Source organism: Lygodium microphyllum, chromosome 20 (genome assembly GCF_053477565.2).
Source record: "Lygodium microphyllum isolate KBCC chromosome 20, Lygodium_microphyllum_v1.1.10, whole genome shotgun sequence".
Lineage (NCBI taxonomy): Eukaryota > Viridiplantae > Streptophyta > Polypodiopsida > Schizaeales > Lygodiaceae > Lygodium > Lygodium microphyllum.
The window spans coordinates 35,810,424-35,882,512 of record NC_141154.1 but is presented as its reverse complement, the minus strand read 5'-3'; the positions used below and the strand labels follow the sequence as shown (position 1 = coordinate 35,882,512).

General features: G+C 43.7%; 1 protein-coding gene across 1 annotated transcript; it reads left to right on the top strand.

Moving 5' to 3' along the window:
• Positions 1 to 14,965: 14,965 nt before the first annotated feature.
• LOC148018836 (serine/threonine-protein kinase STY13-like) lies at positions 14,966 to 41,764 on the top strand. Its single transcript, XM_087701114.1, has 2 exons — positions 14,966 to 16,091; positions 40,811 to 41,764. Exons 1-2 carry the CDS (start codon positions 15,250 to 15,252, stop codon positions 41,148 to 41,150), a joined length of 1,182 nt encoding a protein of 393 aa, XP_087557240.1. The 5' UTR covers positions 14,966 to 15,249; the 3' UTR covers positions 41,151 to 41,764.
• Positions 41,765 to 72,089: the final 30,325 nt, after the last annotated feature.

The following is a 72,089-nucleotide window of genomic DNA, read 5'->3' as shown; positions in this document are numbered from 1 at the left end:
TTCAAGATCAAGCACCTAAGCCGTGCCCGTTCTATTGGTCGTTCAGACAACCCATGCTCGAGCACTTGAACTATGTCGTCTACCCAGTATGGTGTCAGATCGGCCCTGAATAGGTCTCCTTCGTTGGACAGGTGGCATAAGTGGCTGTCCGGTAACTCGTCCATGATGCCTTGTCCAGCGGCTTCTCCTGTGGGTATACGGGACAAATGATCAGCCATGTAATGTTGTTTTCCCTTCCGCACCACCACGGAGAAATCGAACTCTAGGAGCAGGAGAAGCCATCGAGCTATACGTCCTGTAGCACAAGGTTTGTTCACTAAATAGAGCAGGGCTTGATGGTCTACGAAGAAGGTGAAGGGGGTGGCCAGTAGGTAATGCCGGAACTTCTTCACGGTGAACACCATGGCTAATCCCTCCCTTTCTGTTGTCGAATAATTCATCTCCGTCTCAGTGAGTTGCCTGCTAGCAAAACTCACTGGGTAATCTAGGTTATGCTCACCAGGTTGGCACAACATTGCCCCCATGGCAAACTTAGAGGCGTCAATGTGTACGTGGAAAGTAATGGTCCAGTCTGGGGCTCGTAGAATAGGTGCCATTGTTAGAGCCTTTTTCAATTCTTTGTACGCCCGTTGGCATGCTTCGGTCCACTCGAAGACAATTAACAGCTTGTACAATGGCCTAGCGATCAACGCGTAGTTCAGTACAAACCGCCGATAGTATCCTGTGTGACCTAAGAAGCATTGAACTCCCCTGTAATTACCTGGGGGTGGAAGGTCAACGATAACTTTGACCTTCGAGAAGTCCGTGGCAATGCTGTTCTTTGACACCACGTGTCCTAAGATGCATCCGTGCTTCACCCAAAACTAACATTTCAAGGGGTTCAGGGAGAGACCGTATAGGCGACACCATTCAAAGACCGCGCGGAGTTTGTCTAGATGTTCAATCCAGGTCGAATGGACACATCGACAAAGACCTCTAACTCCTTATGAAGCATGTCCTTGAATATGGTGCACATGAGGCATTGAAAGGTGGCGGGGGCATTGGTTAACCCGAAGGGCATGACTACGTACGCAAAGACGCCCCACTCAGTGGCGAAGGCGGTCTTGTGCCTGTTTGCAGGATGCACTTGCACCTGATTGTACCCCGAGAAGCCATCCAAGAAACTATAGGCTTCCTTACCTGCCACTCTCTCAAGCATGTGCTCGGTGTACGGTAAGGGGTAGTTGTCTCTCTTTGTAGCAGCGTTCACCTTCTTGTAATTGACGCACACACGAATCTTGCCGTTTTTCTTCATCACAACGACTATGGGTGACACTAGTCTGTGTGCTCAATTTCGTAAATGAATCCAGCTCTCATCAGCTTGTCAATTTCCTCCTTGACAGCATGAGCATGCTTTGGATTCATGGGGTACGGTCGCTGCTTGACCGGCGTTGCATCCGTCGTCATGGGTATGTTGTGAGTCACAACACTCGGATCCACCCCTCGTAGCTCATCTAAGGACCAAGCAAATATGTCTATGTACTCCCGCAAAAGAGTGACAAGACTGGACTCCTCTTCAGTAGTCAAGTCCTCGGCAATGAACACTGGTCGGGGTACTTCCCCTTCCAGGGCTAGGTTTGTCTCCTTGACCTTGGCTGGCCCTTTGATTGGTTCACTGGTTTGCCCTTGGCGCTTGGCACTTAGCAGAATCACTACCCTGTCCCCTTTTTTGAATTTAGAGAAGCGTTTAGGGAGGTCTTGCGGCTTCCTTTGTTCCTCTGATCGTGCATCCTTGGGACGCTTTGCCTCATCCTGCTGCAACCGTCTGCGCCTCAGGTGGACAGGTAAGTCCCCCTTGGTGCGTCTGGTCATGGGCGGCCTAGGGATTTCTGGGTCACTATCCGAAGTAACTTCCGATTCAGAGTTAAACCCCCCATTTTCACTAGAGGAGGTGGTCTCCCATGGTGGCTGCAGTTCAGATGGCGATTCGGTTCTAAGTAGCGCTACCGTTCCTGGTTGGGTTAGGCTGGCTTGCTCAAGGTCTACTGCTCCTATCCGTTCCAACCAAGCACGATCACATTTCGTACACATAACTCCTTGGTCCACTCTAAGGGCTTGTCTCTTCTGCGGCTTAGCATCTACCCGTATCTGCTCAATTTCTCGCCCTTCGATGTCGTATTCTATGGTATCCACCTCACCCTCACTTTCATCATCGAAGGATTGGCAATCTTCGTATTCATCACAGGAATCTTTATCGCTCGACTGCTCATCGTCTCCCAAGGCTTGCTCTGCCTCGTCGTTTTGGTCGGGAACCACAGCCCAGTTATACCTGAGGTTCAGTTCGTGTACCCTGGTCCACTTCCACTCGGACTCTTCCAAGAGGTCTTGGAGTGGCTTGAGGTTGGCGGCTGCGTTGCCTGCCAGTCGGTCCGTTAAGTGCTCCAGTATTCCTTGGAGTTCCCTCTTGTTGGTAGGCACTTGGAAGATGACATGCTTAGGCCCTTCATGGAGGCTTGCTGCCATCATGTAGACAGGTGTAGGGAATGTTTCTTTTGGCTTGCCAATTGTTTTGATAGCCTGCTCGTATGCCTCATGGTCTGAGAACGGCAGGTCAAGTGTAGCGAGAACGTGCATCCAATCCCGCTCGTCCTCTGGGCATGGGATATACTTAGTTAAGGACCCATAGGGTTCCTTGTCCTGAGTGTTTCCCTTGAGCATAGTAGAGATGGCATCTAGGTCGACTGGCCAGGTCTTCCAAGTGTCCATCTCTATTCTCACGGCGTCAGTTCGGTTGCCAAGGAAGATCAGGCTGTTACCCCAATCTTTGATAACTCTAGCATTGCGCATCCAGGGTCGACCCAATAGGATATCATAGTCCACTCCCTTCATGACTATAAAGTCGACAGAGAACTGGACTCCTGCAATCTTTACTGGCCAATTCTTCAAGACCTCGAATGGCTTCACTCGCATACCATTTGCTAGCGTGACATTAAACCGAGCAGCTTCGACAGGCGAGTTTCCCCATGTCTGCAGCACTGCGTGGCTAAGCACACTAACCCCAGCTCCTGTGTCTACAATTCCCTTCCTCGTTGCGTCCCCCAGGGCTAGGACCGGCAGGACTGCGTGCATCTCCGAGCCCTCCCAGAAGACGTTGACGTGCAAGGATTTAGGCCCGGAGTGTAGCGTCAAACTTGGCAATTGTGTTTCCGCATCCTGGTCTTGAGGATCTACCAGGGCCTGCTCTTGCGGTCCCTCGACCCACTGCTTGAGGTCTTGCCATAGGATAGGGTGCTGCTTAAGCAGATCTCCCAGGCCAAACGTTACAGGGGTGGTCACTAGCGTGGTCAGGAGATTGCTAAACACTCGTCCTTCCTTTAGCCTAGACTGTCCAGGCCAATGGCCGCGGCTGATCTGCGGCTTTGTTGCGTCTAGGCTTGGCCTCAATGGCACTGCTTGTGGCATAGTAGCTTCGGTCGACTTTGAGGCGGTGATATTGGCATGCTTATGCTGGAGAGATCATCGATCTCGTCCTCCGTGATGGGTTCAACATCCTTGAGGTGCTGTTGAGCCTCCCTCACCCATTCCTTCACCTTTTCTATGGCCTCTAATTGCCGCTTGGGGTGTGGGTATTCCCCTACCTTAGCGCTTCCCTTTTGGATTGTTTTAGGGGCTGAAGTCTCTGCCTCCGCGTCTGAGACTTTCTTCCCATGAGGTAAGGTCGTAATACTGTCGGTTTTTAGTGCGACCTTAGCCTCCGGTCTCTTCTTTTTCTTCCTACGGCTTTTCTTTCCTACTAAGGTTGCGTCAAGATTGCTAGGTCCTGGTAGAGAGATGCCGGCCTGCTTCGTTTGTGCTCGGGTCATAACTCGCAAGGGAATAGGTGTGGCCTCCCCATCGGGGTTTTCAACACCGAACAGCCCTAATGGGATGGATGGCAAATTAGCTGAACTGGAGGGTGACTTCCGTTTTGGGCAGTCTATGAAAAGATGGGTGATTCCACACTCTGCGCACCTTTGGTCAGCTTTGTCCCTGTTTTACTGCTCTCTTTCGGGGCAGCGCGATGAGACATGACCGGGATGTCCACAAGTCCAACAAGTGACCGGATCCTGTGGCTGCCCTCCTAGGCCTCTACCCCTTCCTCGTCCTAATGCCATCACCGGCATGGGTCGATAATCCATGAGGACCGCGTTGCCCTCGTCGTCATGCGAGACGTAAGGGTATATGTAGGTCTCTTTGTCACTGGGCTCCTCCACGTAGTGTATGGGAGCGTCACTCAGTGGGTGGGTCACATAGGGACCAGGCGGTCTCGGAATGCCGGTAGGATTTATGTCCAGCCTAGGGATAGCTAGTTTCATATCATTAGGCGCAGGTAGGGCTAGCCGGGCTCCCCGTCCGAAGAATGGCTGGGGCCTGTTAGCCGGATAAGGCTGGCCATAGGGTTGCGCGTATGGTAGTCTTTGTGGTAGTCTACAGTGTGCGGCATCGTGGCCGAACCTACCGCAGTTAGCGTAGGGTCTTGACCTAGGGTCTTGACACTCTGCTGGCAGGTGGTTTCCTCCACAGTACACGCACTGGACGTGCGGACGCGCCGGTTGCCTCAACATGTCTTGTATTTTGGCCAATTACGTCTTGACCTTGGCAAGCCGTGGTCCGTCTCGGTGGTCTTTCCCTTATCTTGGAATGATGGGTTTGATCGCTTGCTAGAGGTTGACGTTCGCTCTAAACTCCGTGGGTTTGTTTCTTCTAGGTTTGAGCTCCTGGAGCTCCGCTCTTTCAGCTGGTCATCGACCCTGATGGCTTCCTCAAAAACCCTAGCCACCACGTCTCGTTGCAAGCTTGAGTTGCCTGCCAGTGCCTTGTACAATTTCTCATCTCGAATTCCGCTGATGAATACAGTCGATACTGCCCTGTCAGTCGGTCTCTTGCCTAAGGGGATTCTTTTAAGGAGGCTTCTCACGTGGGTCACATAGTCGCGGATGCCCTCCTTCTCCTTCTGCTTGACGTTCATCAGGCGTACTAGCAGGTTGTTAGAGTATCCGGGTTCGGCAAACCTCTTGACAAAAAGGTCCTTGAGGTTATTGAAGTTGGCTCGTTCTATGGCGTCCAGGCTTGTATACCACGTCCTACCCTTATCGCTTAAGCAAAGTCCGAATGCTTGTGAACATTGAGCCTGGTCGTTGAGGCCATTGGCTTCGCAGACTTGCTCAAACTGCTCGACGAAGCTGTACGGGTCGTCAGGTGGCTGGTACTTGTCGAGTTTCTTGGCGACAATAGGTATTTTGGCTTGGCTCTTTGAGCCCTGGTTTGCCCCCAACCCTGCAAGTAGCGATGTTGCTAGCGCAGTGGCACTCTACTCTACTGCGTGTTATCGAGCAGCCATTTCATGAGGAGCTCGCCCAGCGTCAGGTCTTCCTCTAGTGCTCTTTCCTAGTCTGTCCAGTTTCGGCCAGCCAAGTTCAGCACTCGCTGCAGCTCATGTAGCTCCATGCTTTGCCTTAGGCTCCTGGCTTGTTGGTCCCTATTATACTCGGCTATGCCCTGCAATGCCTTGCGGGCTAGCCTTCTCTCCTCCTCTAGGTCCGCAATGATTGCATCTGCCGTCCTGCCACAGTGCTTGTACCGGGCATGCGCATCGTAACTGCTCACCATCTGCTGTATAGCATCTGGGAATGCGCTCACATCGAGCTCCCCTGTAAACCGATGGTCTGAGCCTCCCTCTGTCATGGTTGAATTCTTGCGCCCACTCGTGCAACAGATCCTTGTCGTTGACGCTCCTTGCTTGATTCTACCCTGCGCTTCGCGCATTTGCCTACACCTTGGGTCTTCTCCTATTGGTGGGTTTTTTGGGCGATTTATCTGAGTGAGTTCCTTTAATTTTTGAATGTAGTGCTCAACTTATGGTCACTCGTGAGTGTGTTGTTTCTCGTGCACTTGTGCTCAATCAGGCTTTCAGCTTTCCTAAGTGTATTCCAAGTGCGAAAATTCAACATGAATGCTGCGAGCAATTCCCGGGCGTCTCACTCACTCTCACTCGTTTCGGGCCTGATAGGCTTTGCTACTCCAATCCTGGCCGTTCTACGGGATCTAGGGTCTTGTGCTGCTTCCTGTTGTTCACGCGGGGGTGGGTCGTTGGGGAGTGCCCCAGTGTGTCCCTGGATGGGTCAGGTTTTTGTTTGGTTTGACTCTGGGAATCGGACGTCCGATTTACCAGTGGTCCGATTTACCAGTGGTCTGATTCTGGGAATCGGACCAGGTGTGTCAGGGTTGAGTGGCAGTCTCAAGGTCCGAGTGTCCGATTCTCAAAAATCAGCCAGGCAAGTGTTCGATGAATCGGACAAGGAGGGTCCGATTCTGGGCTGGTTCGATTTTGGGTGGTCCGATTCGTTCGAATGGTCCGATCGGATAGGGTGGTCCGATTTCTAGAGTCGGGCAGACTGGTCTGAGTGTCCGATCCTAGTGGTCCGATTATGGGCGGGTCCGATTCCGGGAATCGAACCGGGCAGGTGGTCCGATTGGTGACGTGTATTAATTCGTCTGATCGGACAGGGTGGGTCCGAGTCAAAGCGACCGAGTCGGACGGATTGGTTCGATTCTAGTAGTTGGACAGGTTGTTCCGATCAAACGGTTGTCCGAGTGTCCGATTCTGGGAATCGGACACTGGGTCGGACGTCCGAGTCCGCCGGTCTGATGAGCTTGCGCACACGGATTCGCCCAAATATCTCCAGATGTCTATTACTATTGACCACGAAATTCACCAGCGATGGAGTTGGAGTGGTGAGGGGGAGATCGGTTACTTAGGGATCGCCGAACACAATGTCCTCCGTGCCCTGGTCGATCGGAAGGTTGCCAAACTCGCTCTCTCTCTCTCTCTCTCTCTCTCTCACTCTCCGTTGGTTGGAAATGGGGGTTCTCTTGCCCTCCCAGAATTTATACCCTGCTGGTTCTTCCCTGAACACTACAGATCCCTTTCCTGGCGTTTCCTACGCAGTTACCTTCGCATTTACTCCATTTTCCCCCCTGTTTTCTGCGATTTTCTCCCTGTTTCACAGCAGCAACCCTCTGCCTCTTCGTGTGTGATTTCCTACTGTCAATCTACCCTAAACACAACATAAATCGAAAGCAAAACACTGAACTAGTTTCTCCATGTTTTCCAATCATCAACAACCAGAATATCCCAAAATACTTACCTATTCTGAAGATCGAAAACACCCAACTTCCTACCTATCTCAAGCTCCGTTTCGGGGATGAATACCCTACTTCGATGCTCGATATGAGGCACGAAAGTGCTCAAGCTTGAATCCGTTAGTCCCGGCAACGGAACCAAAATGTGGGAGCTTTCGATCAACCGCCAAGACCCTCGGACTGCTTATTCTTTCAAGCGTTTCAAGCGAGCTCTAATGGCTATCTCTCACCTAGCCGACGCGCCGTCGATCCTACGAGTGTAATGAGCTTACCTTGATGCTCGATCGAGTACCCTCCTCCCTCTTGCACTCCGGTAGCTCCATGATCCTAGATGCTAGCTCAAGCATCCTCAAGCCTCCTCCATCTCCAAGCTCCATCCTCCATAGCCGCGCGTGCAAGAGGAGAGAAGAGAAGAGAAGAGAAGAGAAGAAGAGGAGAGGAGATGGTGAAGAGCTTCACCCTCTTGATTCCTCACTCTCACACACACTCACTCCCTCACACTCTCACACTCCCTCTCTCAAGAGCACACACAAGCAAGAAAGAGAGAAGAAGAGAGGAAGAAGAAGACTCCTTTTGCCACACACCAAAGAATGAGCTTCTCATTCACTTTTCAACTTTATATACAAAACCCTAAATCCCTTTTGGGCGGTCATCCCCTTTTCCTCTTTTTTACATGACCGGCCATAGCCTAGGCCCTTTTCCCCATTGTCCTTCTATCTTCCTAGCTTCCTTTCCACCGCCCATCTACATTTACAATTTGCATGGGTGAGAGCCCGGTGCTCTTTTACAAGATTTCAGGGTGCGTCTTTTTATTTAAAAATGCGTCTTTCCCCTTTTGTATTTGCCTTGGACTTTTAAGGTTGCCCTTGCGCCTTTGGCCTTTTCTCCTATTCTTTCTTCAGTCGGGCTACCTTTTTTCCGCCTTTGCCCTGCGTCTTTTTTATTTCCAAAAGCTTTCTTCGTGTTGGGGTTAACATTCAACTTGAGTCCCCTCCTTGTTGGTATATGACTTGAGTTTAGTAGTAGATCTGAGTAACGGTACTTGTCCTTATCAAATGGATTTGAGAATGGAGTGAAGAAAGAAGCTTGGATGTTAATGGCTATGGTGTTTAGTAGGGTTTTAAAGCATAGGTGGAGTGATTTTTTGGATGGTATAGTGGCTATAGTGGATTATCCAATAGAATATTTGATGGAGAGGAAGCTTAGACGCCACCCTTCAAATGCCCTATGCTCAGAGGAGGAATCACAGTGCACAGGCAGAGATCGAGCTCATTAGGGCAAAAAATGCTTTAAAAAATGCACTTTTGTTAATCATGGGATTAAGAAAAAGGCCAAAGAGAGTTTTCCACGTGTGCAAGAATATGGTATTCTTGTCTCCTCCTGTTTGGAGATAGTAGAGTCCACTTTGTGATTCTCTCTTCTCTTTTAGCCAAAATCTCCAAACTCTGATATATTTTGGTAGTCCTGAAGTCCTTATTTACTTATAAAATTTGACAAAACTAGTTATGATAAAGATGTTGTGAAGTTAATAATGAATTTTTTGAAAGTCGGGAGCTTTTAGTGCCCCCAATATATTTTCATTAGTCTTTTCAGTATTTCTTCTTTTTTCATTCGTCTTTCTCGGTGAGCTTCTTTCTTTGCTCATTTGCCTTTCTCAGTGTGCACTTTTCTCTGCGAATTCAATCTAAGTATGGCATCCAAAAGGCCCCTGTGTCATTCAATAAACTCCTGCACTGACTATAGCCATGGAGTAGACAGAAATTGGGAGCCCAAAATCTTTTGCATAAACGATTGGGTGACCATGTTTCCCTCTTGCAAAGGCTCTCATAAGGTCAAAAGAAGAAAAAGAGAGGATATAAAATATCACTGGAAAGGGCGTATCATTGCTTTCAAAATTACACATGAAGGGTGGTTAGTCAAAGTGCAATATGTTTACATGGCCAAGGATATGCACTTGTCTCCTAATGAACGTGTTTGCCAGTAGAAAAATTGTAAGTCTTAAGTTGATAACATATGTGATATTTTTTTTCATTTAAGCAAGTACTAATATCAAATTATTGGTTGTAGATATATTTCCATCAACAAGTACTGAATGGCAAACTATGAAGAGTTTGAGTGGAACTTTCAATGCGATTCATCAGGCATTTGCAGACATTATATATGCTGACGAGACCATCAGTTCTTTTAGTGAGAGAAGAATTTTTATATACTATGCCAATATGTGGTTCCATCTAAAGAGGGTATATATGGATATATCGAGGATTTACCATTGCCAAGAGTTGCTTGCCCCCCACAATTGTAAGCTTTGAGCCATAAGTATGAAAACATTGATGACATTTATATTTGACAAAAATCTTTTCATTGAATGAAGAGTTAAAAAATTGAAGTGTATACAAGGATCTTGCTTGATTTGCATCTATTTGTCTTCTTTCAGCTTTGTAATTTCTTCATCACTTTCTGAAAAGATATCTAATCTCCTTATAGTGTTTTTTTTTTGGTTGGTTGAAGAATTTGACTTGGATAGGGGGCCGCTTCTCTTCAGGGGGCTGATGAGGAGATGGATGAGAAAGTGTTGGCATTTCTGTCTTTTTGGAGCTTACCTTGTCTTTCTAGATGACTTTCCTTTTGCCTTACTCTTACTCTTAGTTAAGGATTTAAGTGAAGGAGAGTCGGGGTCGACTGGCGTGATTGCCCTGTCAAAAATTAACTCAATACATCTCTATCTTATCCACCATGTGTATGAATTAGGGTAATCTTGGCATTGCAATGAAAATTGTAATAAGTTGGAAACTGTACCCAATATGTATCGTAAAAATTCAAAAGTTGTTAGGGCACTGGTGGTTCATACTTGTAGGGAGTTAAAACAAAGAAATGGAATGATTATAAAATTTGATGATAATGGAGTAGTTGTTGTGAAAACCGAAAGACATGTTGCTCAAAAAAAAAAGTGAAAGATACTTACATTAACCCCATCTATCTTGAGAATATTTGAATCTATTGTCCTACAAACATTTGAAATCACTCTCCATCCACAAGAATGCACATCATTTTGCAAGGGCACTTCTTGTAAGAGAAAGCTATACGATTTTTGAGGATAAGCAAGATCCTCATATGTGGTGTCCAAAAAGGTAACCACCAACCTGCCATCACTCTAAATGGAAACATGTTACTAAAAAAAGACAAATAAAATCAATAATAAACCAAAAAGTGAGGACTATTGTATTCAACACACATTTTTTCTTGATCGTGGATACCAATGAGAGAGTTCATAAGGATAATTTCTCTAGTGAGAATATCAATATATATTAAGCTCCAATGTCCTTTAGTAAGAAATGCATACTATAAAGAAGTATACATTTAAGCCCTTTGAAAAATTGCATACCTTTCGACGTCAGGAAAAATAAAATGGTAATTTGTGATTGGATTGAACGTTTTGAAAAATAATTCTACGTCTAAACAAGATCTTGAAAACAATTCCACTGATAACAATGGATCAATCATAAATATAGTTTTAAAGATTTCTTGGCTGAGAGAAGCAATCAACGCCCTAAAAACAATAGCAAAAACAAAGGAATGCCATTTCCAATGAATAACACTATCATTCCATTAAAAATTTTTTGGGTCAAAAAGCCTTACCTTATGCAACAAAAGTCTACAGAATCTGACAATTGAATATCTTTCTTAACAAGCATGGATTTGTCCTCAGGGAAAATACTAAGATAGTCTTCTTCTGAAGAAGTACAAGAGACATTCACAGCCATTTGCCTGTATACTCCCCTATTCTCCTTAGATTGACAAGACCAAGGACAACAATTTTCCTCTTGCAAACTTCATCCTCTGACTCTATAATCTCTTGTGGTTGTTTCGATGTGGCATATAGATCTGCATATATCTCGGAATCTCTATGAATCCCTGCTCTGATATGCTCAAGAACTGTGTATAATAATGTGCCATCTTCGATGGCAGTGGCTGTGCAGGGCTGACCCATGTCCTCTGTATATAAATATGCCATATCTCCTGTCTGATGACTCTGTTCCTCTCAGAGAGAGAGAGGGTATAAGTGGGAGCCTGAGTATCATATAGAAGAGGTGGGAGTCTATCAATGTCCAGCCCATGTCTGTCAAACCAAGCTCTAGTCTGTGCATACCATGATGTGGTATCCCCCGCTCGAGCCATCTCCTGAGATGCCATATATGCTCTATATGCAATGCGATCTCTATCCATATCCTGAAATCTGTGTAGGAAGCAGACTGTCTGAAATAATGCCTCGACTAGCATGGGCGGTGTGGCAAGCTCTGCTCGCACAATGTCATGTGGGACTGAGGCCTTGCTGCGAATCAATCTAGATATCATGATCACTTGAGGTCTCTCCATCAATGTCCATACATAATCGGCAAGGCCTGGCCCCCATATAGCTGCTCCATACATCAGTGCTGGAGTGACTAGAGTATCAAAGAGCCACCTCTTGGTGCGGGGCTCCTGGAAGTGTGCCTGATAACACTGTCGCTCCATAAGAGCCAATGCTGAGTATCCTCTAGTGAGGCGGTCACGAGCTGCCTGTGTCATCGAGAAAGTCCCTGAAGCTGCTGTAAAGGTGACTCCCAAATATACATATGAGCCAATGACCTCAATACTCCCTCCTGCTGCCATGAAAATACTCTGTCTGCGTATCTGAGCTGATGTATGGAATATAAGAACCTTGGTTTTACCAAGGTTCACTGTCATGCCTCTCTGTATGCAAAAATCATCCAATGCTAATAAATGCTGCTGTAATCCCTGAGCTGAGTCTGAGACCAACACAATGTCATCTGCATATAGTAAGATATGAACTGTGGCTCCACTGAGATCTATACCTCCACCGGCTCGCTGTTGAATAAACTCTGCTATCTCATCAATGTATAGCCCAAATAGAGTCGGTGAGAGTGGGCATCCTTGTTTCACACCAATGGTGCTCACAAGGGGATCTGATATACCTCCCGGACATCTGACTCTGCCAGTAACCCGCTCATATAGTGTATAAATACCCCACATCATGTCATCATCCACCCCCAGATCAAGTAGGCATCTGAAAAGCCTCTCTCTCGGAACCATGTCAAAGGCTTTGCGGAAATCCACAAAGCAACAGTACAATCTCTGTTTCTTCACTCGTGTCTGGTCGATCAGACAACGGAGAGTGAAGATGTGGTCTATGGTAGAAAATGCCCGTCTGAACCCTGCCTGTCCGGGTGTGCGCATGCACTCTCTCTCTATAGCGTGCTGAGCTCCTCCTCCATCACCGTGCCATAAAGTTTGGACAAAACTGGCCCAATCATGATGGTCCTATATGTGTTAGGATCCATAGGATCCCCTGACTTGTGAATAGGTACAATGGTGTGCTCTGTCCACGAGTCAGGGAACCCCTCCGACAATGCACGGTTGAAGAGGTGAGCAATGAGTGGAGCCAATGTGTCTCTGCCATATATAATATGCTTTGCCTGAAGATTAAACTGGTCTCGAGCGCGGCCATACTGTAACCGTGAGATAGCATGTTTCACCATACTAGTGGTGAAAAATGATGAAATACCCGGTCTTGGTGTACATGGTGTGGGTATCAGCGGCTGTGCGGGTACATGATATAAACTCTGTGCGTATCCATGCCATACTGCAGGGTCATGTATCGGTGTGGGTGAGCGTGGTTCTCTGATCTGCCTTCATGCCTCTGCACAATCTCTGCTCATAAGAAGGTGGTATATATCCCAATATCTCTCCTCCTCCCATTCCCGCTTTTTACGGCGGGTCAAGCGGTGCATGCGTCTCTACGCCTGTCTGTGTGTGATCTCTCCTCTGGCCTCCAAATCGCGTAGCTGTCGATGTAGATCTCTGCACTCATCATCATACCACCTGTTCTGTGGCATGGTACCGGTCCGAGGGGGGTGCGTGTATGTGTGATGTGGAAAACTGAGTGTAGCAGAATCATGCAGAATGCGTGTGATATCAGTGGTCAGTGTATCAAGGGGTGCGTATGGATCAAGTGACGTGATGTGCTCCTCCAGATGCTGTGAGTAAATATGTGAGAGCTTATGAGTGAAGTGTATGGTAGTATGCATGTGGGGTATGATATCTGCAGGTGGTGATGGTAATGAGGTGAGGAGTGAGAAACTGAGAAAGGTGTGATCGGCACCGAGTGGAAGTCTCCCAAGGCCGAAGGACTCGATAGTATGCATCCCATCGATCGGTCCGAGCAAATAATCTACAGTACTCTCGCCCCCCCCATGTGGGAAGCATGTAAGACCTCCTGAATATGGCCATCGTGCCATCCCGTTATAAATAACGAGATGATGTCTACTACCAAGCTCAAGTAAATGTCCTCCATACCCTGTGGCGTCTGGCCCAGTATCTACTGACTCCCTACTAATCCCCAACTCCTCAGGGTCTAATGCTCTCATGATCTCTGGCTGCTCCATATCAAAACTCTCACACTGTCGGCTCTGTGTGCGCCCATTGAAGTCCCCCATAAGGAAGACCTCACCCAAACTAGAATACAGAATAATGTCCTCTGAGAGCTGTGAATAAGGGGAGGGGGAATCTCTGGCCTGAATATCACCCTGCGTAGTAGCATATCTGGACCCTCGTGGTGAAAAGTAGCATACTGCCATATAGATCCATCTCTCATCTGATATCTGCACTCTGATCCATATGTAACTGGCCTTCTCATCTCGTCTCACTAACTGGATATGTTTTTGTATCCCCTGACGGAATAGAACTGCCACCCCTCCTGAGCCCCTAGATGTGCTCTGCCTAGTAGTAGCCCGGTATGCAGATACCCACTCAAATCCTGTAATGCGTGGAAACCCTCTCTCTGGGCTCTCATGTGTCTCTGTGAGGCATATAACATCATGGTCGGGTAAAATCTCCTCAAGTCTGTCCGGTCGTGACCATAGGGAGCCGTTGCAGTTCCAAACTGCCACACGTATCGGGGTTTTCTGTACAGTTCTCTGCCCCGTCTCATAGGCCGCGCCCCCCTATTTGGTGGGGCGTCCATCTATAAAAATCCGGCCATCTCGATAGAAGGCCTTACGGCCTTCTCTACGTGCTTGGAGTATGAGAGAGAGAGAGGAGTCATGACGGTTACACACAGGGCGCAAGCCCTTGGCTGCCGTTTGCAGTGTTGTTATACATAGGGCACAACAGGAGCCATATACATTTTTGAACGGGTGCTTGTCCTCATCCCACTTAGGCGGGGGTTTGCCCTTGGATGGGGGATCTCTCCCACCCACACTTGTGTATGACATGCATTTCGTGGAGTGAACCATAAGCCATCACGTCAACACAAGAGCCCTTCTATTTTGGCATTCAATTGTCTGTTTGAGGATGTGTATTTGGCCTTAGTTTTAGGTGGTTGTCTTGTTTATGGGCAAGAGTGAGTCTCTCAGATAGAGACAATGTGGAAAGAAGAAGAAGGATTGAAACGACACAGATTGTTAAGTTTTTTCTTCGTAAATGTGGACCTCATTTCATTCTTTATTTTGAGAATTGAACATGTGCAAAGCATCTATGTGTTGCGATATACAAAAATTGAAAAATCAATTATCGTATTTTCGATGATAAAGAAACTTATTGGTGAAAGTTAACACACTGTGTTGTGACATACAAAAATTGAAAAATGAATATTGTATTTTCGATGATAAAGAAAATTATTGGTCAAAGTTAACACTATGGGCATTGGCAGGATTGAGCATCGGGCAGCAGGCCCAATAATTAAACGATAATATAAGAGATTCTTCTCTATTAACGGCTAACAGATATAGCTCCCGAGTCCCGACAAACGCATTTTGAAAATCCGGTAAGAGCATGTGGGCTCCAAAGGGAATATTGAATTCAGCAAAATTGTTGCGCCTCTGCCGGCTTCCTCTTCATCATCAACATCCTCACCTTCCAGAGATGCACACAGGTAGAGACAGGCGCAGTCGCCTATCAGAAGGAAACTCAGAAGACAGAGGCCACAGGAAATCGATTCATTCATCAGCAGAAGAAGCTGCAAAAGCCTGACCATTTGTAGCGATCTTCCAATTGTGCTTTGCCCTCAGCTTGATCAGAGAGGCAGAAGAAATGCAGCAATTCGGAAGCACAACAGGCCTCTCTCAAATCTTTCCTGATCCTGACATCCATGAGTGTCATCGACTGGCTGAGGTTTTCGGCATGTCCGTTGATAGTCAGCACAGTGGTTATAGCGTGTCAATGTACAGCAGCAGTGTGGGCTCAAATACAATGACAACAACATCAACAGGAACAGTCACAGGTATCGTGTCATCTATTCAAGACCGCACCGTGGAGCAAAACAACAGTGTTACACATGCCTTAGGGGAGGATGCCCTTTCAAATGCCCTTCTTGACGACCAGTATCCATCTGAGGGGCTCAGAGGCTATGAAAAGTGGACTATTGATTTGCGCAGGCTGGAGATGGGTCCAGCTTTTGCACAGGGGGCTTTTGGAAAGCTTTACAGGGGGACTTACAATGGTGAGGATGTTGCTGTGAAAATTCTAGAGCGGCCGGAAAACAATGCAGAGAGAGCGCACATTTTGGAGAACCAATATGCAAAGGAGGTTAAAATGCTGGCAAACTTGCAGCATGAGAATGTGGTGCGCTTTATTGGAGCATGTCAAAAGCCCATGGTGTGTTGCATTGTGACTGAGTATGCAAAAGGGGGCTCTGTAAGAAGGTTTCTTGCATCAAGGGGTGCTTTCTCTCTAAGATTAGCAGTGAAGTTTGCTCTGGATGTAGCACGAGGGATGGAGTATTTGCATAGTTTTGGGGTGATACATAGAGATCTTAAGTCAGATAATCTGTTGATTGCTGACAGATCTATTAAGATTGCAGATTTTGGAGTTGCCAGAATTGAGGTGCACACTGACATGACTCCTGAAACTGGAACTTATCGCTGGATGGCCCCGTAAGCTCTATGTACTTACTTATTTGTTTTCATTTTAAACAATTATGGTCCTAGTTTACATGCCCATTCTAATTGTGGAGTCTTTCTGTGTGTTTTCAGTCTTATGTTGTCTATGCCATGGTACAGCAGGGAATCGGATCAGATTCTGTCAGTTCAGGTAGCAGCATGTGTGCTAGGTGTTGCACCTAAGGGCTATATAAGCCCATACCCACTCTCACTCCCTTGCCCTACACTCCAATTTCAACTTGCTGCTTCAAAGTTGTTGTGAATCTGTTTATTCCAGATCTGGTGGCAGGAATCAAGAGTGGAGTTAATGTGCAGTCCCGCTGCCAATCCCCAACAGCATTGGAACACCTTGGGATTTAATTTACGGCATTAAAAAAGAATCACTAACATTGGGCTTAGGCTAGGAGAGACATTGTACCTGGTAGTTGCAGCCCGTTTAATACTTTTGCATCTGTAACAATGGCTGAGTGGCAATGGAATACAAAAAAGCACTGAGTGGAGATCCCTGTCTCACAAAATTTCCCCAGAGGCTAGGTCATCAATAAATCTGTGCGAATAACACATTTGGCAGTTGCATCCAAATATAGCCAGCCAATACATGACATTGACCAGTTTATTTCCAAAGCCAGTTTCAGCATAATATGTGATATGAAGTCCCATTGCACTGTATCAAATGCTTTTGCCATATCCACTTTTGTGATCAACACGTTTTCCTAAGTGTTTTTAGCATACCGAATGGCAATAAGGGCATTACAATGTTATCATTAATCTGTTATCTAGGTATAAACCCATATTTCCTAGGATGTGTCTTGCATGCAAGATACCTTTAAATTTGTCAATGACCATTTCAGGAATCAGCTTATATGTGTAACTGAGCACTAGTCAGCAAGGTCTTCATGCAATTTCTTCTTATGAGTCAATCTCCCAAGACCTTGTTTCCATTCCGGTTGCTAATACTGCCTTGCATAATTTGTCATTGTCAATTCCATGTCTTTCAGATTGTTCCAAAAAGGTTGCATAGAATTCTTCATTCAGACTATCCCATCTTATAGATTCCCATTTTCTCAAATGTTTCATGTTTCCATTCTGGTTGCTAATGCTGCCATGCATAATTCATTGCTGTCAATTCAACACCTTTCTGATCAATCCAAAAAGGTCATATAGAATTCTGCCTTCAGACTATCCCATCTTGGAGATTACCATTTTGCCAAATGTTTCATGTTTCCATTCCAGTTGCTAATACTGCCATGCATAATTTATCGCTGTCAATTCAACTTCTTTCAGATCATTCCAAAAAAGTCATAAAGAATTCTACTGTAAGACTATCCCATCTTGGAGATTCCCATTTTCCCCTTGTTTCATGGTTCCATTCCGGTTGCTAATACCGCCATGCATAATTTATTGCTGTCAATTCAACCTCTTTCAGATCATTCCAAAAAAAGTCATATAGAATTCTACCGTTAGACTATCCCATCTTGGAGATTCCCATTTTCCCCTTGTTCATGTTTCCATTCCGGTTGCTAATACTCCCATGCTTAATTTATCATTGTCAAACTCAATTCTTTGAGATCATTCCAAAATGGTCATACAGAAAGGTCATGGGAAGCTCTACTGTCAGTCTATCCCACTGGGAGATATTCATTTTCCCGAATGTTTCATATTTCCATTCCAGTTGCTAATACTGTTGCACATATTTATCATTGTCAATTTAATGCTTTTGGTCTTAGTATCCTTTTTTTCTTTCCAGTGCCTCAGGCATATTTGCCTAAGTTGTTGGAGCTTTTGAACGAGAAGATCAGAATGTAGATTTTGGAGCCTTCTTTAGCTCCATATTTGAATCAGTGGTTTACTGTTCCAAAGAAGAATGGTGGTTTGAGGTTTATATAGGATTTACAACCAGTTAATAAAGTCACCATAAGGAATGTTAGATTAGGCCCGATAGTGGATGAATTTGCATAAGCATTTGTAGGCAAGACAATTTACTCTATGGGTGATTTATATTCAGGATATGATCAGTTTCAACTTGCATTGGAAAGTCGGGATATCACTACCATGAAGACACCGCTTGGATTGGTTAGGATATGTACGCTTCCACAGGGAGCAACCAATTCAGTGGTGTATATGATGAATGCTATGCATAAAGTTTTGAGGGAGTATATCCCTTAGTTAACCTTACCCTTTCTTGATGATGTGCCGATAAAAGGGTGTGATATCCATGAGAAGAATGAAGAGTTGAATGAGCAGGGATGTAGAAGGTTTGTGGCTGATCATATTGTTGATTGTGATGACAGGATTTTGAGCCGTCTTGAAGAAGTGCATTTGACGACAGGATTTTGAGCCGTCTTGAAGAAGTGCATTTGACTCTGTCAGGAGAAAAGTCGGTTTTTGGAGTGGAGGAAGTATTAGTTGTTGGGCATATGTGTGGACCATATGGAAGAAAGCCTTCACTAGTAAATATTGATGCCATAAACAGGATTCAAGAGATATGTTCGAATGTATTCGAGGTAAGAAGATTTTTCGGTGCATGTGTCTTTTGCTTGATATGGATTCCGCATTTTGCTCATGTGGCTGAAAGTTTATATCAGCTCTTGAGAAAAGGGTAGAAGTTTTGGTAGGGTAAACAACATATGAAGGTAGTTCAAAAGTTAAAGAGCTTATTGATTTCAGCCCCAACATTAAAGAGAGCAAATTATGAGAATGGACAGCCTATTATTCTAATTGTGGATATAAGTCCAATTGGCATTTGTTGGGCCAGTAGGTCAAGATGATGCTGATGGGAATAGGTGTGCCGTTCGGTTTGGAGCAAGGTCCTCAATGAACGGTAACGGCAGTATTCTCAAGTCACAAGAGAGCTTTGGGGTGTAGTGACAACCTTTAAGTGTGATAGGGCGTATTTTATGGGAGCTCATGTAGTGGTAGAGACTGATTGTCTACCTCTATCGGGCATAATAGTAAATTGCTCAATTGCCATGTTATGGTGGATTTTATATATAAAGTCACTTAACCCTGATTTTCAGCATGTTGCAGGTAGAGAAAACCCTGTGGTTGACATGCTTTCATGATGGAAGATGAAGAGGACGATGTGATAGGTGTTGAAAACGACTTTATGACAGTAGGGAATGAGTATGCAGCTGCTGTTACTGCAGGTACAATTGTTGTAACATGGATTTCAGCAGTAAGAAAAGAGCTTAAGCCATGGAGAAAAGATAGAGAGAAAGCATCATCAGTGTTATGCTTCAGTGAGAATACAATTTTTGGAAGAGTTGTATGAGGATGATTGGTTGAAAATAGGCCAATATCTATGGGTTTACTTTATGCATGAGAAAAGTGAGGCGTTCACTCACTTTAAAAGCTTTAAGACTTTAGTTGAGAAGGAGATAGTGTTGCATATTAAACATCTAAGATCAGATGGAGGGGGAGAATATCTTGCCAATGAGTTTTCTGATTTTTTATAGAAAAATTAAAAGAAAAGCTTATGGGTTTTTCTTGAAAGACGGATATTTATGGAAGCATGCAAAGAAAAAGAGAGGAGCTTTAGTACGTGTATTGGGAGATAGGACTTCTCAATAACAGGTGATGCAGGAGTTTCATGAAAACTTATGGGCTGGACATAGAGGAGTTTGGGGCACATTTTTCAAGATCAAAGAGAAGTATTGGTGACAAAACATGTATAAAGATGTGGAGCATTATGTGAAATCATGTAGTGTTTGTCAGATGTATTCTACGGTAAAGCATAGGGATGGGTTGCAACCGACTTATCCATTGTCTATGCATTACAAATGGGTAGTTGATTTGGTTACCATGCCTACAGGTTTATGGAATATGAGATATCTTGTGCTTACACGAGAAGACTTGACAAATCAAGTGGAAGGTCGAGCTCTTAGTACAAAGACTACTCAAGCAGTTTGCAAGTTCTTATTGGAAGAAGTCTTTTGCAAGTATGGTTGTGTTGGTAAAGTGGTTGCAGATAGAGGAGAATTGGATGCGGATGAGACTCGTGACTTCTTTTCACGATTGGGTATCAAGATGGCTTTAACTTCAACCTACAATCCTGAAGAAGCAAATGGCAAAAGTGAAAGAGGTCATCAGCCTATCATTAAGGCATTACCAAACTCATGCAAGGGTAGGATGAAAGAGTGGCCAAGAATGTTACCCTTTGCTTTATGGGCTGATAGGACAACTCAGTGTAGTTACAAGGTATATGCTTGTTGAATTAATGTATGGACAAACCAATCATGCCTATTGAGGAGACTATTGCTACTCGGAGTGTTTTACTAGGAGAAGAGGGTTTGAATAGAGAAGAGTTGCTGGTCCCATGTATTAGATAGTTAGAAAGAAGGCCTGAAGATATTGAGATAGCCATGAAAAAGCTGAAGACTGTAAGGATCAAGAACAATAAGAGGTTTGATAAGTGACACAGACTTCGACCACGAGCTATACAGGAAGGGGATTGGGTACTGATTTATGACAACAGCTTGGAAAATCAGCATAGTGCCAGTCGGAAGATGGCAAAACGGTGGTTTGGTCCATATGTGACAAGGTTTGTTTTTGACAATGCTACCTATGCATTAAATGAGATGGATGGGACATCTTTAAGGATTCTAGTGGCTGGAAAACGTATCTTTAAACATAGGGAGTCTTCAGCATATGAGTTAAAGGAGTTGGATATTGAGCATGAACATGAAAATATGGAAAAAGAAGAGGTAGAATATGAAAACATTGACATGATGGAGGATACTTTTTCTGACACTGTAGATCCATAAGATTTTGGCACATGCCGAAGGATGTGTAGATTAAGAGGGGGTGGATGTCATGCCACTACGCAGACACAGTGTGAAAAACTCTAGAGTGCATCGTCATTCGGCTTTCTTATTGATTTGGAGAGTCAATGCCATATTAGTCATTAGTGTCAGTGTCCACAATGTGGATGGTTCAAAAATACTAGATTTTTAGACAAGTATAGCCTATTTTTGATATTTTGGATATTATTTCTTATAAATATCCAAAAACTGTAGACAACTCTTAGAATAGGATGATATGTAAAAAAAGCAAGTGACTTTCAGGCATTTTTGGGGAGATTTTATGCAAAAAGGAGGATTGGCGAAATCGCGTGACGCGCGATCGCAGTTTACAGGCAGCAAACAGTACTCCGAACTGAGAGAAGGAGTGATCTGGAAGTATTCTTATCAAGGGTCATGGTATTTTACCCCCGTTTTGAAGCCAATGGAAGCATCAGATTGGCGGTCTGGGCAGCAGAGAAGAAACTATTGTTTGATGCACGTTTTTGGTCTACAAGGGATTGATCTTCTTAGGATGTAGAAATAAATTGACAGGCTTCACCTCTATGAGTATTCTTCTATATCTTCTATTTCTTTAAACCCCTTATCTTTTGTCTGCTCCTCTCCCTGAATCTCCCTTCATCCTACTGTCTCTTACCCCTATAGTAGACTTTCGACCCCAAATGCTCTGACAACAGGTCCTATCTCGAGCCGCATAGTGGTCAGTCAAGTGTGTCCAATGCTCAGATGCTAAGTCGAAATGTTGAAGCTGAGAGTGAAACTCAGGCAACAAGCCTTGCACGGACAATAATGGAGGCATTATGAGCTTTCCATGAGCGGACGGACCTCGTATATGGAACAAGGGCAGGAACCGGTTGGGGTTCCAATCCTTACACTAAATCCCATAGGTTTTGAGAATCTAAGACATGCCTTATAAAATTTGACCAAGTGGTGTAGTTTGATCCGTTGAAATAAAATGGTGGTGGTGGATAAGGAGGAGGATGAAAGGAAAGAAGGATCGAAGCTTGCTTGGAAGAGCTATGGCGGGAGAGCAAGAGCAAGAAAGAGAAAGAGAGATCAAATGGGAACTCCAACAATTACAATGTGTGAGCGGGCCTTCCTTTATTCAAACTGTTACTAAAAAAATAAAGAATAAAGTGACGGTGATGGGTGCTTGTCACTTGCAGTATGCAGTGACGGGTACTATCAATGTAGTAATACATAGGTGGCTAGGTAGAGGCGCCTTTACCACCAAGAATCTCCCACTTAAAGGCAAATCTGCCCTAGTGAGGAGTGAAAAGAAAAAGAAAAGTCAGTATAATGTACACATGTACAGCAGGATGAGGAAAAACGTCATCTCATTCAACGCCCATCAATCTCTTGAGGAAGACAAAGTGCTCAATAGTGAGGCTTTTCGTGAGCAGATCTGGAGGATTTTTGTTAGTGGAGATCTTGACAAGGTCAACAGACTTGTCCTCCATGACCTTACGTATGAAGTGATACCTCACCTCAATGTGTTTCGTCTTCTCATGGAATACCAGATTCTTGGCTAGCTGAATAGCACTTATAGAATTCGAATGGAGCGTAGGTATAGAATCAATCCCAAGGTCACGAACCAAACAATCCAACCATATGGCCTCCTTGCAAGCCTCAGTAGCTGCAACATACTCGGTCTCAGTAGTAGAGAGAGCCGTACATTTCTGAACCTTGGACATCCAAGAGACAACACCTCCAGCATAGGTGAATACATAGCCAGAAGTGAACTTTCTACTATCTGCATGTCCTGGATAATCGGAGTATGTGTATTCCATAACTCCTGTATCCTGGCTGCCATAGCAGATACACATATTTACTGTGTCTTTCAAGTATCTCATGATACCCTTCACAACATCCCAATGTTTCTTGCCAGGTGTAGCCATATAGTGTGCCACAACACCAACTGCAAAGGCAATATCTAGATGAGTGGCTATCATGGCATACATCAAACTGCCCACGGCTGATGCATAAGGGATCTTGGCCATCTCAGTCCTTTGCTAATCTATCTGTGGATAATCGGCCTGTGAAACCTTCATATAAGAAGATAATGGATAGCCAATAGGCTTCACGTCCTGCATGCAGAAACGCTCGGACTTTATGAATATACTCTCTCTGTGAGAGATAAAGTAGTCCTTGATGCCTGTCGCGCTTAATGCGCATACCAAGAAAATGAGAGGCCTGTCCCAAATCCTTAATCTCAAAGTTCTTCTTGAGTTGAGATTTAAGAGCATCTAGCTCCATGAGCTTTCCCTGCTATCAGCATATTATCCACATAAAGTACCAAAATAAGCAATGAGCCATCACGGGCTGTCTTCGTGTAAAGACACGGATCCATAGCACTTATGCTGTGGCCCTGTGGCTGCATAAAGGCATCAAACTTATGATACCACTCTCTAGGTGCCTGCTTCTAGTCATAAAGACTTTTCTTCAACTTGCACACTAGGTGCTCCCTGCTAGGTTCTGCAAAGCCCTTGGGCTGCTCCATGTAAGAATGCAGTCTTGATATCCATCTGATATATGTCCAAGTCAAGTTGCGCGACTAAGGCCAAAACCAAGCGTAGGGTGGTCATTTTGACCACAGGAGAAAAGACTTCATGAAAGTCAACTCTATGCTTCTGTTTAAAACCCTTAGCAACAAGTGTTGCCTTATAAGCCGGCTCGGGGTTTCCAGGGGTACTTTTCAGCTTGTACATCCATTTGCACGGCAAAGCCTTCTTGCCCTGAGGCAATGAAATCAAATTCCAAGTCATATTCTTATGCAGGGAGTCCATCTCAGACTGCATAGCCCTCTCCCAGGAGTGACTGTCACCCCTATGCATAGTCTCATCATAGGTGAGAGGCTCTCCTGTATCTGTAACCAAGACATAATGCATCGAGGGCTCAAATCTATCAAGTGGACGCCTAGCTCTAGTAGACCGTCTCACTGCAGGCTCTGCTGTATGTCTAGCATCTTGTCCAACACCCTGGCCATGTGTACCAGTTGTTGCTGCAGGCTATCCAACTGGCTGTGCAGGAGCACGTGGCTTCTCTTAGAATATAACCTTGTGTATTTCTACCACCTTCTTAGGTTGCCTATGCATCTTGTCTTCATGGAAGACTACATCATGGCTGCAGATGACTTTCCGCGTCTGCGGATCCCAGAGGCGGTAACCCATCTCGCTTGCATCTCCATAGCCAAGGAAAATGCATTTGACACTCTTAGGATCCAACTTAGCCCGATTGTTCTTGGGAACATGGCAGAATGCCTCACATCCAAAGACATGTAGATGCGCATAAGACGGAGGTTTCCCAGTCCATACCTCCTCAGCAACCTGGAAATCCAAACCACTGGAAGGTGATCTATTGATGACATGCACAGCTGTACTGACTGCCTCAGTCCAAAAGCTCTATGGTAGGCTTTCATGGCTAAGTATAATGCGTACACGCTCGCCAAACCATTCTGGGGTGGGGTATAGGGGGATGGTCAATTGACGCTTAATACCCCTCTCGTCACATAGCTGCTCAAAGGCATGTGACACATATTCTCTCCCATTGTTAGTTCTAAGGCATTTCAACCTATGTCCAGTCTGGTTCTTAACCAATGCAGGCCATCTCAGAAGCACAGCTAAGACATCTGACTTAAGCTTAATGGGGTAAGCCTCGACTTTACACGAAAAATTATCAATGAACGTTACAAAATACTTTGCACCACCCATAGACTGACAGGCCTATAGACATCCGAATGTACCAATGCTAGGGGGCTCACTCATGCGTGTCTTACCAGACTTCTTATGCGTATTCCTAGTCTGTTTGCCATAAAGACAATGCTCACATGAATCAAAACATGCATAGTCAAGGGGTGGTAAGTACTGCAATCCAGAAAGCATTTTCACTCCCTTCAAGGACATATGGCCCAGACGAACATGCCAAAGAGATACATGTGGGATGGAACTGACTGACAAAACATGGTCAACGGAGGACCCATCAACTACAAGAGGATAGAGGCTACTAGCCTTGGCACCTCTAGCAAGCACAAGTGTGCCACGGGTGATCTTCCAGGTAGAATTCCCAAATGAAACATGAATTTCAACATCATCAAGCTGCCTTGCAGATATAATATTGCGTGTAAGTGCAAGTACATGACAGACATCGTATAACATAAAAGTATTGCCAGTAGAGAACTGTTCGTCATCAGTCATAGTTTCAGGTTGAGCGCCATGCATCCTTAGTGGCTTTATCTGCGATTTCTGCACCAATACTTGCCAAAATTGGCTCTTCCAATAGGCATAATTTGTACCATCAAGCTTAGTGATGTTGAAGATAGCACTATCAGTGGAAGAAAATGCCATACTGCAGTTCAAAATGGTGTAGACAATTCAAAACTGCTTGCTGTTTTGTGTTGTAAACAGCCAAAATACCACCAAAACCAAGGCAAAATGACCACGAACTGATAGCTAATGATGCTGCCCACCAAGTACCATCAAAAGTACATAAAATCGGGATGATTTAGTATGAAAATTCCACGTCAGTCCATGCATAACTGCTTGCTGTAATAAATTACAGCCAAGTACAATGAGAGCAAACTGTAGGCAAAATGAATGTACCAAGTCAACCACTGACAGTCAAAGCATAACCAACATCAAGCAAGCATAAATCAGCATGTGACAGTCATACGGACATCAAGCAAACACCCAAGCATGTCAAATGAATCCGTTAGTAGGCCGGCACACCCCTTGTGTAATATGCAAAGTGTACAAAGCACTGGCAAGACCTGACATAAAGAGGTGTATGCTCAGGGAGTGCAAGGCCTAAATCAGCCCAACTACATCTGTGAGGACCACAGTATATCAACCATGCATCATCCAAGTGAAGATCCCAGTCTCAAGTATCCGAATACTCAAGTAGCATAAACCGCTTACTCAATGTCTGTCAAGCGTATCAAGATGCTCCCATTGGCACAAAAGCCGTAAATATCAAGCAAAGAAGCTCAACAAGGGCATATGATAGCACCAGTGCCAGAAGATCCAAGATCAAGCATCAATAAGACCTCATGAGTATATAGATCGTGTAGCATCCGTACATAGCATCCATAGACATCAAGTAATCCAAATCGTAACTTTGGCAAGTCGAGAAATAGCCAAAGTAAGCTTCGGGGTAATCAAATGTCAAGCCAAAACAAGGCTCAGTAGCATTTAACTCCAAACAATGTAACGGGCATGTAGTAGTGGCATAGGCCAAGCATGTCAAGACTGGTTAGACATAAGCAAAGTACATGCCATAAGTACAGCAGAGATGAAGATCCAAATGCTATACGAAGCGAGCTCAAGCTCAACCAATGATTCGAGAGCAAATCCAAGCCCTATGTTGATCCCCGAGAGTCACTACATCAATGTATACATCCAAGACATAGCCTGAATGCAATAGGCATATCCAAACATAAGCAAAAGAGCTCCAGCCCTGAATATTCCAGCAACAAGTAAACGTCCAAAATTGAGCAAACCGTGGCTCAAGCCAAGCTCAAAACCATAGACAAACCATAGGCATATTTTCCCATATGTATAGGCACCAACCGGGCATAATCGGGCATCAAATGGCTATGTGGCATGAGCATAAAGTGTAATGACAGGGGGACTACCTTGTTTTGGGCTGCTTATGGACTGTGTAAAATAGTCAATGACTGAGTAAATTCATCCCCAAAAGCATCTCATATCATAGGCATACATTCCCCTAGCATTCGGGACCAACCGAGCAACCAATGTCAATGCCAAAGTGATCCAAACATAAAATGCTAATGTAGCATTGCTGTGGGCTGCCTGTAAACTGTGTATAATAGTCCTAAACTTGAAGTAAATCACATCAATGCTCAATGCCAAGACTCAGGATCAAATGCCAAGCATAAACCAAGTGTATAGTGCCCAAATGAGGCTGCCAATGATTGGAATGAGTTGGAGGAGATCAAACAACAGACCACGTGCTGTAAATGCACCTAGAAAAATGGTGCAAATCTGCCTAGGATTGCTGCTCACGTTTTTGTGCTGGTCAGAGTGGTAGGAAGCTCAAGTGGGTGCCAAAGAAGGCACACAAGCTTGAGGTGCCCCAGTAAAGCCTATGTCAAGATATGGAGCATCGGAGCTTCAATGGTGCTTCCCCCTTTCTCTTCTCAGACCTGTAGACCTGTAACCAGCATGAAACCCTGAAGCAAATGAATGAATCATAGTTACCAGGAACGGGGAACGGGACCCCTCGGAATGGGGGGAACGCCCAAAGTTAGGGAACGGGAACGGAGGGAACGACATTATATATATATATATATATATATATATATATATATATATATATATATATATATATATATATATAGAGAGAGAGAGAGAGAGAGAGAGAGAGAGAGAGAGAGAGAGAGAGAGAGAGAGAGAGAGAGAGAGAGAGAGAGAGAGAGAGAGAGAGAGAGAGAGAGAGAGAGAGAGAGAGTCAAGTTTCAACACATGTGCAGGCAGAAGAGGCGCCAGGCAGGCGAGAGAGGTGGGAGTCGCGGGAGGTGGGCCTGGCAATCGGGCGCCAGGCAATTGGGCCAGGCAGTTGAGAGAGGTGCAAGAGATGGGAGGCAGGTTAGGCAGGCGAGAGACGGGAGTCAGGCCAACTGGCACGAGGCGAGACAAGACGTGATAAATGTTTTTTTAAAAAAATTTAATGCCCCACTGCTGGAACGGCCGTTCCAAACAGGGAATGGCCAGGGAACGGGTGGGAACGAGACATGGAACAGGCTGGAACATTCCGCTAGCGTTTCTTGGGCTCGGACCTCTCGGAACGCGTTAATCCATTCCTAAGTGCCGGAACGGGCGTTCCCTGTTTCTATGGAATGAATACCTTTGTGGGAATGCCCTGAGGGTGCCCAAAGGGGCCGGGTAGGTGCTCGGGAAGTCGGGGAGTGACGGGAGCTCGAGAGAGTTGGCTATGGCTGTCGGGAAGGAGACCCAATGAGTGAAGGGATTCAATAGGAAGCTGAAGACGCCATGAATCAAGATCGAGTAGTCATGAATCCATGCTTTGATACCAGTTGAAAGGAGAGAAGGATCGAAGCTTTCTTGGAAGAGCTATGGCGGGAGAGTAAGAGCAAGAAAGAGAGAGAAAGACCAAATGGAAACTCCAACAGTCACAATGTGTGTCCGGGTCTTTCTTTATTCAAACTGTCACTAAAAGAATAAAGAGTAAAGTGACGGTGATGGGCGCTTGCCATCTGCAGTGTGCAGTGGCAAGTACTGTCAGTGTAGAAATACACGGGCGGCTAGGCAGAGGTGCCTTTACCCCCAACAGAGGAGGTAAAGATGGATAGACAAAAATAGGTTATTAATGTCCAATGAGTGCTAATTGTTGTAGAGGTACCGAAATGGGCATAGGTCCATATGATACCATAGGTGTAGATGGAGGCACTGGCACATGATAGCCTTGTTCAAATGTTGGCTGGGGCATTATAGAATGATCAGATGGTCCACCAGGTAATGCCATAGAGGCAAACTGCGATACCAAATGATTTACAGTCGAAGCCTTGGAGGGGGAAAACTCAAAGTGTGTGTGGGAGAATAAGTCTCCGTCATAGGTACACCACCTGGAAACAAGTATGGAGAGGTCCTAAAGGTTGTGCCTAAATTTGTAGAATCCCGTGGTGTAGTATGTGTGGGTGGATAACATGGTGCACTTAATGGAAGCGGAAAGGAAAGTACTACAGAAGACGAGGGAGGGATAGATGGGATCCCAAATGGTTTTATGATGGACGTTGTTGTGGGAAACATCATAGGTTCCTTTTGTCCATTAAATGCACTAGATGAGGATACACCTATTTCATATTGACCATGAGAAATAAAATCATTTGAAGAAAAAGAAAGAGTAGAAATACTTACAAGTTTTTCTTTTAGCTTCTTACCTAGTTTTGAGTTTATGGAGAAATACTTGTCTCCCTCATTACTCGCTAACCAAAGCTTGTTTTGAAGAGTCCCTTCTTGATGAGCATCTCCCGATTCAACAGAAAATACAGAATCATTTGATATAGAATCGACAATAATAGGATTTATACCTGGCATTGGAGAAAATAAGTATTGTGGAAGTGGTGTAATCCGAGCCAGGTTCCACTTGCAAATGGACAGTCTGTAGCGGAGATTTCGAAGGACTTGCAAGCTCATTAGTTTTGTGTACCGAATCTAAAGGAGAAAACGCAGGGTTACCTTGTTGAGCCCACATATAAGGATGAGATTATACTCAGCGGTAGAAATTTGATATGGTCAATGGACTTCATGGTAGTCCGATGGTCCTCTGCCCATGTTAGATCGGGCAGTAGCAAGTTGGGAGGCCCACTCTTGATCGTTTTTGTCCATGTTTGGCTGTGGAGATTGGAGCGGTATTGTGAATGTGTTTGAAGTCATTAGACCCTTCTATTGTTCCCGCTTTCGTGAAGGAGCTTTCCGATCAAAGTCCAAGGTTTCTTAGAGAGTACTTAGCTCTAATACCATATAAAGAAATGCTCTAAATGCAAAAAGCATGAAACCAATCGTATAACAAAGCACAGAGTGATAAACTTAGAACACAGTTAGGGTCAGGGTCAGGTAACTTAGAGACAGTGAACACAATGAATAATAAACTGAATGAATAATTAATATATAGTGCTCATGCAGCAAATGCACTGTGTAGTGAATATTGAACCTCGAACTCTCGTATCTTTGGGATCAAGGTAGAGGTTATGAGTTGTAGAGTATGTCGTACTGTGAACAGATCTGGAATCGTATAGCAAAGGCAATCTCAGAGTGTTGAACACCAACAAATGCAGCCAAGGAAGGTTGGATTTGATGTAGACGGTAGTGTTGGAGGAGAAATACTAAAAACGTAGGTACCCGAGGAGAGAGAAAAACTGGGTGACACGTGTTAGGTCCAAACACAGCAGGCAGAGGTGAGAGAATAACAGGGCGGCAGCCAAAAATTGTAAATGCAGCATTCAGAGGAGAGAAAAGATCTTGGCGATAGCAACCAATTGTAGGCGACAGCACCCAACTGTAGGCGACAATCCCTGGGACGTGGTGACAATAGCAAACACGCGAAGAAGATTGGAATTAGGCGCACCAGATGGTAGTAGGTGGTTGGTGGAAGCTCTGACCCCAATGTCCTCCACAAACAGGGTGTGGGCAATAGAGTTATGGCTTCTGAAACTTGCAAAAACGAGATTAAGGAAAAGTAGTGGGCTACATGTCTATTTATAGAAAGTTTGGGGCCCCAAAATTAAAGTTTTGCATGTGGGACATAGTAACTCTCTAGGATTGCGTTTCTTTTTAAAAACAAGCGGTTTTCTTCATTAATTAAGTATGTTTTGGGGCTGTTTAAGGCAGACCAATGCATTTTTAGCTCAATATGTCCAAGATGTTTACTCATCAGGCTTCTACACCCTTGGAGCTTGTTCAACCTCAGGCACATTGCATCATTGGGCAAGGCTAAGTATCTATTGCTATTGGTTGATGCCTTTTTCAGGTATGTTTGGGCTTATGTCTTGGAGCTCAAATTTGAGGCCTTGGGGCAAACTTGATGCCAGGTGCCAAAAGGTTGACGCCAAGCTGGGGATGATGACACTAGGCAAGGGGAAGACCTCCAGATTGAAAAACGTAGGTGAAGGTGGAGCTTGAGGAGGAAGAGTGCTCATGCCAAGTTGAGGGATGGTGACGCTAGGTGGAAGATGCTCCAAACACAAGGGGTGATGGCGCCTGAAGTTGAGGGAGAAGATGGTGATGGAGAAGAGACACAAGCCACGAGCCACAAACCTCAATGTTCTCTTAAAGTGGTGTGAGGGCAATGGAAGGGCGGGAGAGAGGAAAAGTGACCAAGAGATCGAATGAACCGAGTGAGGGGTGGCCTATATATAGGCACTAGTCTATTTAGGGTGGTGCCCCACTGATCACTCTAGGGTAGTGTCCCACTGATCACTTTAGGATGGTGCTCTAGAATGTGGGTGCCCAGCCCTTTTTGGGGATGTCAATCATAAGATCCTAACTAAAGTGACTAGATTGAAAGAGTGGTTTCTCAACACCCCTCCCTCATCAACTTCTCCTATCCCTTAGCCTTCAATGGGGACCTCAACCTTCAAAGGAGGATCTTCCTTCTGTTCATGAGGAGTAGCCGATAGGACATAGGTGCCCAACAAGTTCACGAGGTCTCACAATCTCACTCACAAGATCAGCCTTTGATTATCCCTCAGTGGTTCTAGTGTTTGATGCAGGAGTTTGGAGTTACCTCTTTTCTAAAGACACCGGTGGGTCCTTAGAGATAAGCTAGGTTACAGTAGCAGCAGGGGCATTCACTTTGCATGACTATGCCCTTATGACCAGTATATTGGAGGGGATGGATTGTGAGCCTACCACTCTTTGGGAGGCTCTTGCATAACATACCTAGCATTGTGCTATGTAGGTTCAGGTTGATTCCATTGAGTGGAATGATGCATGGGATTTGGTTCCAAGTAAGTATTTGGTAGAAGGGACCTTGGACAAGCAGAAGGTGAGGCTTGTTGCCAAGGGACATTTCCTATAGAAATTCAACTCATGAGAGGACCAAAATAGGATCTCATTATAGGCACAAACATTTTGCAACATTTGGTCCCTTATACATTTCGGACTTAACATGTGACATTCACCTACGAGGGACAAGAAACATGTGTTTCACTTCTACCTAATATTGGCAGAAATATTTTTACTATCTCACAACTTCCAGGTACAGTAAAAGATCAAAAGTCCGAACAATGGCCACAACAACAACTGCACAAGCATGCTAGTAGCATCTAGCAAATCAAAGACTTGGAAGCCTGGTTTGGATTATGTGGGGACTTTTGCTCGGACTGCCCTGATGTCTTCCATCTGGACTATTCTTGCACTTGGAGCCCATAATTATTGGGCTGTGTATTAGATGGATGTCCAAGTTTGCCTTTCCAAATGTGTCCGACAAGAGATTTATGTGGATCACGTTAGAGGTTCAGCTCCTTCTTGTGTCAGTTTGTGTCGGTCAGACAAGATTTATGCACATTCAGTTTTCTTGTAGCATTTGTGATTTGATTATTTTTGTCATTTATAACAGCTGGTTGGCCCATTTCCAGATCTGACCTGGCTGTGGGATGGCTGTATTCATTGCCGGCACTTGTGTGATTTGTCTATTCCGATAGTCTCAGAGATTCAGTTGGTCAGTGTGAGGTTCTTTGTGAGAGAGAGACACACACACACACACACACACACACACACACATTCTCTCTCTCTCTTTCTCTCTCTCTCTCTCTCTCTCTCTCTATCTTGTGTACATTTTTAGCCTTCATATGTAGTATTCAGCATTCATCTCCAGTCTGTGTATCCCTCTAGTCTCTGTGTGTGTGTGTCTCCCTCTCTCTTCCGGGTTCCATTTTCTGATCATCTGCTTCTGCATTGCAATACTTTGACACCATATCAGGGCTGTAGCCGGCTGCTGCAAAGGAAGGCAGATTTGACCAAGGAGTTTCAGTGCACAAAAGGAGTAGCGTTTCAGTGTTTGAGTGTGGTTAGGAGGGCTTTGCATTAGTTAACTGCTGGATCAAGCTGGAGATTGCATGACTGGAGAAGAAGTGCTATGTTTTGAAACCAAGAGGGTGCTTGTGTTGGGTATTTTACTTACGCCTCACTTACGCCTACGCTCACATGGGAGTGTTGGTGATCAGTAGGACACCGGGGCACTTTTTACTCTTGGTATGAGAGGTTTTTTCCCTAGACTTAGTATCTTATTTTGTATGTGCTTATGTCACACACTTACGGGCACTCATCGTGTTCGGGTGTGAACACCCCTTACAACCCTAAGGTTTAAGGGTTGTACTTTGTACTTTCAGCTTACACTCTTTCAGTCTATTGCATTGGGTGTCGTGCTTCACTCTCACACTGTCTACTGATTTCTGTGCTGAGCTTCGATCCTGTCTTCATCTCACATTTGGTATCAGAGCATTGGCTCTTTTCAGCCCAGCTCAGGTTCTGCTCAGCTCCGCTCAGCCTTCGGGAGCTTCTTGCTCCAGCTTCTCAGCTCAGCAGCAGCAGGGTCTAGCCTCAACCTTCAGAGTCCACTGTCAGTTGGAGCTGCCCTGCTCCTGCTCAGTCAGCCAGTGCCCCTTCAGAAGGAGACGCCAGCTGCCCCGCCAGTGCCCCGCCACCAGTCCTGTCTGCGACCTCCTGCCTGATCGGCCACCCATCAGACTGCCTCGCCCCACCAATCTTCAGCCGCCTGCGCCTGAGACAATGCTGCCCGTATCTGGGAACACCGCCCCTGTACCGTGCGACGTCCAGTACTCTACGCCCTGGGTTGCACGCCATTGCTCTTGCAGCCCGTCAGTACCCCGCCCGCCCGCCAGGTACAAGCCGCCACACCCGCCTCTAACGACGGTTGCGTCGCCCAGTCCGCCTGTACCCGCCAGCTCGCCAGTGCCACGCCAGACGCTTGCGTCTAAGAAAGGTCCTGTCAGGTCTCTGACACGCAGCCCGCCACCATTCGGACCCTGCACCGCGAACTTGTTTGGCACTTTCAGAGGTAAATTTTTTTAATTTTTACATTTTTTAAAATTCTAGAATTAATTTGTGGACAAAGGGGCTTCTGCTTGGGCAGACACAGAATCGTGAATGCATGTCCCAAACACAATTGATGCAAATTTCTGAGCAAAATTATCAGAAATTTTGGGGCTTTTGTGTTTTTTGAGGACATTGGCACATGTATTGCAGTTACAGTCATTGATAGACTGTTTTGAACAAATCTGGGGCAAGAAATTCTGGGGATTTTGCTGATACAGTGCTGCTGAACATTGAATGCACCTCGGACTGCTTGCATTAAAGACAGTTTTGATAGAGTGCACCTCTGTGTACTAATTGCAGAAAGTTATTTCCTGCAATTTCTGGAAATTTTCAGATTTCTAGTTTGGTCCCGTGCAAAATTGGCCTATTCTATGCATGTCAGAGACAGTTCAGATGTATGGTTAATGCTTTGAGCACAAAATTTTTTGGGGCTTTTGACCGTGCGTGTCAAATTTTATGCCCATGGGTACATGTACAACAGAAATTGCAGCTAACATTTGGGACTTCTCATGTAATGTGATGCATTTGCCCTTAGAATAGTTGTAATCAATCGTGGAATGCTGTAGCACATGGTTTGGTGCTTCTGAAAATTTACTTACAGATCTGAAATTTCTGCTTCTACGTTATCATTTATTGCTGGTTGGTACTTGTTTGTACCTTGGTCACTTGTGTGACAGTTTGGGCTTGCATTTGCTGAATTTTTTGGTCACATTTGGGCTGAAAATCATGGCTGGCAGTAGTGACAGCAGTAATCTCATGCACATAAAGAAGCTTGGAGAAGCACATAACTTTGCAGTTTGGCAAAAACAGTGCTACAATATCCTGTTGCAAAAGAAGCAGGCAAAGCCGATTAAGACAAAAGGAGTAAAACCCGCAGATATGGAACAGGACAATTGGGATGAGTTAAATGAGCTTGCACGCTCAACCATCGAGCTATCGATTTTTGATGCCTTGTTGTTTAACATTAAAGGTTTGGATTCTGCATATACTATTTGGACACGACTGGAAGAACTATATGCACAGAAGAGTGCCACAAGCAAAGTGTATTGGCTGAAAAAGCTCATGGATTTGCGTATGAAAGAGGGTACAACAATGTCTACTCACTTGAGTGAGTTTAACTCCATTTTCCGCCAGCTGGTTGCCTTGAAGTTCTTGATTGATGAAGAATTTAAGGCTACGTTCTTGCTTTGCACTCTTCCAGAGAGTTGGGATACATTCAGGACTGCTATGAGGGGACAACTATGCATGTGACATTGTAGGTATTGACAGTGTGCAGTTGCAGTGTCAACATGGTTCTGTCTTCACACTTTAGCATGTACGGCATATACCTAAGCTCAAGAAGAGCTTGATTAGCATAAGGCAGCTAGATGATGATGGATTTCATACCACCTTTGGTGATGGGAAATGGAAGATCTGTAAGGGATCTAGAGTGATTGCCAGAGGTTGTAAAAGTGATACCTTGTATCCTCTCCATGTATCTAGTGTGAGTGATCGTGTTGTTGCCGTGATCGAGTAGCCAAGTATTTCTTTATGGCATGGCCGGTTGGGATACATGAGTCAAATTGGAATGAAAGTGCTCTCTCGTTTGGGTTACTTGCCTTGTCTTCGTTATGCTGATTTTGAGCATTTTGATCATTGTGTTTATGATAAACATACACAGATGTCTCATAAAAAGTCTCTTTCGCTGAAATCTTCTCCTCTAGAGTTAGTACATTCCAATATATATTAGATGTCAGGATTATCTTTAGGGGGAAAGAAATATTTTGTCACCTTTGTTGATGATGCTACACGAAAGGTACGGTTTTACCCTATTCGTAGCAAGGATGAAGTGCTTGACAAATTTAAAAAATTCTTGGCATTGGTTGAAAACCAGATTGATAAGACACTCAAGTGTCTTCGTTCTGACAATGGTAGGGAATATGTGTCCAAAGCCTTTCAAGCATTTTGTGACAGCGAAGGGATCAAGAGGGAGTTCACTGTCCCTCATAATCCACCCCAAAATAGAGTTGCAGAGCGTATGAATTGGACTATACAGGATAAGGTCCGTACGATGCTATCTCATGCTGCATTACCCCATGGTTTTTGGGCAGAGGCTATTATGACAGCCGTACACTTGATTAATTAGTCACCAAACATGTCTTTGGAGAGGCGGAGGGAGTTCCCTAAGAAGCGTGGTTGGGCAAGCCATCTTCATATGCTTACCTGAAAGTGTTTAGCTGCGAGGCTTTTGTGCACATTCGTAAAGAAAAACGCAGCAAACTTGAGCCAAAGTCTTGTAAATGCATTTTCCTAGGATATGGTGACGAGGGTGAAATGGGGTATAGATTATGGGATCCTGAGAAAAGGAAAGTAATACGTAGCAATGGTGTTATCTTCTGGAAAGATTGCATGCATAAACAGCCGGAAAAGATTGAGGTCCGTACAGTTGTATTCTGGGAAGAAATACTTTTTGGACAGTAAAATGTGCCCGTTGTACAGTAGCAAATACTTGCTGTAAATGAATATGTAAATGCAGAAAATAATGCTAGAAATGATCAGCCAGCTATTGCCCAAGATAATGAGCCACTACATGTGCAGGAACAATCAGAACAGAAGTTGTTAATGCTGATTTGCAGGTTGAAATGCCAGGACAGCAAGCTGAAAATGCTCAACAGCCAGCAAACAATGATCATTGGATTAGGAGATCGTCTAGGGCTACTAGACAACCTGATAGATTCATTCTTGGTGCAAACAATGTGGCTGATTATGTCATGTTGGCAGACTGTGGTGAACCGTCTTGCTTCAAGGAAGCAATGGATAGACAGGATAGTAAGAAATGGTATAAAGCCATGTTGTCAGAAATAGAATCTCTTGAGAAAAATGGCACTTGGGACTTGGTGCAGTTGCCTAAAGGGAAGAAAACACTTCCATGCAAATGGGTTTATAAGATGAAGGTCACTTCTGGTTCCTTACCAAAGTACAAAGCAAGATTGGTTGCGAAGGGGTACAAGTAGAAACATGGAATTGACTTTGATGAGATCTTCTCTCCTGTAGTCAAGATGACTACCTTGAGAACCATTTTGGGCTTGGTTGCACCTGAAGATATGGAGCTCATACAAATGGATGTAAAGACTGCATTCTTACATGGTGATCTGCATGAAGACATATATGCAGTAGCCTGAAGGGTTTGTTGAAAAAGGGAAAGAGAAGATGGTATGTAAACTCAAAAGGAGTTTGTATGGACTGAAACCGCACCAAGAGAATGGTATCATAAGTTTGATACATTTATGCAGTCTCAAGGTTTCCATAGAAGTCAAGTGGATCACTGCTTGTATACGAAGAAGGCAACAGATGATAGCCTAATTATTTTGGTTCTGTATGTTGATGACATGCTGATTGCTGGCAGGGATACTCATGCCTTGGACTCACTGAAGCAAAGTCTTCATAGCAGCTTTGACATGAAGGATCTTGGTGATGCAAATCACATTTTTGGCATGCAAATACTCAGAGATAGGTTGAAAGGATTGCTCTATCTATCTCATCAGTGGTATATCTCCAAGGTTTTGCAGTGTTTCAATATGGAGGGAGGGAAAACAATTGGGGTTCCATTGCCTCCATATGTGAAACTCAGTGCAGAGGACGGCCCTACATCTGATGATAAGATGGCTGAAATGGCTAAGATACCATATGCTTCAGCTGTTGGCAGTTTGATGTATGCTATGGTTGCTATACGTCCTGACATTGCCTTTGTAGTGGGAGTGGTTAGCAGATACATGGCAAACCCTTGTAAAAAGCATTGGAAAGCAGTGAAAGGTATTATGAGATATCTCAAAGGCACAAAGGATTTGTGTATCTGCTTTGGAAAGCAGAACGCATTTGTTGTTGGCTTTACGGATACAGACTATGCTGGTCATGCGGATTGCAAAAAGTCCACTTGTAGGTATGTGTTTATATTCACAGGAGGAGCAGTCTCTTGGATCTCCAAGCTACAAAAGTGTGTTGCATTGTCTACCACAGAGGCAGAGTATGTGGTTGCCACTGAGGCATGCAAGGAGGCTTTATGGCTTTCATGTCTGGTGGGAGAGCTTGGCATTACAGAGTTACCTGTTCTCCATTGTGATAGTCAGAGTGCTATCATGCTAGCACGGAATCCCGTCTTTCATGCAAAGACGAAGCACGTACATGTGAAGTACCACTTCATTAGAGATGTACTTGACAGCAAGAGCATTGAGCTTGTCAAAGTACATACAGATGATAATCCTGCAAACCTTCTCACGAAGGGTCTTCCAGCAGAGCAGTTTGCTCATTGCCGACAGATGATGGGAGTTGGATAGATATATGTATTTCAGCCTTGTACATACCTAGACTTAGCTGATTCTTTTCTCCTTTTAAGGCACATTGTCTTTAGGTGGGACTCGAGAGGTTGTTGGGAATAAAGACCCCTGTGCCTTTTAAATGTGCTCGGGTGTGAACACACCCTTAGCATTTGTACTTTCATATATATATCTATCAAAAAAATCTAAAGTGGAATACTCGTCATTGTACCCAAAGAATTGTGCTCACTCTCACTCTCTGTCTCTCTCTGTGTTGCTAACAGCCACTGATTGTCTTGATCCTCATGCTCCTAGTCACTACAGGTTAGTCGGCAGCTCACGAAGGGTCTTCCAGTAGAGCGGTTTGCTCATTGCCGACAGATGATGGGAGTTGGATAGATATATGTATTTCAGCTTTGTACATACCTAGACTTAGCTGATTCTTTTCTCCTCTTAAGACACATTGCCTTTAGGTGGGAGGTTGTTGGGAATAAAGGCCCTTGTGCCTTTTAGATGTGCTCGGGTGTGAACACACCCTTAGCACTTGTACTTTCATATATATATATCTATCTAAAAAACCTAAAGTGGAACACTCGTCATTGTACCCAAAGAATCGTGCTCACTCTTACTCTTTGTCTCTCTCTCTGCTGCTAACAACCACTGACTGTCTCGATCCTCATGCTCCCAGTCACTACAGGTTAGTCGGCAGCTTGATCTATTTGTGTAATACTAGGTTAGATATTAGTTTTGATGTTGGAGTTTTGAGCAGGTTTTCAAACAAATCCCATGAGAGTCATTGGAAGGCTGGGATGCGAGTGCTCAGATACTTGAAGGGAACTCTTGACTATGGTATCACATATAGTTCCGATACTTGTCTTGTAGGGTACTGTGACTCAGATTGGGCAAGAGATAGTGATTCCAGAAAGTTAGTTTTTGGTTATTGTTTTTCTTTCGGTTCAAGGATTTTCTCTTGGATTAGTAAGAAGCAACTAACAATGGCATTGTTTTCTACCGAAGCAGAGTACAAGACAACTTGTTTTGCTGTATGTGAAGCAATATGGTTACGGAGGATCTTATGGCATATGGGAGTGCAAGATGAAGACCCGATTGTGCTAAGGTGTGACAATCAGAGTTGCCTCACCATTGCCAAGAATCCATTGTTTCATGCATGCACAAAACATATAGAGATCTAGTATCACTATGTGCGTGATTTGATCGAGAATGGGATAGTGGAGCTGGTCAACAGAGGATAATGGAGCAGATATCTTCACCAAAGCGCTCTTGAAGGATCTACTTCAAGTTCATCTTCAGAGACTCGACATTGGGCTAAGAAGTTAGTTCACTTATAGATCGACATTGAGAGGGGGGTGCTAGATGTGTACATGGAAGGTCAATATACACATGCGCACATGGAAGGCCAATATACACATGCGCACATGGAAGGTCAATTGACACAGGGGCACCCTTTCACATGCTATAAAAGGTAGACCCCTTCATAGCTTTCATGATCCATCCTTTCACCCAATCGGAGTTATTCCTGCTAGCCTTAAGCTCTTTACCTATCTTCTATCTAGATCGCCATCTAAGCTTCACATTGGAAGTGCACGGGTGGATAGAGCCATCTTCATATCAGCTTGTTTGAAAACACATGCTTATGAGGTGCTATGAAAGCTGAAAGCAAGCCGCCTAGGGCTGAATAATGATGGGCTGCAGTCAGCAATGACTGGTTGGCAATAGATGGTAGGTAGGCGATGGCTAAAATCTGCATGGTAGAGTGAGAAACCTACGCCAAAGGATGAGGCTGAATGGTGGGCAGCCCGTCTATTTATAGATGTTGAAATGCGCCCCAAAAAATTTGGGTTTTTGGGGACTGCTGAAACTCTCTTGAACTATGCACCAAATTTGCACGTTTCATTAATTAAACGTGTTTTGGGGCTATTTAAAGATGCTAATTAGCTGTAAAGCGAGTTAATTTTTTTTTGTTCTTCTCTTATCTGCTGTGTACTCTCTTTCTCTATCTGTTGTCCAAATTCTATTCGCTGCACTGTGTAATTTTTACAGACATTGTGCTATTTTTTGACTTAGACTCAGTTATCTGAGAAGCACATGAGATGGGCCAACTTATTTTGTTTCACTTTCAGATTATGCATATAGATGGGAAAAAAAATATGGTGGTTGATGCATTGTCACGTAAGCTTTAGATTTCGGCTGTCAGTATGGTATATCACATTGAATTGAATGCCATGAAAGATCAATATGCTGCTGATTGGATTTTGCGAATGTATATGATTGGCTTTGCAATGGCAAAAGCCATGAGCACTTTGTGCTTAGAGATGGTTTTTTGATGATGCATGAAAGATTGTGTCACAGAGAAATTGAGGCCTAGGGTGCTCACTGAGAGTCATGCTCTTCATTATGCAGGGCATAGAGGTATTGGAGCTACAGTTAAATCAATGGAGCATTTTTTTTATTGGCCTGCTTTGAGACATGATGTTGAGTAGTTTGTTAAGAGACCCAATGCAGTGCAAAACTACTCATGTCCACCATATACCCAATTGATTGTCGATTTTTGGGCTTTCAATAGACAATTACATTTTAGGTTGTAGGTCATGTGATCCTGAATTCAAGTCTCCCAAAAATTGCAACAAGTGCTTTTCCTTCGGGAAGATACCAGAGTGAGGGGATTATGAAATGTTTCATATCCAAAAATGCATTATAGTAGCATTCAGTCACCCCTATTGTTGGTTGCAAGTTTGATTTCAAGGAGCTCCTATTTGTAAGTTTTTGTAACTTGTAACAGACCACACATTCTGTTGACCTTAGATGTGTTATGGCATCCATCAGCATAAACTGCAAAATATATGATTTTGCAATTTACATCCTTGACCTCATGTGAAGAAGTGAAAGTTGGATTAATCAGAACGTGCATTTTCCTCAGAATGGAATGCTTGACAGGATTATATTAACCCTAGTTTTCTCTTTTGAAATGTGCACTATACTTACAGTACCTTTGTTGTTATTCTGTACAGGGAAATGATACAGCGGCAATCATACAATCATAAGGTGGATGTGTACAGCTTTGGTATAGTCTTATGGGAGCTCATTGCTGGAAATATTCCTTTTCCAAATATGACCGCCGTTCAAGCAGCATTTGCAGTTGTGAGAGGTGCAAGGCCAACAATTCCAGCACACTGCCCTTCAGCCCTTTCACAGATTATGGTTCGCTGCTGGGACTCAAATCCAGATGCCAGACCAAATTTTACTGAAACTGTGAAGCTTCTAGAAGATGCACAACAGGTGATAATGAAGACAGTGGGTATTGCAAAGTTTCGCTGGAGCTGTTTAGCACCCCCTCTCACACTGAATTAGAATTTTCTAGTGTTGTTTGTATAATCCCAAGTGTTAGCAGCTTCAGTATACCAGACTTCATACATTTTTTCAAGGGAAAATGGTGTTCTGAGGCTCATTTCATCCTATAGAAACACAAGGCTGATTGCTTTCATCTCAACACAAATAACAGGTTAGTTTCCAGAAAGCGTTACATTCTCCTGTTGTGGAATACTTTAACTGTTTCTCTTTACCTGGTGTGTGGATCTTCTCAGACTCCAAGATCAAATCATGCAAGGCCTTACATCAGTATTGGTATATTGGGAGGTGTATGATCTCCATTGTTTCCTGATTCTTGCTTTTGTTTAAAATATATGGGACCTGCATTGAAGAGGATAGGCCACATGCCAAAAGGAAACCTTTTTGGAGGTGGGAAACAATTGGTTAATTTTCTATCATTTATTAGCTAGGAAAATGAGCATGTACACTTTTGGAGGTGAAGTTTCCTTTTGGTACTTGCTCCAAGCAAGCAAAATAGCTAAGAGGAAAACCTTATTCCCTCCTGCAGCTGTGTGGCTTGGGCAGCTCCAAAGTGTACTCCAGGGTTCAAACATAGATTCAATTGGAGCTCTCAGCTTTCTACAGAGGCTTAGTTCTTTTGACCCTCTGAAACACACATTTGCATCATGTAACTAGTTTTTTTATTTTTATTTATCAAAATAAAAATATTTATCAAATTTATCAACTTTTATAAAAATAGATTACCAAAATATTTATCAAATTTGGTTCTCGTCTAAACTGAGTGCAACATCATGTAACTAGTTTTTTTAATTTTAATTTTAATTTTTTCTGGGCACAATTGGAGCAAAGTCACAAGGCTTTGCCATCAATCTCGCAAAAGAAGAAACGCATATAGGCACATCTGTATGCACGCATGTGCGTGTGGATATACACTCACAGTGCGTGCGTGTTAATATTGTCTATTAGAGGCCAAAGTAGCCTATGAGACCAAAGTATTAATACATCCAAGACTTGCGGAAAACTAAAAGGCATGAGTAGAAAATGCTAAATATGAATTGGAAAAGGAAAATGACTAACTCTATAGCTTGATACAAAGGCTAGGGTGGAAATGGTACAAGTGTGCGACTAGAGCACTATGGTGAAGGAAGCATTTGAACCCGACCCTATTATGTCTCACATGGGTTGGTCTAACATAGACATATTGAAGCACCAAGGTAGTGTTTCATGGTGTTGCACCAAAATTGCTTGGATTTGGTGTCTCAATTAAGGCTTTGAACTGTAGGGTTGTGGGTGTTCTTCTCTACCTTATTATGACCCCATGAGGTAGTTGAGTGGGTTTAGATGCCCCTTGATCATTAATGCTTGAGATCATCACTATTGTGATGGTGGTGAGTGTGTAGAGAGAGAGAGAGAGAGAGAGAGAGAGAGAGATTCATTGGCTAGAGGCCAAATAGGTGTATGAGACAAATCAATATTAAAAATAATCCAAATGTGGCCTTTGAGAGAAATCAATATATAGGAAATTCATGTCTCAAGTAGAAAGTGAAAGAAACTAAGTCTATTCAAATGCATCCTATGTCTTGCCCCTTGTCTAACATGTAGAAGAATACAAGTACGATGGGACTAATGCCACTCAATTCATTTGGTGGGCATTGAAGGGATGTAACACTTCATGCACATAACAATTGTAGTAGTGAGGATCTTTATATGTACTCTTGGTTTTAGACATTGCCATTTATTCTCCATAGCTCTATGATGCTATGATTTGATCTCAACATACAATGGATGATATGGGTGATATGTATCCAAGTCGTTTGGATCTTGTGGTGTTGTGATATTTTAGGTTCTCTATATCGTGAGTCCCCTTTGAGAAGTGGATGATATGGGAGGGGAATGGATGTGGTATGTTCGTTAGTGATTTGTGGATGGTATATCTAGTTGTGAGTAGAAGGTTGTCTATATAACTCCATGAAGGAAAGGATAAAGCATATTTCATCAAGGGCTAAGTGCCAAAACCCTCTCTAAACAAGCTACAATGTCTCCCATGATAATTTAAGATAACACATCTATAATTATACTAATATTTTGACTCTCTCTTGAGGCAAAGCTTGCATATCTTGTTCTCCTTGTCCACTTAGATTCTTATACATATTAATTGAAAGCTTCAAACATCTTTAAAACTAAGTGTTTAGTCAAAGAAAGAGGTGTCAAGTGATTATTATCAATGATTGTTCCCTTGCTAGCCTTGATCCCTGACTTGGCCAATAGCTACTCTCATATCATGGGACATATACACATCTTTATAAACTAAAAAATCTTGGATATGCATTTGTAATAGATTTTGTCTCAACACTTTGTTTCTATGTACTCAAAATTTTGAAGTACGAGGAATCATCATATTGAAAAGATGGTAATATATTTGTCTCATCCCATACGTAGAGAATCAATGCAATACTAGGCCATACTATTACATGTGGAAGATTTGATTGGCAATACCTTATGATTCTTGTGAGACTTGATGGGATATTCAGTTTGGGCTCATGGATCTAATACTTTTGAATGTAGGTGATAGTCAGAATAGGGTCTAGTAATATGGGGTACTGTAGGCCTTGGTTGATCTTGTGCGTGTGACTAAGGGTGTATTATTGCAAATAATACTTAACGGTAGAAACATTTGAAACCTTTCCACTTAATAGTGGTCATAATAGGAACATTTAGGAGACCATACAAGCGTTGCATGCATGATATGGGTGCTTCATCTAGCTAATTAGAAGAGGTGACCATCCACGAGGGAAAGGATAAAGGGTTTTGTCATAGCAGGTTTGGATTTGTTAATTTGTCTCTTGGTATTGTTTGTCAATAGCATGGTGTGTTTCTTTGTATTTTTAGCCCTTTATGTGAAGCATTTCCTCTTTCTAATCAATCAAATTTCCTTAGCACAACAAATTGTGTAATAAGTGAGCCTTGTGCAAAAACATATATTTCTCAAACAATGTGCAATATTATATACTTAATAGTAACTTTGTGCATGAATAGGCTCTCTTTTTCAAATCAATGAGCCTTAATGTGATCAATATTATGTTGTGCTGAAACAAGCTTTTGCTTTTCAAATAAAAGTGTGATGCACAACCAAATTTTTCATGAGATGCATTTTGGTCTTTTATTTTGGGTTTCAAGCACAATGTTTTCTTTAATTCACTCTCAGGTACTTACAAAATTCCCTAATGCATAGTATGGATATTGGCTTTGCACTATGGTTTTTAGGCTTTTCTATCGGTACTTGTACTCTATAAACCCTTAGCCTCATAGTATCCAAGTGTCTATGCTATATGTAACCTAGGACGAAGTTCTATGTGGTTACCCGAGTGCTATGTTGGTATGTGTGTTGTGTACCTTATGTGTTATGCCTAGATGCACGTATCATGATGCAAGATGCATCCAACACTTAGGGTGTCTTGTGTGGAGCTAGTGTTATGTGTGACTAGTGTGGTCCGCTTGGGATCATTTCTATTATGAGTGATGTGTTTGCAGTTTAGAGTGGTGTCTTGTGTGCTTAGGGAAAGTTTGCCTAACCCTTGATATTGTTGGTACTATCCTTAGGAAGGGTGTCTAAGGAGTACTAATGCTAGAGTGTGATGTGGAAAATGGTGACAATGTGTGCCCCTAAGGTTGATCTACTTTGCACGATTATACTCATATGAATGGATAATTATTACCTTGCTATTATAGTATGCTTTGAAGTAGGTTTTTCAAGGTGGACCTTGCAACTTGTTGCTGCTTAGAATAATTCACTTTCAATACCTTTAGTTTGTGGCCTCTTGTTCGTGGATTTTGATACACAATTAGGTTTACTAGTCAAGCTCTTGGGAATCATTGGACACTTGAAGCAAGGTGTGATTCCCTATTTGATTCTATGTGTTTTACAAGACTAGTCAAGATTATGGATAGTTGCTAAAGGTTGCAATACTCTAGAATGCTCAAGTCATAATTGGAGATGAGGGTCTTTAGGGGAATAGTCTAAACAATTGGAAGGTGCAAGAAGGTTTAGATTATCAAGCATGTGGATATAGAATTGGGACTCAATAATCAACCTCAAGTTATCACAATTGGACTTCTATTCTCAATGTTGGAAAGTCAAGTGGCATGGTGTCAGATGGGGGAGGATCGAGGTGCAGCTGAAGTGCAGTAGACAGTGTGAGAGTGAGAGACAGAGTTGAGCACGACACCCAATGCAATAGTACTAAATAGAGTGTAAACTGAAAGTACAAATGATAACCCTTATACCTTAGAGTTATAAGGGGCTGTTCACACCCGAACACAGTAAGTGTCCGTAAGTGTGCACCACAAGCACATACAAAATAGTGCACATAATCTGGGGGAAAAAACCTCTCCTACCGAGAGTAAAAAGTGCCCCAGTGTCCTAGTGATCACCCGCACACTCCCATATGAGCGTAGGCGTAAGTAAGGCGTGTGAGATACCCAACAAACCCCCCTGGAGTGAAGAGTGATCAAGTGTACAAGGATCATCCGCCACCAAAGGGCGTCAAATTCAAAGCATCGCGAAATGCTTCAAATTTGTCTCGTGGAAGAGCTTTGGTGAAGATGTCTGCCACATTGCTGGTGGTAGGACAGTAGACAAGGCTGATATCACCTGCATGTAGCCTCTCTCTGACAAAGTGGTAGTGAATCTCTATGTGTTTCGTGCGAGCATGAAACACAGGGTTCCGTGCCACTGCAATGGCACTCTGACTGTCAGTATATAAAGGAGTAGGCTCCGTAACAGATACATCCAAATCAGCAAGTAAGCGTCTAAGCCATACGCACTCAACTGCAGTAGTGAAGGCTGCCTTGTACTCAGCTTCACATGACGACGTGGCAACAGTGGATTGTTTCTTGCTAAGCCAAGAAATGCATGACGAGCCAAGAAAGAAACAATTGCCACTAGTGGAGTGACGAGTATCAAAATCACCAGCCCAATCAGAGTCACTGTAAGCATGTAACTGCAGTGGTCCCCCCTTGGCATAAAGCAATCCAAGAGCTCTAGTACCCTGCAAGTAACGAAACACACGCTTCACAGCTTGCCAATGCGACATACGAGGCTGATGCATGTACCTGCTCAAAACTGAAACGGCAAACTGTATGTCTGGCTGAGTGTGGCATAGATAGATGAGACATCCCACTGCTGGAGCATAAGTATGGATATCAAACAAATCACTGTCATCATGTAATGACAGTTTGAGCCCAGGTTCCATGGGTGTACAAACTGGCTTGCAATCCTGTAAGCCAAACTTCTCAAGAAGTTGCCCAATGTACCTTGACTGACATAATCCAATGCCTCTAGCATCATGTACAAACTGGATGCCCAAGTAATAGTGCAAAATACCCAAGTCAGACATGTCAAAAGTTTGCTGTAAATTATTTTTGAATGCTGAAATCTGATCAGCACGTGTTCCAGTGAGCAAAAGGTCGTCTACATATAGACACAAAATCAGCATGGATCCCCCCTCTTTATGTACATAAAGGGTAGACTCAGATGGGCTGTTTACAAACCCCTGACTAAGCAAGAAGGCATCTATCTTTGCGTACCAAGCTCGTGGAGCTTGTTTCAAACCATATAGAGCTTTTTTCAGCTTGCATACTAAATTTTCTGAGCCTTCAACTGCAAAACCAATGGGCTGCTGTACATACACTTCTTCCTGAAGTTCCCCATGTAAGAATGCAGTCTTTATATCCAGCTGATGCACTTTCCAACCAAAATGTGCAGCCAAGGCAATCATAGACCGAATGGTCGTCATACGGGAGGTAGGAGCAAAGGTCTCCTCATAGTCAATGCCCTTTTTCTGTGCGTAGCCTTTAGCTACCAGCCGTGCCTTGTACTTATCTATGGATCCATCTGCATTCCTTTTCAATTTGTAGACCCATTTCGTACCAATGGCACGCTTGCCAACTGGCAAAGACACCAAATCCCAAGTATGATTCTTATGAATAGAATCCAATTCAGCTTGCATGGCTGCCATCCAACGCACACTATGTCGTGCATCCTCAAAACATTCAGGCTCCTCATTATCATGAGTACATGCTGCCATAACCAACTCCATGGAATGTGCTGAATCATGCAGTCGAGTTTGCCTTCGAGTACGACCAGCCAAGGGTGTTTCCAAATGACTATCTCTCATAGTCTGCGTGTACCATCTAGGCACCTGTCTTGCTTCCTGACTGTGTACAAGTTCCTGCTGAATTTCAGTTTCAGCAATGTGCTGATTTACTGCATGTTCCATAGGAGCAGCTGGCTGAACATTAGGTTCATTTGCTGAAGTACCAGCTGAATCACCAAATGTGATGGGCAGCAGCCCTTCAAAGACATCACGGGCAGCCTGATATGTATCAAAACCAGCCAAGGATAATTCTGATTTTTCATCAAATACAACATCCCTGCTGACAAAAACCTTCTTGGTCACGGGATCATAGAGTCTGTAGCCTTTGCTTTCGCTGCTATATCCCATAAAGATGCATTTTACAGCCTTGTTGTCCAACTTCTTTCGAAGTACCTGTGGAATATGGGCATATGCAAGACACCCAAAAGTACGGAAGTGGCCAACAGAAGGTTTGCGGCTGTGCCAAGCCTCAAAAGGTGTGACGGTTTTCAAGGCCTTGGTAGGGCATCTGTTCAAAATGTGGCAAGCGCACATGACGGCTTCCATCCAAAAACTATGAGGCAAACTCTTTGCCTTCAGCATACATCTGGCCATCTCCATGAGTGACCGATTTTTCCTCTCTGCTACCCCATTCTGCTGTGGAGTATATGCAGTAGTGTACTGATGGATAATGCCCTTCTGCTGCAAATAAGAATTCAGCATAGAGGACATGTATTCCCCCCCTCGGTCCGAACGGAGAGTCTTAATCTTGCAACCAGACTGAGTTTCCACAAGTGCACTGAAAGCCAAAAATGCATCATACACTTCTGACTTCTTTTTCAAGCAGTAGACCCAGCACAAACGTGTAAAGTCATCAATAAATGTTACAAAATAGTAACAACCACCCAATGACTGTGTCTGCATGGGCCCACAAACATCCGAATGCACAAGCTGCAATCTGGCTGTTGCTCTAAAAGCAACATCACGGGGAAAAGAGAAACGATGCATTTTCCCCAAAATGCAACCCTCGCATAAATGCTCAGGGGGTCTCTCCAAGAGAGGTAATCCATCCAACATCTGAGTACGCTGTAATAGCATCAAGCTGCCATAGTTTACATGCCCCAAACGAGCATGCCATAACTCTGCCTCTAACATAGCAGGAGTAAGAGTGGATGTCAAATATGCAGACTGATCTACCGAAAGAGCATCCAACTCATATAACCCATGACACAGAGAACCTGTCAAGACCAATGTCATGTGTTCCTTGTCACGGACCATGCAACGGTCATCATCAAAGGTGACCTGCAAACCACAACGTGCCATAGAAGAAATGGAAAGCAGATTCTTCTTAATGCCAGGCACATACAAAGCATCCTGTAGGCGGAGAATAGAGCCATCAATGGCTGTAAGCTGAATCTCCCCAATACCACGAACAGGGTATGATGCATTATTAGCACACTGAACAGACTTCCCAACGGGAGGTGCACCAAGAGAAGCAAACAAATCTCTACGAGATGTGATATGCCGTGAAGCACCACTGTCAAAGAACCAAGTGTCAGCATCTTCTGTAGAGCTAAATGCTCTATCAGCCCAAGAGACATCATAACTGCAAGTGTAAAAACAATAGTCCCTGTCTGCAACAAAGGACGCGGACTCACTAGCAGTGGAAGGAGCTGCAGAAACAGACATCCCTGACTCCTTCTTCTTCTCTTTGGCGATGCGCTTCCTGCACTCAGTGATGTAGTGGCCAGGCTTCTTGCAGTAATGGCATTTTCCTTTCTTGGCTTGCGTGCCCCCCTGTTTCTGACTTGTCTGTGAAGTGTTACTACTACCAGAACTCTGCGAAGCATTTTTCCCTTGGCTGTTTTTACCCTTCTGCCTTGACATAAAAGCCTGCTCAGAGGCTATACCATCCACACCACTGTTCCGTCTAGTTTGTTCCTCCTCTAGAAGCAAACTGACAAGCTGAATGAAAGTGATGGGCTCTTTCGAAATCCTCATAGTGAGGTTCAAGGCAGTATGAAAAGCCAAGTAAGAGGGAGGCAGTGAATTCAATGTCGTAGAAATCAGCTGCGCATCTGAGTAGTACTCATCCACATTCATGAGTTGCTCCCGCAAGTCCTGAATTTTGTTGAGATGATCCTGCATAGAATCACCCTCATTCATCTTTAGAGTCTCTAGCTCTTTCTTCAAGAAAGAGATGCGAGTCTCATTCTTTCCTGCAAACATCTGCTCCAATATCAACCAAGCTTCTTGTGAAGAAGCTGCTGAACGAATATGAGGAATGATAGAACGCTGAACTGCCAATGCAATCAGCGACATAGCCTGTGCATCCCGTGTATCCCAAGTTTTCTGAGCTGCAGTTCTTGGGGGAAGTGGCTGAGCGGGGTGAGGTGGAGGGGGCTGAGGTTGCCCTCTTGCACGTCCTCCTGGAGGAGGAGTAGCGGGAGCCACAACTCCCGGTCGTGCTTCCTCTCCACTGACATAATCCCACAAATTTTTGGCCACTAATACATTCTTCATCATGAAAGACCAAAGGGAATAATTGTTCCCATCCAATCGGTCTTCCTTGGACACATAGGTGAATACATCTCCTCCCTGATTTGCCATTATTTCCCAAAAGGTAATAGAGCAATGTCAATGCAGTACGGGCTGGAAATCTGCAAATTTCCAGAAATTGCAGCAAACACAAGTCTGCAATTAATGTGCAAAGGGTACTCTGTCAAAAAAAAACTGTCACTGATGCACGCTTCCCAAGGTGCAATTAGTGCTCAGCAGCACTAAAACATCAAAAGCCCCAAAATTTTCTGCCCAAAATTTCTGTCACAAATGTCTGTTACAAAAGCCCCAAAATGTGCATTCAATGTGTCACAGACAGACACAGCACGTTTCCCAATGCTGAAAACTGAACCTGCTGTTCAGCACGTTTCCCAATGCTGAACCTGAACCTGTTGCACGAACTCCTGTGTAAAAGAAAAGTGCAGAATGTTACCTCTGCGTGTTGACGACAGGCACGATTCCCGAGATAATGACTGCTGGGTACAGTCGGACTGACGCACAGGTACAGGCGTGCAGGTCCAGTGACACGCGCAGGCAGGACTGGGCGCGCGCTGGGCAGAGGAGGCGGTACCCAGGACTGGGTGGTGGAGACAGGTGTCGCGCTGGCAGCTGGAGCTGACGGCACAGGCTAGCTCAGCGCAGGGAGGCTGCGCAGGCAGGACTGGGCGCAGGGGCACTCTGGGCAGACACAGGGCAGAGGACTCGCTGGGCAGAGGTGGCAGCACGCAGGTACAGGTGGCGCGCTGATTGTTGGAGCTGCACGCTGGGCAGAGGAGTCGTCTGGTGCTGCGCGCTGACGGACTGAGCAGGAACAGGCGGCTGGGGCAGAACTGGCGGGGGCTGCAGACTGCAGACTGAAGACTGCTCTGAGCCGAGCTCTGATACCAAATGTCAGATGGGGGAGGATCGAGGTGCAGCTGAAGTGCAGTAGACAGTGTGAGAGTGAGAGACAGAGTTGAGCACGACACCCAATGCAATAGTACTAAATAGAGTGTAAACTGAAAGTACAAATGATAACCCTTATACCTTAGAGTTATAAGGGGCTGTTCACACCCGAACACAGTAAGTGTCCGTAAGTGTGCACCACAAGCACATACAAAATAGTGCACATAATCTGGGGGAAAAAACCTTTCCTACCGAGAGTAAAAAGTGCCCCAGTGTCCTAGTGATCACCCGCACACTCCCATATGAGCGTAGGCGTAAGTAAGGCGTGTGAGATACCCAACACATGGTTAGCAAGGTGTATTGCAAGCTATGCTTGTTCAGACCTCAAGACCACTATTTAGGAGTCTCACGATTATGATTTTTAGGCAAGATCCGAATGGTTGAAGTGTACTTGTAAAGCGCTAGCACTTACTCTTCATCTTGTTGAGAAATGCACAATCACATCCACCAAAGCCTCTTTGTTTGGAACAAACAAGGCAAAGAAACATACTACAAATAAAGCCTTAGATTAGGTCATGTATGCATGGTTTATTAAAACCACATTTGGTGAATACTATGATCACTTTCCACCTATCTCCACCTACCAATACCACCTACTGTAAGCCTATAAAAGGCACTCATCCCCACACTCATTCCATCAGTCATTATCAATCAGTTGTACTTGCATTATGCTTGGATAATATTAGTTGTTCTTCTTTGTCAATGCTTCTGCCTCATCATGATTGTTTATTTGCTCATCAATGATCCTCCATAGCATGCATTCTCAATATTTTAGTGTTGAGATATCGAGCTCCACTCGTGATACGCCAGGGTGACCGTTGTGTATTTATGTCACCGACTTGTCAGTTGCAGACGCAGTTGGTACACCGCCCATGAATAATAGCTACATGATAGCTATCCTTATCTACTCTAGTTCGTGGCTTGGTTAGTATGCCACCTTAGTTAGTTGAGTTTGGTTTGAGACCCATATATAGGGTTCTTCTATTTCTTTGTATGAGAGTTCTTTTGGCTTACACAACTAAGAAGAGGAAAACTGTTTTGGAGGCGGAAGTTTTCTGCACGCACTCAGGAAAAGGCCCAGTTTTATGCTGTGCAGCCACTGTTCTACAGGTCGGTGAATAGTTACTGTAAAAATTGCATTGTATGCTTGTGCGCAGAGACATTGGGAGTTACAGAATCATCCCTGTTGCCTGTTGATGCAAAATCGTCACTAGGAAGTGACTGTGTGGTCAAATACCACTTTCGCCAGTTTTGCAGATTTACCCTTGTGAGGCTGAAGCTGTGGTTTTTGCAGTGACAGAATTTTTTGCAGTCTTCTGTAATGGCATCTGATTCTCTTTCACAGATTGTCACTGAAAAGCTTGACAAGAACAACTTCCAAGCATGGAAGTTTAGAATGACGAATTTCCTTATGGGAAAAGGATATTGGAAATTTGTTGCAGGAAATGAAGAAGAACCAGTTCTTCCTGATGTTCCCAATCAACAGCAAATGCAGGCATTTAAAGCATGGCATGAGAGAGCCAGGAAAGTTATGTATTGGCTGTCTATCAGCATTTCAGACTCTATGATTGTGCATATTCAAGATGCAAGTACGCCAAAGGAGGCATGGGATACTTTGTCAAAAATGTATAGCACAAATACGCAAGCCAGGAAAATGCAGCTCAAGCAAGAGTTGCATAATGTGCAGAGAGAAAATATGAGCATCAATGACTACCACATGAAGATGAAGAAGATTGCAGATGCACTTGCTTCCATTGGGTCGCCAGTGGAAGATGATGATTTAGTTTCTGTGACCTTGAATGGTCTAGGAAAGGATTATGCACAGTTTCGGACATCCATTTCAGTTCGTGAAAGATTTCCTGACTTTGAGGAGTTGATTGCTCTTCTAATTTCTGAGGAGCAGAGAAATGGTGGTGTATCTTCTTCAGGAGGAACTTCAAAAGAAGCTGTCTTCTACTCAAATGCTGGAAGAGGTAGAGGCAGAGGTAGAGGAGGCCGATTTGGAGGCTGTGGTAGAAATCAGAATATGCAGCAAACTCAAGAAAACCAGTCCTATGGAGGAGGACGTGGTAACTCTAGAGGCAGGGGAAGCCAAAGAGGTCGTGGTGGATGGCAAAGAGGTCAAAATGCAAACAGTAATGTTGAATGCTACTACTGTGGTAAAATGGGTCATATGGCTAAAGACTGCTATAAAAAGCAGAATGACATCATGAATGGAAAACTGCAACAAGGGAATTATGCATCTTCTAGTAGACAGGGTGATGACAGAAATGAGCATTTGTTCATGGTGCAGCACATGAACAATTCTGTGACAAGTGCAGAAGAAAGCAATGATGTATGGTATGTTGACTCAGGTGCATCAAACCACATGACAGGTCATGCAGAATGGATGGAGGATGCAAGGAAAATGGAAAAACCAGGATTTGTGGAGACTGGTGATGATACTGCACATCCTATTGTGCAGATTGGAAAAATTCCTTTGTCTATGCAGGATGGGAAAAAGAAATACCTGTCCGATGTATTTCATGTCCCAAATATCTCCAAGAATCTGGTTTCTGTTGGTCAAATGGTTGAGCAGGGCTTGCAGGTCACATTTAATCCTTATGGATGCTTTGTTGAGGATATGAAAAATAAAGGTCGCTTGATAGCAAAAGGAAAGAAGAAGGGCAGAATGTTTACATTGGATGCGGACACGCCTGAATTGAGTGCAGCAATGTTTGCACATGGGACCGGTGTAGTTGCAGATATTGATATCTGGCATAAACGCATTGGTCATGTTAATGTACAGCGACTTAAATCAATGCAGGCCCAAAATATTGTTGCAGGATTGCCAAAATTCAAGGTTGCAGAAATGCATAAGGTATGTGAAGCCTGTCAGTTTGGAAAACAGGCAAGGAAACCATTTCCTAGACATGTTCAAGAGAGTGAGAAGGCATTGGAATTAATCCACTTTGATGTGTGGACTACTAAAGCTGCATCTCTTGGAGGCTGTCATTATTTTGTCAGTTTTATTGATGACTATAGCAGAAAAGTTTGGGTGTATTTTATGAAAAAGAAAAGTGAAGTTTTTGGGCATTTCAAAACCCTTAAAGCTATGGTTGAAAAAGAAACAGGCCTGCAAATAAAATGCCTAAGGTCAGATGGAGGGGGAGAGTACCTCTCAAATGAGTTTGCAAGGTTCTTGCAGGAGCATGCCAAGGTGACCGTTGTGCATTTATGTCACCTACTTGTTAGTTGCAGATGCGGTTGGTACACCGCCCATGAATAATAGCTAGATGACAGCTATCCTTATCTACTCTAGTTCGTGGTTCAGTTAGTATGCCACCTTAGTTAGTTGAGTTTGGTTTGAGGCCCATATATAGGGTTCTTCTATTTCTTTGTATGAGAGTTCATTTGGCTTACACAACTAAGAAGAGAAAAACTGTTTTTAGCCTCCACCTTTGTGTGTATTCCCCCATTGTGCAAGCAAGAAAGCTACAAGTGAGACTCCTTCCTTCTCTCCCACAATCTTGACAGAGACATCATCCAGTGAGACGAGTCTAAAGAGGGGTCCACTACAGATGATATTTATCAAATAACTCTATAGGCATAAAGCAACAATATTCATGCAGTCATACCCCACAACAAAATGGAATTGCAGAAAGGAAAAACAGGCATATTGGAGAGGTATCTCGTGCCATACTCAATGAAAAAGACTTGCCAGATTTTTATTGGGCTGAAGCAGTTGCTACAGCAGTCTATATAATGAACAGGACTCCCACTGCAGCAATACATGGGATGACTCCAGAGGAGAGGTATACTGGTAGGAAACCAGATATTTCTCATTTGAAAATTTTTGGTTGCATTGCCTATGTTCACGTGCCAGATGAGTTGAGATCCAAGTTGGATCCAAAAGCTGAGAAGTGCATCTTTATTGGTTACTCTTTGCAGCAGAAAGGGTATAGATGCTATAACCCTTCTACTCGTAAGTTTACAGTGAGGAGAGATGTTGTTTTTGATGAGATGAGTAGCTGGTATAAACCAGTAAATGTGATCGATGATGTAGATGCACAAAATGGTAATGCTGCACAGAATTCACAGCAGCAGTCACAAAATATTAGTGGACCTGGAGCGTCCTCTAGCAGTGGTTCACATTCTTCGCCATGGACAGGCAGATTGAGATCAGGAGAATCTTCTCAAAGCAATGCAGATAGTGGTATGCAGGTATCACGAAAAGGAAAAGAGAAGGTTGATCAGCCCATGTTTGATGTAAATGCAGGTCACTCTTATGTGGATGGTGAATCCAGTGGCTCAGAACAGAGCATTGATGATGAGTTGGGTATTCCTTCTATTGTTACACCTGGAGTAAGGAAGACCAGGGATGTTTTGAGAGCACCTGGGAGTGAACCTACTTTGCGCAGGTCTACGAGAGCTAGGTATCCTGTGGATAGGCTGAAATATGATGGATTTACAGCCATTCACTATGCATATATGGTCAAAGTGATACAGGAACCAGAACCCACATCTTTTGAGCAAGCCATGGGAAAAGAAAAATGGGAGAAAGCCATGGATGAAGAAATGGATGCCTTGGAATCAAATGCTACATGGGAATTGGTACCTTTGCCTAAAGGTAAAAATGCAATTGGCTGTAAGTGGGTTTATAAGGTGAAGCACAATGCAGATGGTTCTGTGAACAGATACAAGGCAAGATTAGTAGTCAAGGGGTATGCACAAACATATGGCATTGACTATGAAGAAACATTCAGTCCGGTTGCAAGGATGGCAACCGTAAGAGCAGTCATTGCTATGGCTGCATCAAAGGGATGGTCTTTACATCAGATGGATGTAAAGAATGCCTTCTTGCATGGTGATTTGCAAGAAGAGGTATATATGGAGCAGCCACCAGGTTATGTGCATGCTGTTCATCCTGAGTTTGTTTGCAGGTTGGAGAAAGCCTTATATGGCTTGAAGCAAGCACCTAGAGCATGGTCTGACAAGATAGGACAGTATCTTGTCACTATTGGCTTTCAGATTTCCAAGGCAGATTTCTCACTTTATGTGAGAAAAACAGAGAAAGGTATTATGCTACTTGTCATTTATGTTGATGATTTGATTATGACAGGTGACAGTGATGAAGATATCCTTCATGTGAAAATGCTATTGAAGCAAAAGTTTGAGATGAAGGATTTGGGAGAGCTGCGTTATTTCTTGGGCATTGAGGTGATTAGATCACCAAGTGGGATACAGCTCTTGCAGAGGCAGTATGGATTGGACATGCTGTCCAAATATGGGATGACAGGCTGTAAGCCTATTTCAGTTCCTTTGGAGCAGAATGTGAAGCTGAGCACAGATGCAGGTGAGCTTCTAGAAGACCCTACTATGTACAGACGCATAGTAGGAAGTTTGATTTATATGACTATTACCAGGCCAGATTTGAGCTATGCTGTTGGATTGGTAAGTCAGTTTATGCAGGCTCCAAGGAAACCACATTTGGATGCGGCTAGACGCATACTCAGGTATGTGAAGTCCACATTGCAGTATGGACTATTTTATGAGACTGGGGTTCAGATACAGTTGCATGGATACACTGATGCTGATTGGGCTGGTAGTATTTCTGATAGACGATCTACCAGTGGATATGTGTTCTCTTTTGGGAGTGCTGCAGTCACTTGGAGCAGCAAGAAACAGCCTACAGTTGCCTTGTCGAGCACAGAGGCTGAGTACAGGGGCGCAGCAATGGCTGCATGTGAGGTAGCTTGGTTGCATAAGCTACTTTATGATATGCATCAGTCTACAGATGGGCCAGTTGTCATTTATTGTGACAACATGAGTAGTATACACTTGGCAAATAACCCAGTCTATCATGCTAGAACAAAGCACATTGAGGTGCATTATCACTATGTGTGAGAGAGGGTTTTACTAGGTCTTATTGATCTAGTTTATGTCAGCACAGAGGATCAAGTAGCTGACATATTCACGAAGGCATTGGGCGCAGAGAAGCTGCGCAAGTTCAGAGACCTGCTTGGTGTGCAGGAATTGGGATTGAGCTCGAGGGGGAGTGTTGAGATATCGAGCTCCACTCGTGATACGCCAGGGTGACCGTTGTGTATTTATGTCACCGACTTGTCAGTTGCAGACGCGGTTGGTACACCGCCCATGAATAATAGCTACATGATAGCTATCCTTATCTACTCTAGTTCGTGGCTTGGTTAGTATGCCACCTTAGTTAGTTGAGTTTGGTTTGAGACCCATATATAGGGTTCTTCTATTTCTTTGTATGAGAGTTCTTTTGGCTTACACAACTAAGAAGAGGAAAACTGCTTTCAGCCTCTACCCTTGTGTGTCTTCCCCCATTGTGCAAGCAAGAAAGCTACAAGTGAGACTCCTTCCTTCTCTCCCACAATCTTGACATTTAGTACATCTTAAGTTGTGTAGATTGGCAGAGTCAATTGCTTTCTCCCCTAAGTGTTGGGGTAAAAGGCCCTTAGGCCTGTCCGTATACAGTGACCATCCATATTCTTTATTCATATATATATATATATATATATGAAAGTGCAATAAGACTGTCATAACATTATTGACAGCACCTACATTGTGTGTGCTCTTCTCTCTCACGTCTCCTTTATCCCTTTCAATTGGTATTAGAGCCACTCCTTCGCGAGCTCTTCCCGGCATTTACACGAGGTATGAGAGCTTGCTTCTCACTTAGTTCTCAGCCATTCTTTGACATGAACAACACGGTTTCATGAAGAGACAGCCATAGCTTCCATCATTGAAGCTTGTTCTCTTCACCTCTTGCTTGGACTTGTCCTAGGCTTGTGTAGGACTATTGTAGGCCTTCATTGGGCTCTTGCTTATCCCCTACCCACCCTGATTTGGCCCCTCAAGTATAGCAGCATGCTCACGTTTTATTTGCACATGTTTGTAAAAATGGCTCAAAAATCACTCACTTTGTTATATCTCGGGCATTCGAAACCCGATTCAAGCAAGGTAAGAGTCTAACTTGGGGTTTGGGCATGCTCTGGACGCGATGGTGATGTTGGATTTGCCAAATTTTGATGACAAAATATTCTGCAATAGATTTTAGGTCTGAGACAACATGTATTTGTATGCCTATGGCTTATGTGATGCTTCTACTGATGTCTATTGATATCGGATCACTTGTGCATGTTATGTCTCTTATGTGAGATGCATTTGGAGCTGATTTAGCTCAGCCATTGACTGTTTTTGAAGAGTCTTAGATCTGTCTAAAATAGGACAGCCACCTGTTACTTCAATTTTATGCTTACAGGTCTTGGCATTTGATGCCTGATTATGCCTGGTTGGTGCCTATACATACGAAAATGTATGCCTATGGATTTGAGCTTGGATTGAGAATTGATTTCCTCAGTTTACAGAGGTTATATGCTATTGAAAACTTCAGGGCTGAAGCTATTTATGCTACAGTTGGGTTATGCCTATTGGTCACGGGGTGCTCCCGATTACTCGGTATGATGTTATGATGTATTTGGACTATGCCACATGTCTTGTTTATGCTTCGGAATGCTTTTGAGCTGAGATTAGAGCTTGATTTGGGTTTGACTATCACTTCTTTGCAGCTGGCATTTCATCTATGACATGGTTTATACCTAGGCTATATAGTATTGGGTTATAATGTCTTGGTGAATGCTTTATGCTTCGGTTGTGGATGGCAGTTTGAGCTCGTCTTGACATTCATTTGAGTATTCCCTTGAGCAATTGGACATTGACTTGGCTTTTTCCGTTATGACCTTGGATGCTATATGGGATTTGATGCTATGATTATGGATCTTGGCTATTACTTGGATGCACTTACAGGTATTCAGCAGTGAACTGTTCCCTTGTTTTGGCAGTTGCCTATTGAGCTGTGATTGCTTGTTTGCATTTGATATGCAGGATACTTACTGATCAGTGGACTTGGATAGTGCTTAGGATTTACAGTTATGGCCGTCCTGCTTCTCTGTTGTATGGCATCTATGCTATTTGGGCTGTTATTGCCCGTGTATGTCAGGGAGCAGTTGATCTTTATGGCCACCCGTGTATGCACATGGTCTACTGCTATGTATTTTATAGAGCTTCTTACCTGGATGCTTTTACACAGATATTTGGGCTTTTATTGGAGTTTGATTCTTGCAGGTTTATTTTCCACCTGCTGTTCTTGGCTAGACATGTATGTCAGTACATGGTATGAGACACTGCAAAGTTATGTATACTCCTATGTTTCGGGGATGCTTATGCATTTATGGCTCCGAGGCATGCTTATGCTTTTATGGCTGCGAGCTACAGTGGTTGGATATGTCATGCTTTTGTTTGCTAGGCTTGTCCGTGTGGGAGCTTTTGCATCCATGGTTGATGCCTTTGTGTTCTCCCCTTCTGATTTGGATGAATCCCTTTTGCAGTATGCTATGATGACTTCCAGCTCTTCTAGTCATGCAGACAATCCTCTTGATGAGCTTGTTCTCTCTGATGAGAGTTCCCCTGATTCTTTGAGCTCCTTGGATGTATTGGACAGCCCTACTCATGCTATTACGGAGCATTTGTCCTCTTCTACAAGTTTTACAGGTTTTGTTTGCTTTCATTGTGGAAAGATAGGGCATGTGAAGCGTAAATGCTTCAAGTGGATTAGAGAGAAGAAAAGATTGCGCTGCACTAGGCATGAGAGTAGAGTCAGTGATACAGTAGGTGAGACCATTATTGATAGTGGTATGGTGCATGTAGTTACCCATGATGATGTAGCTGAGTCTAGACTCCTGGCATCATGTTACCCTGCAAATTACTTGCTCAGTGATATGGCTTATACCTTTGATTGGCTTTTAGACAGTATGGCATCTTTTCATGTTACTCCACATAGAGCTTGGTTCTCTTCTTATAGGGAGGTTGATGGATGTATTTCTTTGGGCCTTGAGCAAGATTGTCATGTTATTGGTGCACGGGATATACACTTGGCTTTGCCAAATGGGTCTTCTCTTATGCTCCATGATGTCTTGCATATACCTACGCTCAGTAAGAGCCTGACCTCAGTCAATCAATTGCATGGTGCAAGATATTATGTCTCTCTTGGGGATACTTCATGGAAAATCCATCATGGTTGCTTGGTATTGGCCAGAGGTGCTAGATATGGCAGTGATTATGTAGTGCATGTCTCTCATATGGGAGATTCTATGGTTGAGTTATGCAGATACCACATGCATTGTTATGGCATTGTCGCCTAGGCCATGTATGACACATTGAGATGGATGCTTTATGCGATATTGGCTTATTGCCTGCTCTTCCCCATGTTACTTTCCCTCATTGTGCTCATGGTCCGTGCAGAGCCTCTTTGGCTTATGGCAATCATGTGAGGCATGCTCCTCTAGATCTAGTCCATGTTGCAGTATATGGATCTATGCCTTCCCAATCACTTGGTGGAGCATCGTATTTTGTGACCTTCATGGATCATGCTACCCACCGTGTTTGGGCTTACTCTTTGGTACGGATTGAGGATGCTATTACTATGCTGGACATGTTTATGGATTCTGCTGGTAGCAGGCCTAGATGCTTGCAGATGGATTATGAGATTCATGCTATCTCTCCCAGCTTACGGATCTCTTGTCAGCAATATGACATTGATTTCTTATGCCCAAGATATTATGGGATTGCTCATGGCATGTGCCTGACTTTATAGGCAAAGGTTGCTTCTATGCTTACCATAGCTAGGTTGTCTTATGGCTTTTGGGCTGAGGCCCTTATGACAACAGTCTACTTGGTTAATCGAACATCGTGTTTTTCTGTGGATGTTATTACTCCGCATGAGGCATGGAGTGGCATGAGACCCTCCTATGATCACTTGAGGATGTTTGGATGCAAGGTATCTGTCAGTATGCCACATGAGCCTGTGTCATGCAGATGCATACTCCTTGGTTATGGAGATGGTGACTTTACGACTTACACGTTTTGGGATTTAGATGCCGAGCAGGTTCTACGCAGCCCGTCATGCTGTCTTTTATGAGATGCAGACACCTCTCAGGCCTCTTGATGTGCGTTCAGTGCGCTTTATGACTGATTCTATAGCCGTATGTCAGTCTTCCTCTTTGCTGAGGCCGCATACTATCTTGAGACCTCGTTTGACTTGTGTTCGGGATGCTGGCCCTCTTTCGATGATTGACCTTGGAGAGTCTGTATGCTCTCCACTGTCTTTTATGCGCTGCGCTGATGCTATGCGCCACTCTGATGCTTTACAGCCGTGCACTTATGAGTTGTGTTGCTTGCTTCATGGGAAGCAATCATGGATTGCTCTATTGTCTAGAGCTATGGGATTGCTTATCTCCTGGCTGTCATGGACTCAGGGATGCTTGACTCTTCTTGTGAGGAGGTTTCCGCCACTTATTGCATAGCTTGCTTTCGGATTGGGCGTTGGGTGAGATGTCATGATTCCTCACCCTATCTCTTTTCTTTTGTTTTGTTTTTTCACTCCCAGGACCATTGGCCTTTTAGTGGGAGTTTGTTGGGGTAAAAGGCCCTTGGGCCTGCCCCTGTACAATGACCGCCCATATTCTTTATTCATATATATATGAAAGTGCAATAAGGCTGTCATAACATTGTTGACATCACCTACATTGTGTGTGCTCTTCTCTCCCGTGTCTCCTGCATCCCTTTCACTAAGCTATGTCATGAGAATGGTACGTTAAACATGCTTGTGTTTTATGTGAGTGCCCAAGAGTGCTAGTGTGTGACTTGTAACTAAGTGGGTATGTATTGTGTGCAATGCTCTATGTAGGTATTATGTGTGTTTCTTTGTGCAACTAAGTGTATGGCTTAGTGCATGTATGATGTAGTGAGTGCAATGCCACAAAAACAAGTAAAAATAGTAACTAATGTGTGTGAGTATTGTGTTTAGCATGTGTTTGTACTCACAAACTTATATAACTGAGTGAATATGTGTTGTATGCAATGCTCTATGTGAGTATTATGTGTGTTTCTTTGTGCAACTAGTGTATGGCTCAGTGCATATGTGATGTGGTGAGTGCAATGCCTAGTGCACTAATGGGAGTGTGGGTCATATGCCTAACCCTGTGTGTGTGTGTACTATGTTCATGAAGATAATTGAATTAAGTAGTAAACATTTACATCAGACCATCAGGTCAGCATAGAAATAATAGACATAAAGGAAAGTCTACAAAGACTCTAACACAGAAATGTCACACAAAAAGAACAGCAAGTGTGGAGCGAACAATGTCATGTGTTTGTTACCTAATTAATATGTGTGTGGTGTGACTAATGTACTAATTAACTTGTTTATATGTGTGACATGTAACTAGTGTCATGTGCTGCGAGTCTTGATAGAGTGTGGTTAGGTGGGTGTGGTGTGGGTTAGTACATTGTGTGGTGACCAAGATATGTGTGACGTGCCTAAATTGTGATGTGGAACAAAAATATGCATAAGAATTAAGTATGCACGAGTGGAACATATGAATGTGTGTGCATAGTGTGTGGTTGTGTGCATGAGTTGTGTCATGTATATGAGTGTGTAACTAACAAGACTAATGTGTAGAAGAGTGTGTTGACTGCTCTAGGTGATGGAGTGTATGTGAAAATCAAAACCATGAGGTGGAGTGTTGTGCCATTATCTTTTGTGGAACATAGCATAGTGGTGGCCGATTGGCAAGTTGATGGGCAACTGGCCATGGTGGCCAAGTTTGTGAATTGCCAAGTAGGTATGTCCGAGTGGATGGGTACCTAAGCCAAGGTGGGAGTGTTGGGCCACGCACATGGGGTAGTTACCCTCAAGTTGAGTAGTCAAAAGACCGATAGGCCAAGTTGGTGGGTGTTTCAATCAAAGGGTCGAGTGCACAGAAGGGGGCTGCATTGGCTAAGTTGTTGGACATTCGAGATGGTTGATATATGGAGCTAGCAAGTCAAGTTAGAGTGTCCAACTAGTCGTTGGGTAGCTTGCAGTCCAAGATATTGGCCAAGTCGGTGGGGACCAAGGGGAGAATTGGTAGGGTGGGCCACATAGATATTGAGCAAAGGGTGAGCTAGTGTACTAGTGTTTGAGTAGGAGTCTGTAGAGGCGACCGCCAAGACCCACGGACCGCTTATTGTTGAAGCGTTTCGAGTCGGGCACTAATGGCTACCTCTCACATAGCTGACACGCTATCCATCTCTATGAGTGTAGTGAGCTTACCTCCATGCCCGATCGAGTTGCCTCCTCTCCCGAGCACTCCGGTAGCTCCATGATCCAAGTGCAAGCTTCAAGCAAGCTCCAACCTCAAGCTCCATGCTCCAAGATCCATTGTCACGAGCAAGAGAAGAGAAGAGAAGAGAAGAGAAGAAAAGAGAAGAGAAGAAGAGAGGAGAAGATGGAGAGCACTCCGGTAGCTCCACGATCCAAGTGCAAGCTTTAAGCAAGCTTCATCCTCAAGCTCCACGCTCCAAGCTCCATTGTCGTGAGCAAGAGAAGAGAAGAGAAGAGAAGAGAATAAGAGAGGAGAAGATGGAGAGCTTCTCCACTACAGTCCCTCGCTCTCACACACTCACTCCCTCACACTCTTATACTCCCTCTCTCAAGTACAAGCTCAAGCAAGCAAGAAGAAGAAGAAGAAGAAGAAGAAGAAGAGAGCTACTTTTGGCCACACACGATAATAAGCTCTCATTCATCTTTTGAACTTTATATACAAAGCCCTAAATCCCTTTTGGGCGTTCATCCCCTTATCCCATTTTTTACATGGCCGGCCGTGTTTCCCATTGTCCTCCTATCTTCCCAGCTTCCTTCCTACCACCCATCTACCTTTACAATTTGTATGGGTGAGAGGTTGACACTTTTAAAATAAATCATGGTGCGCCTTGCGCTCTTTTACAAAAGTATTGACTTGTATTTTTTCTTGTGCTCCTTTCGCCTTGATTTAGAACTTTTCTGCACTTCTTGTGTTTCCAGATTCTTCTTGGCATGCCTTCGTCTTCCGTCTCACTTTTGCCTTGGCCTTGTCCTTTGCTTTAGAGTTTCCTAATGTTCCACCTTGTTCGTTAGAGGGTTAACATTACCCCCTCCTAGACGAGTGCCAGTCCCATAGCACTCACCGTCATATGTAGCAGGCTTTGGCATGCACCGAAGACGTGGGTGGAAGAGACTACTGTGTGGGGTGGCACTTTGTTGGCTTGATTGGTTGGTGATAGGGTTGTTGAAGTTGGTGATAGGGTTGGTTTTTATTGGGTGTTGCACTCATGGGTTGGCACAGGTGTTGATGTTTTGGGGATTCTGGGGTGGGTGATGATTCTTTGGTGGGCTTGCAAGATGCATCATAAAGGATAAGAATTCAAAGTTGAATGTTGATGAAGAGCTGACGGTACTTTCGTTGGAGTCTGCAATACCTAGAATTGAAAACCTTCATATGTGGTCTCTCCCTGGGGGGTAGTGCTAGTCTTCTTATCGTAAAAAAGAAGTATTTTGATTAGTTTGGGAGACAGGTCGAACTCTAAGAAAGTGACAGTATTGTCCTGTACTTGAGGACCCAAACTGTGTATATATTGTGGTGCAGATATTATGTAAGTGCACGTGCATACTTAGATATTAAGTAGTTAGAAGACTGCGGGTCTGGTTCCTCGTAGCAATGGGTGGATGAAGCAAGGGTTCGATAGGGTGGGAAAAATTTTCGATGTTGAGGAGAAGTACACTTGAAGGCTTCTTGAGATATCATTTGTGATTTTGACGATACGATGTAGCATAATTGAGCTCATTGATGCCTTAGCTTTGGTGTGGTTGGTGGTTACTAGTAGTGGTTGAAGAGTACAATGTACTTTCCATAATCTTCGATGCCTTGCTTACCATTGTTGATTGCAATGGAACTGAGATGGAGTGCGAAAAAGAATTGTGCGAATGGTTCAGGGTAACAAGTTGAGAACCATAGGCGAGATGAGCTCCCTAGGTATGTCCTACCCTTGATGTGCCCTGAAAAATTGTGGGGGATGTGTAAAAGGGCTAGGGGATTAGGGACAGAGCTAGCCGACCATGGTCAGGACATACCTAATTTGAGGACCCCTAGGTGTTGTGCTATGATTGTGGGTGCTTTTTTCTTTCCGTCTTTCTTTCTTTTCTTTTCTTTTCTTTTGCCCTCTTTTTTGTGTGGATAAAATGAATACAACCATTGCAATACGTTGAGGCTATCAGCCTTTCATTTGGATTGGGAAATGTCAAGATCCAAAGGCTATGAAAAATGGATATTAGAAAGATGATTGTGTTACTAGCCTCGATGCTAGAAACAATTGTTGAGATGGAGAGATACACTTGAGATTTTACAAACCTCTTTGTAACATGTGAGACATTGATACAATTGAGGTAGCGACTGCAGTGAGCTATGCATGGACAAGGGATAGAGCATCTGGTGGAAAAATTGCATCCTGGTAGAGATGAAGGAACATTTGTCATTGTTGAGAGCGTGGCTCCTACCTGAATGTTGAGTTTGGCCAAGCAAGAAAGAGTAGCCAATGACTATGCTTTGGGCCATGCTCAAGTGCACAGTGTGCTTTCTACATGGTTGATTCTCTTACCAACTAGGCTTCCATCATGGCTCTTTGCTCTTGGTATTTCTGTCACTTTCTCCGTAATGGTTCTTTGTGGGGTTGGTGGTCTTGTGGTGACTTGGACCTTGAACGCTTTTGTACCAAGACCTGTGTCATCCTGCATTCACTTGGTAACTCGTGAGAGTATATGTAAGTCATATGCTTCAACTATAATGAACAAGTACAACTCAAAGAGACATCACTTATATGAATCCCATGGTGTTGACTTTGATGCATATCACCTGTGCTTGATTATCATTGCTTGTGTGTGTGCTGGCTTTGTTTTTCATGTGTTATCTATACATAGTTACAAAACACATTGTTTATTTATATACACTTTTATAAATCCATGTCACTTCGTGAGGATAAAAACCAATTGTAAAACTCAGGATTGTATTGGAGTGTGGCACACCCATCTAGTACTCGTGGCAGCCTACTCAATAACAACATATATTTTGCAACATCGAGTAGCATGGTACCTTGTCCAAGTCTACTGGCAACATGTAGCTCCTCCTCAGTGAGAATCTTATCAACCAGAGTGTTATTTTGGCTAGTTCCGGCTAAGTCCATACCCCAAATCGTAGTCAGTACCTCGAAAAGAAGTTGGCGCCACATAGGTTGGGTCTCTTTGAGATCGCCATTTGGCCAATCGATCCTCTGAGAATGTCATAATCTGGGCTCCAATTTCAGCCATTGTAGCGTGGTTTTCAAACCAACATTTTTCAAATTGACTTCTGATGGGACCTAAAACGGGCCGGCACTGGCTCATGCACTAGCCGGACCTCTATCATGCACTCAACAACCCCACGGCCTCGTGGCCAAGAGCGTTGATGACACATACATCATCTTCCTAAACATCTTGCGTTTGTATCACGTCTCGTAGTCCAACTCTAACCCAATTAACACTCCTCAGAGGGAGTCCCAGCACTTTGTCCAATGGCACGAAATACAAACATAGGAGGTCCTCCCACGGCTGACTCCCGCTACCTCACTGCGACTCTCCTACATCTTGGGGATAACACTTCGCACATAGTCCTCTCAAGGTACCAATTATTTCGTTCCAGGATGTACCATACCTCACTTTACTTTTCCCTTAGACCCAACGCCTAGCCTACAGCTTGGACAACCTTACTCACTCAACAATGGTCACGATCTAGAGAATACAGGTCATCCAGGAGGTATTGTCTGATACCTTTTATCATTTTATGCCTCATGCAAATTGTGAATGTCCATGTGCTCAAACAAAGAAAAATCAGCATTGTGCTTAGTGCAAAAACATTCTTTCAATGAATTTCTCTGACGCGTAATTGCTACGTTGCACGAACCTAGCACCAAGGAGACCTCGTGCTACTAGATTCTTATTTTAAATTAACGACCGATCTATATGATATGCATAGATGAAAACAATCAGCCTTTTCTTCCTCTCAGCACTTAAACACCACTCTCATTCTCTTTACCCCCTCGCCGTTTAGATTGTGCACGGTGTATAGGTTTAGGGTAATATTCTTCCATGTTTTTTTTTTGTATGAAAAGCAATAAAAACTCACTAAAACATAAATGCAGGGTTGAACTGAGGCTAAACCTCATACTTCAGACCCCCCATATATACACAAACATGAATCTTATTTTTTAGTATTTTTCACACACTCAAAACCTATTTTTCCCTTATTTTTACCTATTTTTCCTATTTTTCTTGTATTTTTTACAACATTAAATAACTGAAAATACAAAATGAGTTGTGGGCTGTGGCCCTTAGGTTCATTTGCAGCAAAAACACAAATTTAGTTGGTGTGTCTTATTATATTTTCCATTTATATATCAAAAACACCCAATTTTCCCATATTTCGCATGTTTTATGGGTTTTACACTATTAATTTCAGTCACAACACTTATGATTTTCTGATTTTCTGAGCATAAACTGATCAAAATCATAGCAAACAACAACATAATGCATAATCATCCCATGGGAACAAATATTCATGAAGCAACTTGCATAAAACATCAATTTCCTTTGTAAAAATGAAATTACTGTTCTTTGCGGGTTGCGGGTTTTTATTTGCCATGTCTCAGGACTGATTTCCAGCAACCATTAATTTTCATGACAGTCCACAATCAGCAATCTTGATTCCTCTTGAACCACGGAGCAATCTGGTCTTCATTAGACAAGCATCCGTAATCCATTCTTCTTCTTCTTCTTCTTCACCGCATGAATCTGCCCTTAGAGGAGAGAGAGGAAGGAGAGAGAAAGAATAAAATCAGAGATCTTCATAGAGACCACCATTGCGCGAGCGAAGCACGGCGATATGACCAGCAGGGAGAAGGTAGACAAGCCCCATACTCAATTGGGTGGGTTGCTTGCAGCCCACCATCACCCTCATCCATCAACATGGCGCAAAATGCGGCCGCTTCCTGGCGTCGTGCTCCTCCATCTCTCCATGATTTTTTTTCATCCTAAATGGTAAGTGGCATCAAATGTCCCAAGTCCCCAAAGGTCATGACCACTTGACCAAACTTTTGTCCACCCCTTCGTATCTTGCTCGGTTTCTTGGCCATTTCCGGGTCCGGACTCCGAATTGAGCTTTGAAAAATCCTGGGCGTCCAGCTTGACATCCCACATTGGCCGGTAACTCTTGTCAACCCGCACGGTAGTCTGAAAAATTATGAAAAATCAACAAGTGTCGCTCGGGCGCCTTTAAAGCACTTTGCCGCTTAAAATCGTCCTAGATCGAGCCGCCGCCTTCGACGTTGAATATTTTTCCCTTGATATTCGTAATTTTTAGCTATTTTTAAGCACTTCTCGGCATCAAAATTCCGCTCTCAACTTCGATCCTCTGATTGTCACTTTAGTTGCTCTATCTCTAAGAGATTTGGTTGGCAAAACGCTTCATTGAATGTCATAGTTAAGCATAGTTCGTTGGCCTCCTCGTCAGAGATGACTTGCATATATTCATGTAGAGCTTGTCATAGTGCTCATTAAGATATTCTTGCTCTTCCCAAGATTGTGGATATGGTAAGTATTCCTCAAGCTACTCCCTAGGGAGTGTGCTTGTGTTTGCAAGGATGTGGACATGTGAAAATAATTTGAGTTTAGCATCCAACTCAGTCAAGCACTCTGTGACACTTCTATGTTCAATGAGGGCTTGCTCGGTTTTTATCTCATGCAAGGTTCTGGGAGTTTTCCTAGGCTTTAGCATAGTTGGGGGTTCAGGCCTAGATGAGCAAGATTGGTAAATGCTAGGATTACTTATGTCCTTGGGGTTTTCATGTTTCTCCTCTTGAGGCTTTGTTACTATTGTGCCATGGTTTCCCTCGGATGTGACTGGTATAGTTCTGTCAACCTGTTGTGACAGTGTTGTATCCACTCTTGATTGGTCAATGTAAGTTCTGTTGTTGGTGGATTGAGTGTTGCAAGCAACCATTGATGGTAATGGTTGCTTTGACTTATCAGAAAACACGGATGTGTCTGAGGTTTCACTGCTGTTAGGATAGATGGCAATGGGTTTATTCATGGGTGGACTCAATGCTTTATTCCCAAGCTCTTCAGCACTCTTGGTCTCAATCTTCTTGGCGTCTACTACCACTTGCAAGTGCCATTGTTTTCATTGTTTTCTCCTCTTTTTCTTGGGCAATTGAGGTGTATCCTTTAAAGATTCAAGACCTTGAACCACACCAGTCATTGATGTGCTTGGTTGGGCCTCAACATTCTCTTTCCCTAGTGTGTCCTCATGGGACATAGCTACGGTCTGCTGAACAACCTCACTAGGTTGCGAGGGTACAATTGCCTCTCTAGAGTCTAGCTCTTTAGCCAATTCTCTTTCGTTTAGCCCCTCATCTGTTTGCACTGGCAGTTGCACTTTGTCGGGTGTTTGCTCTAGACTCTTGTCCTTACCCATTGGAACATGCCTCTATTGTCTCTTATCAGTGCTGATGTTGTGTTTAGAGCTGTTTTTCTCTTGCTCAGGAGGTTTGGGTGACTCTAGTATAGAGCCAAGAGATAGTTTAGGATTCTTGTCATGTAAGCTTGGATGAAACCAACTGAAGAAGTCAGGGTTGTATTGATAGGAAGCATAGAGATCTAGGATTGTAGGGTCTTGAGTGAGGCAAAAGACATATGCACTAACATCAAGCACCATGCTCCCTACTCCTAGCCTGCTAGCCACATGTAGATCTTCTAGAAGCAATTTATCGTACAAGGGATGTTTTTGGACAGTGGCAGAAAGCTGGACCTCATGGACCATTGCCAACACTCTTAATGAGGTCAGGGCAATGTACATGGGATCATGTATTGATGTCCAAAGGGCTTTCCTTGCTCAAGGGTGTCATTAGTGGCCAATTTTGGCTACCAAACTCTGGTTGGAGTACCATTTCTGTACAAAGTTGCCTTGTCCTTTTCCTTTTCATTTGATTGCTCCGAGCTTTTCCTTGTTTGTCTCACATTGGGCAGTATAGAGTGAGGGTATCAAGTGCGATTCTCTAGCTGTGGCCTTTGGGATGTCCTTTATAACTTCCTCAGCAATAGCTTCATAGTGGGAGTAAACATGTTGTTGCTCATCCCAAGTCAGGGGTTTGGCTATGAGCTTTGTGTGCTTTGGTGTTGGCCTTCACATGTCCACATGGACGTGTGATGGCTGTCAGCTTGTGATCAAGCTTCATCATGCACTTCATCTTTGGTTCATTGGTCAGATGCGCCATCTCCTTGGCCAAATCTTTGAGAGATTTCCCCTCAAGCCTAGGTTTTAGGTGCTTTGACAGTGCTGGAGGTGTCAAGGATGTTGGTTGTGACACCTCTTCCACAGGTGAATTGCTAAGGACACGTTCTACAAGAGGCATCTTCCACCATAGGTGAAGAAATGTGTTGGGGGTTAAAGACTCCATGTGCCTAGCCACCTATACTTATCTTGTACTTATTGCTCTACACCTATACACTATAGGCAATAGCCTCCCATCATTGTTACTTTGTTCTTTATTCTTACTGTGATGAACAAAATAAGAGAAGGCATGCTATACATGGTGACGATTGGAGTTCTAACATACGGTCTTGCACTCTCTTCTTGCTCCAACCCCCATAGCTCTTGCTTCTTGATTTCAGTTGTACTCTAATTTTTGCTCATACTTTCCATCTTTCAACTAGTTTCAAAGTGGGCATATGAGAAGCTTCATGAACATTCATTTCAATCTAGGAAGAGAGCTTCTATTGTAGCTCCCATGGCAACCCCATCTTCATCCATTTGGCCTTTGCAAGACCTTCCAAGCATTTCCAATTAATCATCAAGCTCCATAGCTACCATTGGCACCTCTAGGATAGTCCACACTGATTGCACCTAATTTTACCCTTGACTTACTGTGCATGTCTTATCCTCTAGCTATTTCTCAGGTATTCACAAACCTTTGGCACTTACTCCAAGTAACTTGGATTGATTTTTGAGCAACACTTGAAGTGATTGAAGTCAACCACCATTGATTTATAGTTTAGGAAAAACCTACAATTCATTATCTGGGGTAGAAAGTTTGTTTAATGCTCCAATGATGCTTATGTGAAGAGATTTTGATACTCTGATGATGTATTGATGCCCATGACAACTTCTTAGATTGATTAGAGCTTGTTTAGCTCAACATTTGGAAGGTTTATTGCTATTATATCCTATGGGAAGCAAACATACATTGTGAATTCTTATGTATTTGATGCCTTTAGGCTCTTTGGGGATGTCTATTGGTTATGTGGATGCTTGCCATTGATTATATATATGGGTTATGCTCTCATTGAGCTTTGAGCTTTGTCCTTGAGCTCAATTACATACACTTTGAAGTTTCTATTTGGTTCAATGTTTCCTTCAATGATTTCCAAATTACACACTTGGTTACATAGTGGATATACATTGATCCGGGTTTTTTACAACCCGGATTACTACCACAAAATTTGGCCAAAATCCCTATCAAGAGCTTACCATATCACTTTGGGTTTACTCTTCAAGCACTAGGTATGCTACATTGCTTCTCGATTATGATAACTCTAGCAAATGGGGGGAACAAGTTCTTAGGAGGCATGTCAATGTAAAGGGTAAAAGGGATGGTTATCTTAGTGAAGATGAAAATGGATTACACCTAGGAGTTGAGTGAGTGCATAGATTTTTCAAAGGACTAGCCTCCAATTACACATGGGCTCCGTCTGCATCACTAAGATTTGGAATCTATCAACATCATTAGAGGACACCTCACCCTAGCACACCAGTCAATATCCACATCATGGTGTCATTTGGATCTTACATAAAAGCTTACAAGCATGGACCCCTTTTGTCACATGCTTATATGTATTTATATATATATGGGGGACTAAAGTCAAAGAAGCTTTTGGAAGCCATTTTTTATAATCTCGATAACTCGTAAGAAAAAGCGAATTTCAAGAAAATTCACACGCTGCCCGATCGGTTTCGACCTGATCTACAAAGTTGTAGAAGAAACTTTTTTTCAAATTCCTCACGGATTTGAAGTTATGAAGGCGCAGATTGCTGGCTACATGCAATTTGCTTCTCTCTTTCACCACACCAACTTTCCACTCTATCCTTCTTGTAAATATATTATAATAATGTGCTTTGGGCACCCACCTCTTGTAATCTAGATTGGCTTCTTGCATGATGACCAAGGTGGGGACTTGTCCCATCCACTATTCTCCATATTTTTAAAGATGCCATACATCATCTAGGATTATGTTAATCAAGAAGATTAGCTTAATTGAATCCCTCATGGAGGCTATATAAAGAGCCCATGGAGAATGAAGGGGAAAAGGAGGGAC

Coding starts and splice junctions, on each gene's coding strand:
- LOC148018836 (XM_087701114.1), top strand. CDS start 15,250: ATGCAGCAATTCGGAAGCACAACAGGCCTCTCTCAAATCTTTCCTGAT. Junction 16,092..40,810: donor ACTTATCGCTGGATGGCCCC/GTAAGCTCTATG, acceptor TATTCTGTACAG/GGAAATGATACAGCGGCAAT.